General features: G+C 44.5%; 1 protein-coding gene across 1 annotated transcript; it reads left to right on the top strand.

The window, feature by feature from the left end:
• The first annotated feature begins 10,065 nt into the window (after positions 1-10,065).
• LOC110071129 (uncharacterized) lies at positions 10,066-46,637 on the top strand. Its single transcript, XM_072987288.2, has 4 exons — positions 10,066-10,191; positions 12,916-13,003; positions 13,920-14,029; positions 35,679-46,637. The coding sequence occupies exon 4, from the start codon at positions 35,679-35,681 to the stop codon at positions 37,752-37,754; it is 2,076 nt and encodes a 691-aa protein (XP_072843389.2). The 5' UTR covers positions 10,066-10,191; positions 12,916-13,003; positions 13,920-14,029; the 3' UTR covers positions 37,755-46,637.
• Positions 46,638-56,594: the final 9,957 nt, after the last annotated feature.

Below are 56,594 nucleotides of genomic sequence, written 5' to 3'. Positions count from 1 at the left end.
CCACACAAGACACTGTTCCAAGACCTCCATACAGAGCACGATACCATAGTCTCTCGAGACTAAAGGATGCCTACAAAGTCTCCTCCTGTGCCAGGATCATGATCTCCCTTCTCTAACATTTATACTGGCTCTTACACCTTTTTCCAGACACCCTTCCCCTGGTGTATAAGTGGATAGAAACCAGTGGAATCTTTTTTGAGACAGATGTTCTCCAGAATGTCTTTCTGTGCATGTATTTCTTCTTGCATGAAGCCATTGACTCAGGCCAATGTTACATTTCACATGCGGTGATTTCTGGTCTATGTTTGGCGGTAGATTCTCCCATAAACATTCCTACAGGAGACAGAGAAGAGATGACAGGTGTGAGCGAAAGGGAGTTAGAAGAAGAGGGGTGGGGGTGTGAAGACTGTTAAAAACTCAAGGGAACGGCTGCAAGAGTATATAAAAGAAGAAAAAATAAATAAAGAGGAAGAACCATGTGTGTTAATGTAGAGAATATTGGTAGTTTTTATCTTTCAGACTCCTGAGGAGAGATGGCCTTGGTAAGTGTGAAAGAAATAAGATGGGCAGTAGTTAACAGTAGACATTTTCATATTCGGTAATGGCTTTCAAAACCTAGGCTGATGTTCAGGCCACATACATGGGTGCCAATCATGTGTATGAATTTTAACTCAACTGTTTACCTTTGCACTACTGCCAAGGAATTAGGGGGTGGAGGAAGCATTGCTCCTACAGGACAGCATTCCTGTGCGCAACGTGATCTGTGAGCAATTGTGTGGGTCTGTTTAGGACAAAGACGTCGGGTTAGGTGGACTTTACTGGCAGCTGTCTCTCTGACGTAAACCTTTTTCAAAGCCTGCCAACAATCATCTGCTGAGTTCTTTCCTCGGACATGCATGAGCTGACTGTTCTCCAAGCACAAAATAAAACTAGATGACACCCTCACAATTAACTCCTATTCTTGTTCATCAGGGTCATCTGGTGGAGCTTCAGCAACAGTCCATATTTTGTCTCTTTTTGAAACCATCTCCATTTTTATGGCCCATGACATGGAGTTCTTACCATTTAACTTTACTAGAGGATCTCCTCCCATTGCTGCTGAGTAAGATTGCAGCTTTGAACATTAAATTCATTTTCTTCTGTCTCTAGCCATCCTCTTACCTCTCCTGGGCTTGATAGGCAGGAACGTTGACCAACTCTGGGCTCCTGAGAGCTCCCAGCACTTCTGATACCAAAAGAATAGGCTTTGCTCTGACAAACTTAGTTTTACATACAAATACACACAAACACAACACCATCGTTTCCTGTGATTGCTACTCTCGGTTGGCAGCTGCCTCTCCCCCAAAAAGCCACCGCCCCTCACAGGATCTCCTGCTTTCTCCCAAGGAAAGCCACCTCCCGCCCAGGAAGAGAAACACGGGTGGAAAACCCTCCACTTGTATCAGTAGCCAGTATCTCTTCATGCCTTCTGAGGCCATGCAAAATGGAGAGATGCCGCCAACCGCCACCGCCACCCCGGATCATGTCTTTTGTGCAATTTTAAGACACGATTCTAAACACGATAGAGTTGTTTCGATCTCTGAAAGAAAAGTGGTGAGCCTGTGTAGTGATGCAAGCTTCAGGGTGCTGCAGGGCTCCTCCGCAGGGTCTCTGGATTCTCCTTACCTGACAGGTTGGCAGCTTTGGGAAGCCAGGTTCCTCCTGAGGCAGTGGGGGGCTGAACCCTGAGACGCAACCTGATAAGGAAATCTGGCCGAGATTCATTTCTCTGTGGAGACGACAGCTAGGTTGCGATCCCCGAAAAGCTCCCCCAGGAAGAGAACGGCTTGTCTTCCCAGGGGTGGCTCCTCCTGGGCGCCTCCCACCCAAAGGCCCTCCACCCACCCTCTGATTCTCTTGGGGGTGACGGGAGGCGGAGGAACCCCAAACCCCATTGGAATCGTGCCCCACAACATCCTTCCCCCAGTTTTATGCCCTTTCGAAAGCCAGGGAGGTCCTGCAAGCACACAGAGCCCCTCTCCCCACCCCCTCAGTCTCTCTCTTTCACAGGCTGGGCTGGGCTCTGCTTTTTTCACCTCCAGAAAGAGAAAGGAAGTGAATCAGGGACTGAATCACATCCACTTCTCTCAGATATGAGGACGCAACATGTTTCAGGCATAAGGAAGAGGAGTGAAATTAGGTCCTCATCAGTTTTCCTTGGACACGAAAAACTGGATTGTGACCTTAGAAAGCTCTGATGGGGAAACTGCTCTATTTTTTGGGGGGGGGGGATTCTGCGATCCTCAAGTTTCTGCTGCCTCTGAAAGGGCGGCTCCATCCCCTGGGGGGGAAGCCCCCCACTAAATGTGGCACCTGCAATAATCAATCAATCAATCCACATCTCCGGTCTGTCACACCTCTTTCTGAGTGTCAAGGCAAAAAAAAAATGCATTGAGCAGCTTCCCGAGGGGGTTTCTTGGTCTGGGTGTGAAATATGCAAAGGAATGCCCAGTGTGCCCACCCCTCGCACAAAAATACACAGCAGTGCAAGGGATCTTTAGGAGGGGGGTGTGACAACCCCAGACCTACTGGAGTATGCCACACTCTAGTTATGCTGCCACCAACCATTCCCTATAAGGAGTCACACAGACCAGGAATGGATTTTTAACTAACAAAAGAACAAGTTTTATTTAAATAACAAACAGGGTAAATAAAAAGATCAAGTAAATAAGATACTGTAACGTGGCTTAGTCTCAATCATACATACAACAGTTTGGTTCACACAGAACACTTTGAAGTAAAGCACAGACCCTGAACCTATCAGTTCTGGCTACCCAGATAGAAACCTGAACCTATCAGGTAAGTACTAACTGACACACAGTTGTACTCAGTCTGACACACAGACTCCAACTCCTCAACTCCTCACACCAGCTCCAAATATATATACAGTACAGCTCCTCCTCCTGATGTCCCGCCTTCCACTCCCCATAGGATGGAACTTTCCCTCCAAACCCATGACAGACAGGTACCATCAGTGCTGTATGTAACACCTCCCCTCTTTATAAGTTGTTTTGCAGGGGAAAAGCTAAAGTGCTTTTCTCCAAAAAAACAACCAGGATCAAAACACATAACAGTTATACAATAACATACAATCCCATACTTACACTCTAGGTTAAACATATCAATTAGGCATTTAAACATTAACATTTACAATACATTAAGTTACCTTTATTAATACAAACCAAGCATGTTTAATAAACAAGTACATTTAACTTTTGGTCACCAAATACACATAGTCCATGGTTTCTTTCGCCGTCTTCACTCATCGGGTCTTCTTGACAAGGCGTCAGCAACACAGTTCATTGACCCTCTGACCACCTTCACTTCAAAGTCATAATCTTGCAGGTTTAAAGCCCACCTCATAAGTTTACTATTATGGGTTTTCATTGTCTTTAACCACTGCAGTGGTGAGTGGTCAGTGCACAGAACAAAATGTCTTCCCCAGATGTAAGGCTTGGCCTTCTGGATCGCGTATACTATGGCCAGGCACTCCTTTTCCACGGTTGCCAAATGTCTCTCACCTTTCTGGAGTTTCCTACTCAGGTAGGACACTGGATGCTGGTCACCATTTTCATCCTCCTGGCAAAGAACTGCTCCTACCCCGCTGTTAGACGCATCGGTGTAGATGATGAACTCCCGGTCGAAGTCGGGAGCACGCAGCACTGGATAATTGATGAGCGCCTCCTTCAACCTCTGGAACGCCTCCTCACAGTCGCTGGTCCACGGGATGCGGTCATCAGTCTTCTTCCGCGTCAGATCGGTCAGCGGAGTCGCTATCTCGCTAAACCTCGGGATGAACTTTCTGTAGTAGCCCACCAACCCAAGAAATGATTTGACTTTTTTCTTGGTGTTGGGTCTGGGCCAATCACGAACGGCTTCTATCTTGGCCTCTAGGGGTTTGATCACTCCTCCCCCTACTATGTGACCCAAGTATTTTATTTCTGGGCTACCCAGCTGCAGTTTGTTCTCTTTGCAGGGCCTAAGCCAAAGCACTTCCTCCCCTGGGTTAAAGTGCCTCTCCCTGGCTTTCTGGTCATACCAGGTTTTCTGTCTAACCTTCTGAGCTTGCAGGTTCTCTGCTGCTAGCTCTAGGTTCCTCTTTAGGTCATTCATTAAAGAGTCTATATATGTCACAACATCTTGTGGGTCATCCTGGGTGATCTGCTCCCAATTCTGCTTGATTAAATCAAGTGGACCTTTCACCCTTCTCCCAAACAAAAGTTCAAACGGACTGAACCCGGTACTGGCTTGTGGCACTGATCGATAAGCAAACAAAAGGGATTGCAGCTTCTGGTCCCAATTGTTTGGATTCTCTGCCAAGTAAGCCCTAATCATGCGCATCAGAGTCCCATTGAACTTCTCCGTTAACCCATTACTTTCGGGGTGATAGGCAGTGGTTTCCTTGTGTTTAATTCCACAGATTTGCCATAACCGTTTCATGAGCTTTGATGTAAACGATGTGCCCAAATCTGTGATTATTTCTGAGGCAAATCCCATCCTGGACATATACCCCACCAAGGCATCTGCCACTGTGTTAGTTTCGATGTTAGTCAAGGGTATGGCTTCGGGGTACCTCGTGGCATGGTCCACAATGGTGAGAATGAACCGGTTCCCCCTCTTTGTGGCCTTGGGCAAAGGTCCCACAATATCCACTCCTATACATTTGAACGGGGTGTCAATCACAGACAAAGGGCACAACTTCGCTTTGGTCCTGTCACGGTTATTCCCCTGCCTCTGACACACATCACATTGTTTACAGAACTCCTTGATCTGCTTCCCTATTTCAGGCCAGTAAAAATTCTGTGTGATTCTCTGTTGTGTTTTGTTCACCCCTAAGTGCGCAGCAAACATGTCAGAGTGCCCCCTTTGTAAGATCATGGGGCGATACTTTTCAGGTACCACTAGCTGACTTCTGATCCCATCTCCCCCTTTTGAGATATTCATCAGGGTCTCTCTATATAAAATTCCCTTTTTCTCGTGAAATCTCGCTGGGGCTTCAGGTGTTAGCTGGGTGTCTGTCACCTGTTCAAAACACTTTCGGAGAGTGGCGTCTGCCTTTTGCTCTTGGCCAAATTTGCTGTCTGTGGTTAAGGTTTCTACCACAGCTTCGGAACTCCCCTCATCTGCTTCAGCCTCGGGCTCGACAGTACCCCCCTGAACTGTCCCCGTGGTAGCTTGTGAGCGTGTAATCACTAGCACCCGTTTCACATGTTCAGCCAGGTCATTTCCCACGAGCACGGCTGCTGGCAGAGTCGATGAAATCGCTAGCCGCCAAACTCCCCTCCAGCCTTGAAAGCTCACAGGTACCTCAGCTACCGGCAGTGAGATCACCTGCCCCTCAATCCATGCCACCTTCAAGCTCTCATTTGGGATTATATACTGCCTAGGAATAATGTCTGGATGGCACAGGGTCACCTGGGAACAAGTATCCCTTAGTCCCCTATACTGATGGTCAAGTATTCCTACGTCCACCCCTGCGGTCTCAAACAATTGCGAATCTGTCCTCACTAGTAAGCAGCGCTTGACCTCCACAAGAGGACCATTTTCCCCAGCCTGATCAGCAGATGTATCTGTTCCAGATTGAGTAGCCATGGTAACAGGCTCCCTCAGTGGCAAGGAGCTTTGCTCTGTCTGGACACAGAACATAGCTTTTGGCTTGGTTCCACTCAAATCATGAGGCAAATTTCCCTTTAGCTGCTTTAATTTCTCACACTCTGAGATTAGATGGCCCTTTCCTTGACAGAAATAACATTTTCTGCTGTATTTGGAGTCTTTCTCATCTGTTTTTGGTTTTCCCACCAAAATCTGAGGTCTTTGTGGTTTCGTGTCTGAGGGCTTCCCTTTAACATGGGCCCCTCCCCCTTGCTGGTTTTTCCCTGGTCCCTGAGAGTACTTGCTGTAGGTTTCTTTGGGTTTACCTACAGATTTCCCCTCAGCACCTAAGGGCTTTCTTATTTGGTAAATAAAATCTGCGATCTCTGCCGCCTCTGTCACAGATTTCGGTTTCCTCTCCCTCACCTGGAACTTCAGTTCCCCATGCAGGACTGAATAAAACTGTTCCAGCGCTATCAGGTCTTTGAGCTGCTGGAAGGTCTCTGTCCCCTCCTGAGACAGCCATTTCTCTAGCAACCTCACCAGTTGGGCCCCCACTTGGGTAAAAGTCTGCTCTTTGTGAGTGACCTGAATCTTTGCCTCAGCTGTTCAGCATTTATCCCATGTCTGGCAAACACCAGTTTTTTAAACTCAGCGAAATCTTTCAACAGTTCCACTGGCATCTCTGCATAGACTTCTGCCAGGCTGCCACTGATTAAAGATCGCATAATGGTCATCTTCTCAGTTTCCCTTACTGAGAAGTCCACAAACGCTCTTTCCACGAGGAAAAAGAACACCTCAGGGCAATCTCCCTTGTGGTACACAGGGAATTTCTTCAAGTCAGTTTTAGACAATTGGCCCACCTCAGAATCTCTATTGTTATTATTGTTCTGGTTCATCATTTCCAATTTTCTTAACTCAAACGCCATCCTTTCTTTTTCCAGAGCAATTTTCTCTCTCTCCCTCTCCATTCTTTCTTCTCTTTCCATTCTCTCTCTCTCTAATTCAAATTGTCTTTGTTTCTCTCTTTCCCTTTCCTCCATCTCCCTCACCCTCAGTTCATGCTGTTGGGCTAGGAGCATTTTTCTGAGTTCTGGGTTCTGTTCTCCCGTGCTCTCATCCTGCACTGAGCCAAATTCCTCCTCAGAACCTTGGTCTACCTGTGGGTCTCTTACTTCCCCCATTTCTGCCATTTGGCTTCGAGTCAAGGGCATAATCCCCCCCCCCAGAACAGGCTGCCTTCAAAAGTCAAGCCTCAAAATAAAGCGACGACTTTTTTTCTTTTGCCTCAGGAACGGCCTTCTATAGATTGCTGCTGTTCCTTCAGCACTAACTTGCAACTGTTGCCAGGCAGCATCCACCCCCTCTGCTAGGCCTCTCAGCAGACAGGCTAGATCACTGTTACTTCACACAGCTTTGCCTCAGCTCTTTCCCGCCAAAACAGGTTGCCTCAGAGCTCCCTAATCTAGTCTCCCCAATCTGATTTGGCACGTTCTTCCACTAGCGTACCTCCCCGTGAGGTAAGCCTAGAAGATTACCTACGCGCCCTCAGATTGTCCCTGACTAGACCCCCCTTGCTCTGGGCACACTTGCCAAGGCTTTGCTGGACCACTGGACAACTGGACTAGTCGTATCCCACACGCTGGACACCAATCAATGTGACAACCCCAGACCTACTGGAGTATGCCACACTCTAGTTATGCTGCCACCAACCATTCCCTATAAGGAGTCACACAGACCAGGAATGGATTTTTAACTAACAAAAGAACAAGTTTTATTTAAATAACAAACAGGGTAAATAAAAAGATCAAGTAAATAAGATACTGTAACGTGGCTTAGTCTCAATCATACATACAACAGTTTGGTTCACACAGAACACTTTGAAGTAAAGCACAGACCCTGAACCTATCAGTTCTGGCTACCCAGATAGAAACCTGAACCTATCAGGTAAGTACTAACTGACACACAGTTGTACTCAGTCTGACACACAGACTCCAACTCCTCAACTCCTCACACCAGCTCCAAATATATATACAGTACAGCTCCTCCTCCTGATGTCCCGCCTTCCACTCCCCATAAGATGGAACTTTCCCTCCAAACCCATGACAGACAGGTACCATCAGTGCTGTATGTAACAGGGGGGTGGACTTTCCCAGCAGCAAAAGGGGGTCCCGTTGGTCCCCCATCTGGATCCGCTTTCCCTAGTGAACTGGGACCAGCCGAGGAGGGAGAGGCCCCCTTCAATCAATAAGGAAACTGCCTGCTGGCAGTGTCCTCGGCTTCCTTTGTAAATCAGTGAAATCACTTGGAAAGGCCTCTGGTGCTGGGAATTTCCTGCCCTCCCACCTGAAGGAGGCAGAAAAAGGAAGGAAGGAAGGGAGAAAAGGAGCGCCCTTGAAGGAGATCCAGGCCTCTGACCTCCTGGCACGGAGCGCAGCACTCCCCAACCAAAATAGACCCTCACAATGACTGGGGAATTTCTTTAGGAACACTGATCACATCACACATGGGAATGCTGTCCTTTGGGAGCTACACTTCCCCCTCCCCCCTCTCATTCCTTGGCACTAGTGCAAAGATAAACAGCTGAGATAAACATTTACGCACATGATGTACACCCATTTATATGGATGCAATATCAGCCCAGGTTTCTTAAGCCATTACCGAATGTAAAAACATCTACTGTTAACTACTGCCCCTCTTATTTTGTTCATTACTTCCAGGGCTGTATCTCATCACATGTCTGAAAGGTGATAACGGTCAATATTTTCTCCATTTTCACTGAACTGACACCAACTTTCCAGGAAGACCCTGCAGGAATTCTAGCGCTAGACCCACCCATGCTAGGTATTCAGTGAAATGAGGGCTGGAACCCCTGAAGTCTAGATGTTCTGTGCTCTCCTGAGAAACTGGATATGGAACGTGTTCAGCTTCCTCTCCTACCGTGCACAAACGGTCCAGGACCCACTGCAGTACAGGAGTGTGCTCAGGACACAAGCTCTATAGACCTGGATCTTGGTATATACCATCAGCTTTTTGTTTAGCCATACTCTCTTTGTAAGTCCAGAAACATGGTAGCTGCTTTGCCAATGTGTTTATCCAGCTTGATCTCTAAGGATAGAGTTATTTTGAATTCTATCTTTTGGAGATAGAATTCAAAATAACTGAAAAACATGTTGAGGTGTTTCACGATATGTTGTTGTTTATTGTTTAGTCGTTAAGTCATGTCTGACTCTTCATGACCCATGGACCAGAGCACACCAGGCCGTCCTGTCTTCCACTATATTATGCTGTGGTAAAACATTGAGTAGTACTAAGAATTGTTAACAGTTGACTCTTAAATATTGTGCCAGTGTTTTATCTTTCATGCCTCTTATATCCCAGGAGGAAGGTCTGATGAATCCCAAAGGGAACTTGTGTTTACAAATAAGAGTCAGCCCCATCTGTGGCTGAATCCAAGGGGACGCTTAAGGGGGTTTTGAACGGCTGGAGCGACAGGCCCTTCCCCTAGAGCAGTGGGTCCTCCCCCCCACCTTGGGTCACCTGGGTGTTTTGGACTGCAGTTCCCAGAACACTTCCCAACTAGCTCTGCTGGCCTGGGTTTGTGGGAAGAGCCATCCAGGAACTCCTGGGTTCCCCAAGGTTGGGAACTACCAAGAGAACCGCCAGGGAACCCAAAGGTCATCTAGTCCAACCCCCTTCCCATTGGCAGAAAGAAGCTGCTGCTCCAGCGTCCCTGACAGGGAGACTGTGGAGCAAAGGAGGACTTGCATGGAGGAGGTGACTTCTCCACCACCACCTAAGGCTTCCCCAAATCTCTCTCCTGGATGGTGCTTTTAGTACTTTTGCCCTATTCTCTTCCACGAAGCCCTTTCGTATAACAGACACCCAGATGACATTTCCTGGTTTCATGAAACAGGGAGGAGTAAATACAGATCCACAGTTGGTGGGGGTGCCCAGCTATCCAAGGACCCTGGGCTAAGGATCCCGACCCTTTCTATAATCATGGCAAAGGAAGCTTGTTTCCTTCCTTCTGCAGAAGCTTATTCTCCCTTCCTCACGGTCGCGCCCTTTGGGAGCAGACCGGGTCTCCCCTTGCAAGAACAGTTCGAGCCCCCGCCGCGGTCGAGCGCCCTGTCACAATCCAGACCCCCATCGATTTGGGAGGATTCTCCGTCCTCCAAGTGAGGTTCTCGGGCAGGTGAGTTCTGGCCACTGGACGTCCTCCTGATTCAATGGAGAAGACGTCCAGCTGCCAGGATCAAGTGCCCGATCCACTCGACCTGGACACCTTGGGGAGCCTGGCTACCCTTCACCCCCTTCACACACACCCTCACACGTTGTTTCTGGCCATCTCCCCCCTCCCTCTCTTTCGTGCAGGAGGGGATGGCAAAGAACATAAAGCTACGAAGGCGAAGGAAGAGCTCCTCCCCTTGACGCCATTTTAACGGGAGTCGGAAGCGGGATCACTGCGCCTGCGTTATTCGCTTCGGCCCAAGAAAGGCGCGTGGAGGAGAGAAGCGGAGCTCTTGGGGCGCCTCCCGGATCGGGACCTGGACGGAGGTGGGCGCTGGAGGGGGGGGAACAGGTCGGGGGTGGGGGAGTGAGATGGCCATCTCCCCACCAGCCTCAGAAGGGGGGGGGGGCTGCTTGTCCGGGCATTGCCGATGGTTCCTCATTGTGGTTTGCCCTGCTCCACGGTCGTGCAAGGCAATTTTTTTCCTCTGGGTCTCTTCTGGTTCGAGGGTGAGGGGGGAACCTCTGGGGTCCTGATCCCACCTCCAGGGGCAGGGAGAGCAACGTCCCATCCCAACTCCGTGCAAGGCCCTAAGGCTTCATCAAGTATGTGCGTGCGCGCGGGGTGGGGTTTCCTTCTCTGCAAGGAGACCCTGCCTTCCTTTGAATCCTGCGAGGAGCATCCGGTGGATGGAAACAAAGGAACTCAAGAAAGTCACTTGCCTTCCATCTCCCCCTTCCTCTAATGATGTAGAGCACCCCTCCCTCTCTGGGAGGGAGCTGCTGTTTTTCACCCTCTCCAGGTGGGGCTGGAGAGGAAAGGGGGAGGCGCTCGGGGGGGGGGCAGGCGAGTTAGTGAGGAGCTGCCCTGGCGACTTGGGGGGACAGGCAGGATAAATGGGGTTTCCGAGGGAGGGGGAATGCCTGAGGGAGCTCTGCATCTCTTGCACAAACACACACACACTCTCTCTGTGTGTGTTTTCCTGGATGATCTGGCATAGAGAAGGGCTAATTGGATCCCTCTCAAGATCAGATCCTGAGCTGAGGATCAACTGCAGGAGGATGGGGACGATTACACACACACACACACACACACACACACACACACACACACACACACACACACACACACACACACACACACACACACACACACACACACACACACACACACACACACACACACACACACACACACACACACACACACACACACACACACACACACACACACACACACACACACGGCGGCTTCCTTGTGTTGCTTCTGAACACAGCTGTCTTTTTCCGAAAGGGAGGCAGGAGAGAAACAGGACAGAGAAGGGGGTGGACTTTCCTCCCTGGAATGTTTCCTAGCAGGGGCTGAAAGGGAGATCTCTCCCGGTGGACGTTGTTCGTCACGCACAGAGACTCCTGTTGGATTCTTCCCACAGGGCCAAAACTGTTCTGGTCTTTGGGTCCTGAAGACACAATTCAGGGTCATTGGCTGTACAAAAGACCTCTCCCTCGCTCCTTCTGCATAACAATTTGCCGTCCTGCCTCCAATTCGTGGCTCTCCATGGGGTGGAGCAAAAGGGGCTTTGGAAAGAGGCTGATGGAGCTCCAGTCCTTCCACATGGAGGGCAGGAGGAAAGAAGGACACTAAGGGAACCCGGCCTCTCCTTCTGGGGCGTTCCCTATCCTGGCAGGTCTTTTGTGGAGTGAATGGCTCTGAAGGGTCCGTTCCAGACCAAGTGATCGTGAAATGCTTTCCATTCCAGCAGGGGAAGCCAACAGCAAGACCCCCACCCTTGACTGCAGCTCCTCCAAGCCCCTGTGAAGTTTGCAGTGAGCTCAAAGGGAAGAGTGAAGCCTAAACAAGGTTGGGGGTTGGAAGACAGCAGGCGAGAAACATCCTGAGACCTGAACTCTGCCCGCCTTGGGTTGGCAACCCCACAACACAGGGCACTGGGCACAGAGGGCACGGAGGCTGAGGGGCGCCTTTGGAGACACCCCCTGCGTTGGGATCATTGAAGTGAGAAAAATAAGGAATGGTCCCGTGGCAACAGAGGGACAGAAATCAATGTTGTGACTGGAGAGGTGTGTGAGGGCTTTCTTGGTGCTGGTGGGCTCGAGAGGCTGCCTGTGACTCTTCCTGCCTCCAAGCTGAGACGTTCTTCGAGGGAGGAGACCCGCTCAATCCTTTTGGAAAGCTGAAATAAACGGAGTGACGTAACAGGTGTTGCAATTTTTCCCATGCTGTGAGGTTGCTTCTGACCCATGGGGATCCTAAGAGAGATCCGTGAGAGAAGTGAGATGATGATGGATATGTTCACCATTGCAAACCCACCCCCATGGGTTTCCTTGGTTGAGAGTACTTTTGAACCCAGGTCCCAACCTTGCACACTTTATAAAGGACACTACGTTGCCCCTCATAAGAGGGTCCTTGAGTTATGTGAGCTGCTCAAGGAGGGGTTCACCCTTCTTCCCAACCTTCAAATCAGCTTCCATGACTGTAGGGACTTGAACCCAGGTCCCCCAAGATCTAGTCCAACCTTCAGTCCAGTACATTACACGGGCTCTGGTGTTGATTTTGTTTTCCATTTGTAGTGTAGTATTGTGCTGATTTTTTAAAAGTTTGTAATCTTGCTGTTTTTCACTTTTAAATGTTGCCTTTTACTGATGAAAGTAAGCTGCCTTGGATCCTTTATAACGAGAAAGGTGGGGTAAAAATACTTTAAGTACATTGTGGGAGAAAAACAATCTTGTTTACGGCTGCTTTCATCAAATGTGTCAGCAGGAAGCATGCCCGGTTGCTCTCTGGATTCCTGCTGTTGCCCCCTCCTCACTGGGATGGTGGAGGTTTTATCTCGGAGCCTGACATGAGATGCTCCTTCCTTCCTCCCTCCCTCCCTCCCTCCCTCTTGTTCTGCTGCCTGAAGAAGGGAGAGAGAGATGGGGATGTAGCCCCATTCAATATAAACATGACAAAGACACATCCCTTAAGGAAATGTTTTTGATTTGCTTTATCCATAAAGCCTCCAGGCTGATGTTTTTTTTCTTTTCTCCTAGGAAGGGGTGAGACTGAGCTGAGTTGTCTTTGCTGTTTTGGGGACCAAAACCGAAGAACCAAACCCCATATCCTTCCAACATTTGCAAGGTAAGTGAGATTTCATGAGGTGGTTTAAGTAGCCTTGCCACACACACTCACCTCTCAGATTCCCCGGCCCAGCAGGGATTTGAATCCAGCTCTCTTGGTTTCCAGTCTGGTGCTCCATCCACAACACCACACTTCTTTTTTTGAAGATGTGCAAAGTGTTGGTGTTTGAGGGTATTGGATGAATCACCGCCCCACTGCCGTAGGGGACGATGAGACTATTATGGGAAGAGGGGAAATAAAACACAACTTAACTCTTGTTGTTGGTTTCAAGCATCCAAGACTCTGAGCATTTGTGAATGTCATTGTTCAGCACACTTTGGTGCCTCCCCCTAACAGATGATCCAAGAAATAGCTGGTGAATTAAAAATACTCCTTCACTTTGCCCCCCGGCCGGTATTCTGCTTTCTTCTTCTGTTGCTGTTGCTGCTTTGTTTAATAGGGCTTGGATCAGACCCGTTGAAATAAATGAAATGAAGAAACACGCTCCCTTCATACCTGTTTGATCTGCTTTTAGTGTAACTAGGGAAGGACTCCATCTTTAGGTTGCAATCCTACATTTAGTTTCCTGAAAGTAAGTTCATCTTGAAAGGGATTTCTGGGCATTTGTAGTTATTGATGTAAAAAAAAAATGAATAGAACTAAAACACCCTGCTACCCCCACTGGAAAAGTGGGGGTAGTAAAGGAGGAAAGTAAATAAGTGGCCCATATGTGCACCCTACCCTCAAAGAATGGGATAACTCATTGTCCTTTTATTTTTGATAAAAACATTCTGAAGCCCAGATGTGTAGAAAATATATCAATGTCTTCAGAAAAGGTATCACGTATCAGGTTCTTCTCCCTTCCTTGTGTTCAATGGGGAGGGATGTCAAAGCATGACAATGTCACCGTTCAAGCCCTCTGTTTTTTCCTCCGTAGGCATCGCGGTGGCATCAAAGGCCTAACCCCGATCATCTCTTCTTTGGGGTGGAGTGGGAAACCTGCAGCCCTTGACGGCAGACTTTCTAAAGAGATACTGAAGAGAGCAGGTAAGAAGGCTCTGATCATGGCTGTGTTTTTGGTGAGAATCTGGAAACGTAATTCTGAAAGAGAAACAGAGAGACTTCCAGACATCTTTCAGCTCCCGGACTTCTCGTTCAGCAACAAGGGTGTTATCTTGGGAAGGGACGTTTGTGTTTCACGGAATGTCCTTGAAAGTCTTGGCTGTGCTCCGATCCAGGATGTGGTGTCTCCTTTCAGGGGAAGCTGTCCTGACGGGAGAGGGGCCTCCTGGGCCTTTTGCCCCGAGTGCCTCTGAGGTGGCAGTTGGCCAAATAAATCAGGAAGAAGGAGCAGAGGTGCCATCATCCTTCTGGGTTTCTCTCACAATCAGCTCCCATCGACCGGCTCAGATTGTACTCCGCCTGCAGGATCAGATTGGGCTTGGGGTCTGATCCTGCTTCAGGGGCTCTTCTTCAACACTTCATAGATGGAAACCAAGGTGTTTTGCTACTTGGTGGGAGGCAGAGCCCCTGGAGAAACGGAAACAGTTGGATATAGTCCAGTCTTCCATTCTGCGTCTCACGGGAGGTGAAGTGAGGGATACCACTGAGAAGGGCAAACCTGACGGTTCACACTCACAGTTCCAATTTTTTGCAATCAGTAATCTGGCAACCGTCACAAACTTTATCATTAACTCCTTTTTTATCCAAGCCCACTGCTCAACCGCTTAAGAGTGCAACTTTGGGGGCAAGTTGCATTAAGTTTTCATTTTCTTCAAATACTGTCTTCCAAAATGTAAAAGTTGGTTCCCACTCTCACTATATTTGAAAATAAGTAACTATAATGTGACCACATCTCCAAGACAATATGCAGCATTTAGAATCCATAATATTTAATTTTTCCTGGTGCCAAATACCTACTCCATATCATTGTATAAATATTTTGCTTTTATTCCCGCAGAGGTATTTTATTATTATTTTTTCCTTTTTAATACACATTGGTTTACTACACACTGGAGCCAAAGTTTGGGAGTTCACTTCCCTTCTGGCTCTACAGTTATATTAACTCAGTACTTACTTCCCTGGCCATCTCTGCTTCCTAACCTGCTGATTCTCTTCCAATAACAACATCGTTGTTGTTGTTTAATCATTTAGTTGTGTCCGACTCTTCGTGACCCCATGGACCAGAGCATGCCAGGCGCTCCTATTTTCCACTGCCTCCAAGAGTTGTGTCAAATTCATGTTGGGTGCTTTGATGACACTGTCCAACCATCTCATCCTCTGTTGTCCCTTTCCCCTCCTGCTTTCACACTTTTCTAACATCAGGGTCTTTTCCAGGGAGTCTTCTCTTCTCATGAGATGGCCAAAGTACTGGAGCATCAGCTTCAGGATCTGTCCTTCCAGTGAGCACTCAGGCTTGATTTTCTTTAGAATTGATAGGTTTGTTCTCCTTGCAGTCCAGGGGACTCTCAAGAGCCTCCTCCAGCACCACAATTCAAAAGCATCAATTCTTCGGCGGTCAGCTTTCTTTATGGTTCAGCTCTCACTTCCATACAACACTACAGGAAAAACCATAGCTTTGACTACTCGGACTTTTGTTGGTAAGGTGATGTCTCTGCTTTTTAAGATGCTGTCAAGGTTTGTTGTCACTTTCTTCCCAGGTAGCAGGTGTCTTTTAATTTTGTGCTGCTGCAACCATCTGCAATGATCATGGAGCCCAAGAAAGTAAAATCTGTCACTGCTTCTTTTCAAATCAAGGGGGTAATATCAGCGTATATAAAAAAAATTGGGGGGGGGGTAAAAGGTAAAAAAGGTCCCTGACCCCTGACCTATGGTTTTAATCAGGTCATCCAAGCAAGGCATAGGATAGGCATCAGCTTTGGTAATATGGTTTAATTTCCTATAGTCCACACAGAACCTGACACTCCCATCATCTACAAGACCTATAGGCGCAGCTCAAGGTCTCATGGTTGGGGTGATTATATTGGCTTTCAGCATCTCATTTAGTTCTGTGTAGATTTTATCCACATAGGGACCAGTTATTCAATAAGAGGCAAGAGCTATGGAGGAGAAGGGGATGGCAGAGGACAAGAAGCTACCAACATGAATTTGACCAAACTCCCAGAGACAGTGGAAGACAGGAGGGCCTGGCGTTCTTTGGTCCATGGGGTCACAAAGAGCTGGGCATGATTTAATGACCAAACAACAACAGCTATAGGCTGAGTATCCCCAGTATCTATCCTGTGCACAACCCCTTTTGCCACTCCAGGTTTGTGCAAAAACATTGCCTTATATTTTTATAAAAGAGTGAACTTTTTTTTGTTCTTGGGTTAGAGCAGGGCTAAGGACCATGTCCTTGAGGTTATTTTTAGACTCCCCTCTGCCTTCCCAGCATATTAATTTTTGTTTATCTCCTCTGTTTTCCTTCACAGTAAATAAAACCCTGTTTTATTTTAGGTAATATGGTTTTATCGTATTTACATGGGCTACTTTACGATTCTCCTCTCCTCTCTGGAGAATATAATTGACCGAATTAATTTTGGAGATGATGGTGTATGTTCCTTCCCAAGCTAACTGAAGCTGACCCCTTTCAGAGGTCTTAATATTAGTACTTCCTCTCCAGGATTGAACTTTCTTTCTCTAGTGTTTCTGTTATACCAAGTTTTCTGTTTACAGTAGTGCCTCGCATAGCGAAGATAATCCGTGCAGCAAAAATCACTGCAAAGCGATTTCATCGCTATGCGATTTTTAAAAGCCCATAGGAATGCATTAAAACCCGTTTAATGCATTCCTATGGGCTTAAAACTCACCTTAAAGTGAAAATCCTCCATACGGCGGCCATTTTTGCTGCCCAGTAAGCAAGGAATCAGCGCAAAAACACATCAGGTGCCGGTACTTAATTTCCTTTCTCTTTCTATCTATTTGTTTTATTATATGTGGTGTTGTTTACTTGTAATAATTTTTATGCTTTATTGTATATTTTTTATGGAAGCCGCTCAGAGTGGTCAATCTGACCAGATTTGTGGGATATAAATCAAATAAATAAATAAATAAATAAATAAATAAATAAATTAATAATAATAATAATAATAATAATAATAATAATAATAATAATAATAATAATAATAATAATAATAATTTTTTAACCCAGTGGCCATTTTGGAACCACCAATCAGCTGTTAAAAAATCGCTTTGCGATAATCGGTAAGCGAAACAGGGTACCGATCATCGTAAAGCAATTTTTCCCTATTTAAAACCTCGCAATGCGATCGCTTTTGCGATCGCAAAGTCTTCATCACTATGCGATTTTGTCATTAAACGGGGTGCCAGTTAAGCGAGGCACCACTGTATTTTGGTCACCTTTCAAATTCTCTTCTGCTATTTCTAGGAATCTTTGCAAGGTATTCATCAAATTGTCCAAATGACTACCACAGAGTCAGCGTCAATTTCTTTATAATGTTCCCAGTTCTGTGATAACAGGTCTAGGGGCCCACATTCTTTTCTGCCAAAAAAGCTCAAAGGGACTGAATCTGGTGCTTTCTTGTGGAACATCTATATGCATAAAGTAGATATTGTAATTTGTTGTCACAATCATTAGGCTTTTCTGCCACATATGCTCATATCATCCTCATGAAAGTTCCATTGAACTTTTCTATTAGTCCATTCATTTGTGGATGGTAAGGGGATGAGGTTACATGGGAGATGCTACAGACTTGCCACAGCCTCTTCATTAATTTAGATGTAAAGGAGTTTCCTAGATCAGTGACTTTCAGATGCAAATCTCATTCCACACATGTAACTGACCAAAGCGTCTGCCAGTGTCTCAGTCTCAATGTTACGCAAGGATACTGCTTTGGAGTCAGGTAAAGGTTCCCCTTGACATTTAGTCCAGTTGTGTCCAACTCTAGGGCACGGTATTCATCCTTGTCTCCAAGCCATAGAGCCAGTGTTTTGTCCATAGACAATTTCCATGGTCACATGGCCAGCACGACCAGACACGGAATGTTGTTACCTTCACACTGTGGTGGTACCTCTTCATCTACTCGCATTTACATGCTTTCAAACTGCCAGGTTGGCAGGAGGGTACCTAGCTTTGGGGTATCTAGTGGCAAAATCAATAATGGATAGAATGTACTTGTTCCCCCATCTGGGTCCCACCAGATCCAAACCTAAACATTGAAATGGGGTTGAAATAATAGTTAATGGGTACAGCTTACCTTTAGTTTCGTCATTTCTCCTCTCCTTTGGCACGTATCACACTCTGACAATACTGCCTAATTTGCTGACCCATTCCTGGACAATAAAATTTTGTGCAACCCTTTGTTTCATGAGGGAGACACCCATATGTGCTCCAAACACATCTTTATGAACTTTCTTTAAGATCTTCTCCCTCTATTTTATGGGGACAAATAATTGTTTGAGATGTCCATCTCTACTCCTGTGAGGTGCTAATAAAACTTCCCTATATATCAGGTTTTTATCAACTATAAACCTCTCTGGGTGTTCAGGAGATAACGGGAAGGGAGATTCCTTGGCCTTTTCAAAACACGGAATCAGGGTGGTATCTTCCTTTTGTTCTCTAATAAAAGGTATTAGGATTTTTCAATACTACTTCAGCAATTTCTGCTGTATCAAGGTTTTCCTCTAAGCTGGGACATTCGAGGTAAGGGATCCCAATCTCTCCTCAGAGACTGTAAACTGCTTGCCTTGGGGGCTCATTACCATATAAGCACTATGCAAATGTTTGGAGAAATATAAACCAATCAAATGAGCTGGAATCTGATCATATATAGTAACTTTCCATTCTCCAACCCATTCCTGATAATTTATTTTTATGCCAGCCATTGGTAAAGTTACTGGATCAGATCTAATGTCCTTGATGGTATTTGTTCCATTTTCTGTCACCTACTCTCTTGGAAACACATTTGGGTGACATAAGGTTACATTTGAGCATGTATCTTTTAGACCTCAATATTTGGTATTATTGATACAAATCCACATCCCTGAGTGTTCCAGCAATGCCTGGTCTGATTTTATGAGGAAACATACCACCGGGGCCTCTGGCAGTTCTGGGCTTTGTGCCAACTCTGTTGTCATGGCAGCAGAGTGACCATTATTGTTTGCAACTGTCACACTTTTCTAATCTGGCAGTCAGCCTTGTCATGTGTTTTATTTTTCTTAATTTTCTCACAATTAGCCCAAAATGTCCTAATTCTCACAGTTGAAGCACTGTTTATTGGTCTTAGGTTCAATATGAAGGGCCTTATTAACCTTTCCCTAAGAATATTAGATTTCAGGGGATTGTGCTCTGGAGATGAAGGTTTGGCTCTAAAATGGCTTCCAGTAGCTTGGGTATTTTTGAGGTAATGTCTACTGGATGGGGGCACTCTCCTGTCGTCCCAACCTTAATTAGCATATTCAGATGCCTATAGAAGATTTTTAGAATCCTTGTCCTTAACCAGATAATGTAATTCCCCTGACAAAATTGAATAAAATTGTTCCAACCCAAACACATTTTTCATATGTTTAAGGAGGTGACGTGTTCCTGTTCCAGCCATTGAGATACTGAGTCAAATGTGCAGAAAGCTGGGTGAAAGACTCCTCAGGTTTCTTGAAAATTGATCTAAATTTCCTTCTGAGGTTCTCTGAATTTATCCCAAATCTTGAATACACCATCTTTCTATATGCCTCAAAATCTCTAGCTTGCTCCAGAGGCATCTGAGAATAAAGCTCACCTAAAACTCCACTTATTTGCGATATTAAAATTATGATCCACTCATCACCTTTAACGTCAAAGTCCCAACAAGCTCTCTCAAATGAGATCAGAAAAGTTTCAGGAGAATTTCCATTCCTATGTAGGGGAAATTTCTTTAGGTCAGTTTTTTGAGAGATTTCTCACACTAAAATTATTATTATTATTTTGAGCAGCTAATTCCAATTACTTCATCTCTATTTGGAACTGTATTTCCCTTTCTTTTAATTCCATTTGTCTGGCCTCAAATTCCCTAGCCCTGTCTTCTGCCCTGGCTTTCTCTAATTTCCAATTCCTTGAGCATGTATTCTTGGTCTAAGCCCCATCTTTCAAAATCCTGGGGCCTTTGGATATTTTCTCCCTCTGAGGCAAGTATTAGTGAGCCCTCAGTTTCTTCCTCACTTTCAATTAGAGGGTTCCTGTGGTGCTCGCCCTTGTGGACCGTTTTAGTTCATCCTCACAAATGCAGCCAAAGATGGAGAAGCTCTATACAGTCAGCAAAAACAAGACCTGGAGCTGATTGTGGCTCTGATCATCAGCTTCTCATAGCAATATTCAAGCTTAAACTGAAGAGAGTAGGAAAAACCACTGGGCCACTCAGGTATAATCTAAACCAAATCCCTTACGAATACACAGTAGAAGTGAAGAACAGATTTAAGGAACTCGATTTGGTGGACAGAGTGCCTGAAGAACTTTGGATAGAGGCTCGTAACATTGTACAGGAGGCAGCAACAAAAACCATCCCAAAGAAAAGGAAATGCAAGAAAGCAAAGTGGCTGTCCAACGAGGCCTTACAAATAGCAGAAAAGAGAAGGGAAACAAAATGCAGGGGAGATAGGGAAAGTTACAGAAAATTGAATGCAGACTTCCAAAGAATAGCAAGGAGAGACAAGAGGGCCTTCTTAAATGAACAATGTAAAGAAATAGAGGAAAATAAGAGAAAAGGAAAAACCAGAGATCTGTTCAGGAAAATTGGAGATATTAGAGGAAAATTTTGTGCAAAGATGGACATGATAAAAGACAAAAATGGAAGGGACCTCACAGAAGCAGAAGACATCAAGAAGAGGTGGCAAGAATACACAGAGGAATTCTATCAGGAAGTTTTGGATATCCCGGACAACCCAGACAATATAGTTGCTGACCTAGAGCCAGACATCCTGGAGAGTGAGGTCAAGTGGGCCTTAGAAAGCCTGGCTAACAACAAGGCCAGTGGAGGTGATGGCATTCCAGTCGAACTATTTAAAATCCTAAAGGATGATGCTGTTAAGGTGCTACATTCAATATGCCAACAAGTTTGGAAAACTCAACAGTGGCCAGAGGACTGGAAAAGATCAGTCTACATCCCAATACCAAAGAAGGGCAGTGCCAAAGAATGCTCCAACTACCGGACAATTGCACTCATCTCACACACCAGCAAGGTTATGCTCAAAATCATACAAGGTAGGCTTCAGCAGTATGTGGACCGAGAACTCCCAGAAGTACAAGCGGGATTCCGAAGAGGCAGAGGAACTCGAGACCAAATTGCCAACATGCGCTGGATTATGGAGAAAGCCAGAGAGTTCCAGAAAAACATCTACTTCTGTTTCATTGACTATGCAAAAGCCTTTGACTGTGTGGACCACAGCAAACTATGGCAAGTCCTAAAAGAAATGGGCATGCCTGACCACCTTATCCATCTCCTGAGAAACCTATATGTGGGACAGGAAGTAACAGTTAGAACTGGATATGGAACAACGGATTGGTTCAAAATTGGGAAAGGAGTACGACAAGGCTGTATATTGTCCCCCTGCTTATTTAACTTATATGCAGAATACATCATGCGGAAGGCTGGACTGGAGGAATCCCAAGCTGGAATTAAGATTGCAGGAAGAAATATCAACAACCTCCGATATGCAGATGATACCACTCTGATGGCGGAAAGTGAGGAGGAACTAAAGAACCTTGTAATGAGGGTGAAAGACGAGAGTGCAAAAACCGGTCTGAAACTCAACATCAAAAAAACTAAGATCATGGCCACTGGTCCCATCACCTCCTGTGTTTGACTAGCTGGCGTAAACCTGTGGAAATTAGGCCATCAGGCCGTGGATACAACCATTCCATTGTACCTTGGTACTTTGGGGGTTTATATTTTAGTTCAGGCCTATTTAGCCAAAGCGGACTCTTTGAATTGACTCTGGAGACTTGGAATATCTGTTTAACTGGCATCAATTTACCAGGGATCAACTAGGACACAGATACAATCATCGAACTGGACTGTGAGACTTGGGGGCTTCGAATCTTGGCCTAAGCTCTTAGGCAGCTGGAACAGAATGGAACAGCAAGAACAATTTTGGGATGAAACAAAATCTACCCTTCAAACAATACTAGAAATAGTGAGATCCCACTACTACGAGGAAAAATTATTCAATGAACATCTAAAGAATTATAGCCAACAAGAGACAGGGAATAAAAAAGAAGGAAATGAGAGTGTACCGGATGATGAATGCCAATCAAAAGAGGAGCTGGAGGAAATTAATGGGGAAAACCTAAGAGAAACAATGTCAATCTTGGATCCGAAGAGAGTATTAAGGGAAGACAAGGGGAGAAAATCAGCAAAGTTAATTTTTAAAAGCCTGGAAGATCTATTGAAGATAGACAAAATGCATAAAGATCTAGTGGATATAAATCAGATGCACAACACGGTTTCAGAGGGCATGAAAGATGGCAGAATGCTTAGAGAGAGAGAAACAAAAACTGAAAAAAGAAACAAAAAGTGAAAAAAGAGAAAGAAGAGAGGGAATTACTTAGAAAGATGAAAAAGGGGGAAACAAGAAGGGGGTCCTTAATGTTGAAAAACATGTATCCATTTAACTTCAGGAATTGTCAAGAAGCATATCCTTTATATTAAAAAGGAGAATTAAATTGAAATAAGGGACCTCTAACCAGGGTAAAGATGTAATATGGTGGCTTTTCATTTTAGGTTAATTAAACTAGATATAAGGTTGGGGCATGGAGCCAGAACCACTTTTATTAAGAATGTAATAAGAAGATCTTGAGAATATTGTACACTATGAAAGTAATATTATGATAGTAGCCATATTATATACTAAAATACAGTGGTGCCCTGCATAGCGACAGTTAATCTGTTCCGGATTAATCGTCGCTATGCAGAAACATCGCTAAACAGAACTATGAGGCCCAAACTCATCGTTCAGCGAAGATCTTCCATAGCATCGCCATTTCCGCGCCCTTGGTAAGCGAGGAAATTGCGCGAAAATGGTTGCGGCAGCTATTTTGGGCACCCGGCGGCCATTTTGGAATCGCCGATCAGCTGTTTTAGAAACATCGCAATGGGAAGATCGGTAAGTGAAATGCTTACCGATCATCGCAATGCGATGTTTTGCCCATTAAAACATCGCAATGCGATCGCATTAGCAATCTAATAAAATAGATCACTATGCGGATTCGACTCTGCCTTCGGAGACGCTGAAATCTGCTCTCAGCACGGTTGAGCAGCCGCTACCTGCTTTGGCTCTCTTCTTGGCCAAGCCAAAAGATTTAGTTAAGCTGGCAAAGCAGTTGCTACCAAGGCTCCTGCATAACCCATCGTCTCAGCTAAAAAGAAGAAAAACAAAGATAAGGCTAAGAAGTCTAAGAAGGTGCTGTCAGCCACCCCCTTGCCGCTCCCAGCAGTCCCCATACTGCTCAAGGACTCTTCAAGGGACGGTGCTGGGCTATCGGACGTGGAGGAGCAGGCTATCCCTCCAACCCAAACGTCTCAGGATATCATAAGCATGTCACCTAGCTCAAGCCGTTTTGGGGCTGTCGAAACTTCGAGCCCGGCCATTGCCCCTCTTAGCCCTCGATCTTCAGGGCGGGCAGATACGGAGACTCAATCAGAACAGTTCGCATCGGGTGCTCCTAAGAAGCATACAGAGAAATGCAAACATGTCTCCTACCAACCTCAGTGTATTGAGAGACGGTACCAGTCACATGGTCCACCACATGGTCCCCCCTTCTTCACGCCGTACCAACCCTATCTATACCATGGATACGGATACCCTGGTGATATCAGCTGACCGACCTGCCCGCAGCTGCCATGGTACCCATCCTCGGCTGCACCGTTAGATGCTCACCTGAAGCACCAAGAAGACCTGGCTACATCTCTAGGTCCTCCTTGCAAGAGGTCGTCACCTCTGGAGCCTGCCTTGCCCCTGAAGCGTGCCAGGCACAATAGAAACTATCCCACGGTACAGTTCATGACACTACTCTGTGCCCTGAAGGACACGATACAGAACCCTTCTCACGGTCGACCCAGTCAGATGTCGAACCGACAACGCAACACCTATCCCATCATGGTTCCCCCTCTTTTGCCTCTGAGTCGTTCCATGACAGGGACTCCTCTAGTTTCACCGACTCTGATGCTGATGATGAGGGCGTCACAGGGACTCCTTTGCAGATCCCCACAGAGGACCTTACCTCCTATGCCCATCATAAGAATGGCAAGGACTCTGCATCTTGATGCACAAATTTCTCAACAGGAAAAGGACTTTATTTTCCATGGTATGGAGCAAGACAAGTCTTCTCCGCCTAGCCTCAGCCTCATACCACCACTGTTCGACCTGATTAAAACTTCTTGGGACAAGTCACCTTCGACTCTCCAAGTCCCCTGTAAAATCGAGCATCACTATAAGACCCATGGAGTGGACTCAGAATTCCTCTCCGAGCATCTCATACCTGACTCTATTGTTGTGGAGGTAACTCAGTACAAGTCTCGTAGCAGGTCTATGATCTCCCCAGTGAATAAGGAAGGGGAAAAGATTGATTCCCTTGGAGGCACTTACAAAATCACCATTTGAAACGATGACTACCTGTAATGAGAAATTACTCTACCTCAAAACTGCCTTTCTTGTGGTAATAATATCCGCTAGACATTCTAGTGAACTTTCGGCATTCAGGTCGGACCCTCCATATCTACAGGTTCACCCTGATAAAGTCACGCTCTACCCAGACGTGTCTTTCCTTCCCAAGGTAGTGTTGGAATTTCATCTGAATCAGCCGGTTGTGCTACTGATGCTGTTCCCATCTCCCTCCACACAGCTTGAACGGAAACTTCATATATTGGATGTCAGGAGGGCCCTCACCTTTTACCTTGACAGGACGAGGCACTTCAGGAGTTCTCCTCGTCTCTTCATTTGCTACCACATGCCTAATAAGGGCAACCCTGCCTCTCCCCAGACTATATCGAGGTGGATCGTACAGGCGATACAGCTGGCGTACCAACTTGCAGGGCAGCCGATACCAGATCGCCTGAGGGCCCACTCTACTCGAGCGGTTTCCACTTCGACCACCCTTCACATAGGTGTCCAAATACAAGATATCTGTAAAGCAGCTACTTGGCCAAACCCCCTGACGTTTACAAGACACTACCGCCTTGATGTCAGGACCAAGAATGATGCTGCGTTTTTAAGGGTTATCCCTTAAAGTACTCACTTCATCAGGTGAGTACTGCTTGCCATTCACTCATTTGTGTGCATTCATAGAGACCACTACGAAGAAAGTTAGGTTACCTATCTGTAACCATGGTTCTTCTAGTGGTCCTCTGTGAATTCATACACCCCTCCCTTCCTCCCCTCTGTCCGTCATGATACCGTTCTATGATACCTATTACATACAGTACGGTGGACTGGGGAACTGAACGGAGGAGGTGGAGCCTATATACCCTCGGGGAAGCTTAATTGTTTCTTTTTTCTAAAGCTCTAGAATCTTCCGAGTGTTCTGCGCAGGTGCAGGATAAACCCATTTGTGTGCATTCACAGAGGATCACTAGAAGAACCATGGTTACAGGTAGGTAACCTAACTTTTTTGTTCTTTAGTAAATGTATTCTCTTGGGGATTCCTAATAGGTATTACATCAGCTGTCTCATCATTTATTTATTTAATTTATATGCCACCCACGCTACCCATGTTCTCTCCTCATTTCTGTAGGAATTTCATGTTTTTCCTCCACTATTTCTTTATCTTCTTTCTGGGAATGAGTTTATACTAAAACACTTTTAACATGCTCAGAGAGATCTATCCCTATTAAACATGGTGCTGTTAATTGATCAAGTATTCCAGTTTTCCACATCCCTTGCCATCCTTGATATTTTATTGGTTCTTCAGCCACTGGTAGAGTAATTACCTCTGCTCCAATTCCCTCAACTGTCAGGCTTTCACCTTTCAATATGTATTCCTGAGGGCTTATGTCTGGATGGCATAAAGTCACCTGAGAGCATGAATCTTTTAGGGCCATAAATTTAGTCTCATTTATATAAATACTATGCCCAGAACTTTTAGAAAGCTCCTGGTCAATTTCGACTAGATAACAATGAACTGCTTCTGGAAGTTGTTCTTGTTGTTCTTGGCTCTCAGCGCTAGCAGGAACAATAACTGGGGTTGCTATGGTTCCCGGTTCTCCTGTCCCTGTGATAACTTTGGTTTGCTGCATGCAATATACTGCCCTAGGCTTAGGCAAATTTCCTTTTTGTTGCCCAAACTCCCTATTCTTAGCGCATTGAGCTATGAAGTGTCCTTCCTCTCCACAACCGAAGCAATATCTAAAGTTCTTCTGTTTGAAAGTAGGGGTTTTATTGTCCTTTCCTTCCAGGTCTTATTTCTTGGTTGGCTCTGCTCTGAGGGATTGCCTGTTGGGCCTTAAGGCCTTTGGGATCTGTTTTTCTATCATCCCAAGCTCTCTTGCCAATTTTTACCTCAGAAAAACGCAGGTGTTGTATATTGGTAATAAAATCAGAGATTTTGCCTGCCTCCTGAACAGTTTTGGGCTTTTTATCTCTCACTAAGTACCTCAGGTCTCCAGGTAGAAGTGAATAAAATTGTTCTAGCCCCATAATACTCTTGAGGTCTTGCACTGTGTCAGCCCCCTCTTGTTGTAGCCGTTTTTCCAGGTATCTTACCAAATTTGCCCCTAACTGGGCATAGGATTCCTCAGGCTGTTTGGTCAATACCCTAAACTTCCACCTTAAATGTTCAGCGTTGATTCCAAACCTTGAGAAAACAAACTTTTTGTATTCTTCGTAGTCCCTGGCTTGGTCTAAGGCAATTTGGGAGTAGATTTCTGCCAACTCGCCACTTATTTGTGATCTCATCACTATCATGCGCTCTGGTCCCCTGACATCAAAGTCTTCACAAGCGTGTTCAAACAAAATAATAAACAATTTAGGGTCATCACCCTTTCTAAACACGGAGAATCTCTAAAGGTCTGCTTTGGATAAATGTCCCCTCAGAATTTGAGTCATTAATTATTGTTATTATTTTGGGCTGCTAATTCCATTCTTCTCATTTCTAGTTGAAATTCCCTGTCTTTCTTCAGCCTCCCTCTGTCTTTCCTCAGCCTAAGCCCTAGTTCTTATCTCCAATTCTCGTAATTTAAATTCCTGCTGCAGCTTTGATTTTTGAAATTCTATGGAGACATCTCCCCTTGAAATATCTACTTCTCCCTTTGAGGTAATTTCTACCCTCAAGGTATCTCCCTCCTTAGACTCATCCTCCTGTTCTGAGGCTTCTAAGACTTCCTCCTCCTTATGAGGTGAACCTTGAGGAAGAGATTATACTTCCATTGCTCTCCTTTTTCCTTGCTTGGTAGGCATGTTTATTCTCTTGAGTCAATTAAGAAACCTCGATTTTTAAAAGAGCACCCTTTTTTTGAGTTAAAGAGTTGCTTTAAGATTGTATCTCCCCCCCCCCACAGCCACGGTTATGTTACTTTGTTTATATATCTGGCACCCAGCCAGTCCCTTGGGCAGAGAAAAATTTTCTGCTTGTCTCTAGCCCCCAAAAGTAAATAGAAATATTTGTTTGAAACAGTCCCAGCTTTTATGGTTTTAAATCACCTAAGCTTATTCTAACCCTAGCCTCCACTTTGTCCCCTCAATGCTCTCTCCTTAGAGATCAGGACAAGCTAGCCCACTTGACAGAGCAGCGGTATTACCAGGATTACGCCAGGAGGCGATAACCAATAGAGCTTCCCAGAGATTTGAAGACACCAAGCACCAAACAGTCTTGATAGCAGAATACTTGTACAGTGGACCCTTGACTTACAGACAGCTTGACTTACAGACTTTTTGAGTTACAGACTTCTCTGGCCACAAAATTTAGGTTTGACTTGCAGCCTGAGAATTGACTTACAGACCAGAAAAAAACCAAAATGGAACAAAAATGGCCTGTTATGGGATTAATCAGTTTTCAATGCACTGTAGGTCAATGGAGACTTGACCTACAGACTTTTTGACTTGAGAACCACCTTCCAATACAGATTAAGTTCTCAAGTCAAGACCCCACTGTATTATTTACAGGATATATACACATATACACAGCTTAGTCCTTTGTTCCAGTCCTGCTGTCATACATGGCAGTTTCCACAGAGTTCAGAGCATAAATCAGAGTCAGAGTCCAGTAAATAGATCAGTAGTTATATACCATGCATTCAGTCCAGTTAGCCAGAGTTCCTCTTCTCTATCCAGCATGTAGACACGCCTTCCACCAGGATTCTCCAGCACAGCTCCACAACCACAGGAACAACCCACAGAGTGTTTGTGCTTGGTCTCCTAGCTTTATCCCAGGGATAGCCAATCCTGGGATTGCTCACACAGCTGCTACAATCACCTCAGCTGTATTAATTCAAGCTTTGCTTTACTTTTAAAATGCTGATCCTTACAAATACTTCTTTCTTGGTGCATTTAACAATTCCATTAGGTTTAGTCCAAACCTGTCACCACTGGTCCTTTTCCATCTTGAGGTAAACATTTGCCAGAAATTATTTCCTCAGAGTTTTTTCTTATCTTAGTTCCCCCCCCATCTGTGCTTAGGAACCCCTCCACTAAGCTTTTCCCAAAAGCTCTAGAGAGTTACCCACTAGGTCCATGACAGATCGCCCTGACTAATAGATATTCTCAACACTGGAGACCTTCTTTCTTTTCTTTGGCATTAATGAATTTTATTTGGATCCCGCCGCTGTCCACCACTTGTGGTGCTCACTCTTGTGGCCCCTGTTTTATTTTGTCCTCACAAAGGCTCGTGCTTCTTTCTCCGCACTGCTGCCAGATGTTATTTATTTAAAATCAATTAAGCACTGGACACTTATGCTGCCAAACACAATCAGTTTAATGTATTCGTGAAGGCTTTCACGGCCGGGATCTAATGGTTGTTGTGGGTTTTTCAGGCTCTTTGGCTGTGTTCTGAAGGTTGTTCTTTCTCACAACATGGCCAGAGAGCCCGAAAAACCCACAACAATCACAATCAGTTTATTGAACAGTGTGGGATTAATGATCAGTTGGAAATTGCAGTATAAATCACAGGAAGTGAATAACTTATTACAGAAGGTTTGGTTCATTCAAATCACTCTTTTAACTCTATCAATCTCTGGCCCTCCTGGTCCAATTCCCAAGCCTCCAGCTCTCTAACCCTTGTTCCAGCACACTAACTGCCATTTCACATTTCTCCCAATTGTCTCTCTCTATCTGTCTCTCTCTGTCCCCTTAGTTCCACCCATCCTGTCTTCTCATTGGCTCCTCCTGTCAAGGTTCTGCAGTGACAGCCAGGTGACATCTGGGCTATCCGCTACAGTTCCCATTCCTCTCAGCCTCCTGAGATACAACCTCCTCCATGACTGATATTTTTGTTCTTTTGGGTGGCATATTAGAGTTTTACTCTTTTTAAAAGAACTTCTCTTTCAGCTTTTTTCTAGTAACTGTGTTGTGCTTTACTCAGCAGCTCTCGGACTGCTCTCCAGCTCACAACCTTTGTTACTAAGTTTCTTTGTCTGGGCAATTCCTGCTTCCAGACACCAGAATAATTTTCTTTTAGCTTCTTCTTTTCCTATCACCTCAAATTTGTTCTGACTCTGGTTTCCACTCTTATCCACCACTGCTCCTTTTCTCTCAGAGCCTTGGATTTTGAGCTAGCCCACTGGGTCTCTCAAATCCTGAGGCAAAAGAAATTTTCTTAAGAGTTGTTTCCCCTGTGATGATATGTGATATTGAAGTTAGAGTGTGTTTACTAAATGGGATATGTAGTCATTCAATTATGAAGGAGGAATCCATTTTGAATCCATTTTTTTAAATTTTCTTTTTATTATATAAATCCATCCATACTGATTTAACATCGTGCCACCAGGGTACAGCTTATAATCATTTGTAAAACAACTACTACACACATTACGCTCCTAATCTATACAACATCCTTCTAACCATTGATAGAATAAGTCCCATGTTTGATAATATTTTGTATCTTCTTTTCCTTTGATTTTCAGTGTTAGTCTGTCCATTTCGGCGCAGTCCAATATCTTTTTAATTATTTCTTGATCCGTAGGTGTTCCTTCATTTTTCCAGTACTGTGCATAAATAATCCTTGCAGCTGTTAGAATATGCAGTATTAAATATACATGTTGTCTGTCAACACTTTCTGGTATTATATCTAACAGAAAGAGCTCTGGCCTAAAATCTACATGCTTTTTGATTATTTTAACAAGCCATGTATGTATTTTGTTCCAAAAATTTTTTGCTTTATCACAAATCCACCAGAGGTGATCATAGGTTCGTTTTTTTATGACATTTCCAACATTTCTATCAGAAGGTAAATGCCATCTATAAAACATTTTATATAGATTCTCTTTATAAGATTTGCCATTGTCATCTTATAGTTTCTAGATCACAGCCCTTGCCATTTTTCTAAGTCAATATTGTACCCAAAATTTTTTGCCCATTGAACCATCGTTTCGTTGACCTGGTCGTCCTCCATTTTCCAATTTAAAAGGAATTTATATATTTTCCTAATTAATTTATTATCTGATGTTAACATTATTTGGTCAAAAGTTGTCTGTTCTTTATAAAAGTCATACATTTTTAGGTCCCGTTCATATCTTGATTGTATTTGCATTATAGACCACCACGATGCATTTAACCCCTGGTCTATAAGATCTTGTTTTGGCTTTAATCTATCTATGTCTAAAATATCTGTATAAGTCAAAAAATTTCTAACATTCAAAAGGTTGGGATGAACAAATGCTTCTATGGGTGAAACCCATCCTGGTATTTTCGTGTACATTTTCATTTTTATTTTTTCCCATGTTATATACAGGGAGTTTCTAATATAATGGTTTTGAAAATACCTATGAGTTTTGGCTTTATGATACCATAAAAAGGCATGCCAACCCAACTGTAGATCATGTCCTTCTAAATACAAAAGTCTTTTGCTTTTCAGGCTAATCCATTCTTTCAGCCAAGTTAGAACAGATGATTGGTAATATAAGGTCCAGTCCGGTAAACCAAATCCTCTGTTTTCCTTGGATTCTTGGAGCATTTTTAGATTGATTCTGGCTTTCTTCCCTTGCCAAATATACTGTAATATCACTTTGTTTAGATCATCAAAATATTTCTTCTCTATTTTCACTAGCACTGTTTGGAACAAAAAAAAGTAGCTTTGGCAAAATGTTCATTTTGATTGTTGCAATTTTTCCTAATAGTGATAGTTGTAGGTTTTTCCATTTTTCTAGGTCTATTTTTATTTGGTTAAGTAGTTTCATATAATTATCTTCTTTTATAGTTACACATGTAGCAGTTAAATATATTCCAAGGTACTTAACTTTTTTAACTATTTGTAAATCTGACATCTTTGAGAGTTAATTTTTTTGCTTGGCTGTTAAGTTTTTCACTATAACTTTAGTTTTTTCTTTATTTATCTTCAATCCTGCTACTTTCCCAAATTCATCAATTTTGTCCAGTAGTCTCAATGTTGTTTCGAGTGGGTCTTCCAATATAAACACCAAGTCTTACCTCCTTGAGGGATGGCTCTTTCAAAAGGGCCCCCTGGCTAGATCTTAACTGCCGGGTAGGCTCATATGGAAGGAGGCGGTCCTTCAGGTATCCAGGGCTTTATATGTCAAAACAAGCACTTTGAATTGGGCCCGGGCAGCAACTGGTAACCAATGTAAATTAAACAGAATCGGCTTGATGTGATCTCTAGCAGCTCCACCACTCACCAGCCGCGCAGCTCAATTCTGGACCAGTTGCAGTCGCCAGACCGTCTTCAAAGGCAGCCCCACGTAGAGCGCATTGCAATAATCAATATGAGATGTTACCAGTGTGTGTGTAACTGTCATGAAACTCCGCTTGTCCAGGTAGGGCCGCAGCTGGTATAATTTCCGCAGCTGAAGGAAGGCGCCTCTGGCCACGAGTCCACCTGGGCTTCCAAAGTTAGACTGGGGTCCAGGAGCACCCCCAGGCTGCGGACCCTGTCCCTTAAGGGGAGTGTAACCCCATTCAGGGTAGGGAAATGGCCCTCCAACCTGTCCGGTGAAGCACCCACTAACATCACTTCCATCTTGTCTGGATTGAGTTTCAATTTATTAACCCTCATCCAGTCCATTATCAGGTCCAGACATGAGTTCAGCACAGAAACCGCCTCACCTGGATTGGTGGAAAACGAGAGGTAGAGCTGAGTATCGTCAGCATATTGCTGACTCCTCAGCCCAAACCTCCTGATGACCTCTCACAGCGGTTTCATGTAGATGTTAAACAGCATGGGGGACAGTATTGAGCCCTGAGGAACCCCATGACATAAATGCCATGGGGCAGAGCAACTGTCCCCCAGCACCACCCTCTGGGCACGGTCAGTCAGGAAGGAGCGGAACCACCGTAAAACAGTGTCCCCAACTCCCAACCCAGCCAGCCTATCCAGGACACCATGGTCGATGGTGTTGAAAGCCGCTGAGAGGTCCAGGAGTATCAACAGGGTCACACTCCCCCTGTCTCTCTCCCTGCAAAGGTCATCATACAGGGCGACCAAGGCAGTCTCTGTACCAAAACCCGGCCTGAAACCCGATTGAAATGGATCCAGAAAATCCGTTTCATCCAGCAGTGCCTGGAGTTGCCCAGCCACAACCCGCTCCAACACTTTGCCCAAATAAGGGAGGTTCGCTACTGGTCGGTAGTTAACCACCAGCCTTGGGTCCAGGTTAGGCTTTTTAAGGAGTGGGCGAATTGCCGCCTCTTTCAAGGTGGTAGGGACCACTCCTTCTCTCAAAGAGGCGTTCATGGCCTCCTGGACCCAGGTGCGAACCCCCCTGGCAGATCTTTCAATTAGCCAGGATGGGCAAGGGTCAAATGGAGTGGTAGTAGGATGGACAGATCCAAGCACCCTGTCCACATCCTCAGGTCTCAACAACTGAAACTCATCCATTAATACTTGACCTAAGCACGGTACACTGGACACATCCTCTGATTCTGCCGTAACTGTGGAGTCCAACCCACTACGAATCTGAGCGATTTTTCTCTCAAAATGGATGGCAAACTCATCACAGCGAGCTGATGAGCAGTCCGGGACCTCCACCGGATTTCCCGGTTGAAGAAGATCCCGGACCACCCGAAAGAGCTCTGCTGGACGACATTCTGAGGAAGCGATACGGCTGGAAAAATATTGCCGTTTCGCCAGCCGTATTGCCACGAAATAGGCCCGATAATGGGCTCTAAGTCGTGCTCGATCGGACTCTCAGCGTGATTTCCTCCACCTGCGCTCCAGCCGTCTCCCCTCTCGCTTCATCGCCTGCAGTTCAGAAGTATACCAGGGAGCTGTCTGGGCTCGGTGAGCAGGGAGAGGGCGCTTAGGCGCAATCGTGTCAACCGCCCCGATCATCTCCCTATTCCATAGGGTGACCTGAGCTTCAACAGGCGCGCCAACCATATCAGATGGATAATCCCCCAGAGCATTCAGGAATCCATCTGGATCCATTAGTCTCTGAGGGCGGATCATCTTAATGGACCCACCACCCTTGCAGAGGGGAGAAGAAGCCAGTAGACTAAACTTGACCAGGAAGTGGTCTGACCATGACAATGGGGTCACAACCAGCCCCTCCACATCCAGACCACCATCTTCCAGTCCCGTTGAGAAAACCAGGTCCAAGGTATGGCCCTTCTCATGTGTCGGGCCGATGACACATTGAGACAGTCCCATGGTTGTCATGGCGGCCATGAAGTCCTGAGTTTCCCAGTCAGGGCAGACTCAGCATGAATGTTGAGGTCCCCCAGCACCAACATCCTGGGAGTCCTCAACACCAGGTCCGAGACGACCTCTGTCAGCTCAGGCAGCGACACTGTTGGCACACAGCAAGGTGGGTGGTACACCAACAGAATCCCTAACCTGTCTCACGAGCCCAACACACAATACAGGCCCTCAAGACCTCCTCTCAAAGGGATAGGAAGCCTGGTCAAGGAGATAGAACTCCTATAGACCATAGCAACTCCCCCTCCCCGACTCTCCGAGCAACATTGGTGCTGGATCAAGTACCCAGGCGGGCACAGCTGGGAGAGGGGAACACCACCCTCCTCTCCTACCCAGGTCTCAGTAATGCACGCCAGGTCAGCACCCTCATCCAGAATTACATCATGGATGAGGGCAGTCTTATTTTGTACTGACCTGAATGCTATGCTTTGCAATAAATTGAATTCTTTTTAAATCTTTATTTTTCTAATGAAAACAATTATACTTAAGAATTTATGACTGGTCTCTTGAACAGAACAACCTGCTACCAGACTTGCTACTAAACTTTTTGGCCACTAATTAACTACCTTAAGTCCAATATTTTCCTGAGTTCTGAGAGTTCTAAATGACTCTAAGACTCACGGTTAATTTTTGGTTTCTTAATGGTTCTTAAATGGGAATAGACTTGGGAAAAGAGGGTCAGTGGGATGGCCTGGATGGGAAAAAGGACTCATCTCATCCTAAATAGGAGTACACTGAACTCTAGAACCTCTCTATTCCGAGCTGTCTAATTCTCTTTGGAGAAAGACAAAGCTTACATCCCCATCTTAAGTTCCCTAGACCTGGGTACAGAAGTCCTGCCACTAAGCTTTTCCACAAAAACTCTAGCAGGTTACCCAGTTCTTTACCACATATCCTATCTAAAAGGTACCTACAACTCCAGACATGTTTAAACTTTGGCTTCACTGAATTTCTTTGTATCCTGCCACTGTACACTAATTGTGACGTACCTTTATGTGTCCCCAGATTATTTCAGTAACCTGAGACCCACACCATATTCCCTCCTTTATGCTGCCACCAGTTGATCAACAATATTTATTTAGAAAGATAGAGGTCCATACTGACAATTCTCATAGATTCCTTAAAGACTTTAAACCATTTAGTAGTTTTGTAATAACTTGTTTCACACTTAACTTGCTATAGGTTCCACACTCTCAACCGTCTCCCTTAACTAGTCACTCTAACACTCTGACTTCTCACTCTGACTCTCCAGACTATCTGACTGACTCACTGACTCACCCCTCCCTTCTAGCGTTGCCTCCCAACAGCTCCTATTTGTGCATGAAAATAACCTCATACATGAGCCAAAGCAGGGTGATCGCTACAACTTATTCCTAAATATTTTTGTTATTATTATAATTAAATGTAATCTTAGATTTTTTGCACTTTATTTTTTCCTTTCGTCCACTGATTATAATGACAGCTAATAATGGTGATCTCTCCTTAAGACCCATCTAAAGTGAGGTATCCCAAACGTTTTTGAGTCATGATGCCCTTTTATAATCACTAATCTGCAATTCCACCAGCCATATTTTGATTAAAAGGCATTTTAATGGGATAATGAAATCAAATAAAAATAGATTTTCCAGAATAGAATTCTACCATAATAATTAAGGGAGGGCTGTAAATCTTAATACGCTTTCAGTTCTGCGTACTTTTTGGGGTGTGGAAATCGTCCTTCAGGAAGCCTCCCTCCAAAAATTTCCTCAATGAATCCCTTCCCACCTCATAACCAAAAGAATGCCCCATCCCTGGTTCTCCTCCCTCACCTATTTGCCTGTCTTTCTTTCCTCCTCTGTGATTCAGGTGGGGTCTCCTTCTCTCTAAAGATTTACAAAATGGATTGTTTCTCTTCTTTTTTTAATGTACCAGATGATGAACAAGAGAAGAATTACCCAGAGACACCTGGGGCATCCTCAGCAGGAACTCATGCCCAAGCAGCAAAAGAAATTTGAAAATCAGTGTGGGCAGGAATGGACATCACATGAAAAAATGCACACAGGGGAGAAACCATATAAATGCATGGAATGTGGGAAGGGCTTCATTTCTAACAGTCGTCTTAGTGAACATCAAAGAACTCACACAGGGGAAAAACCATATCACTGTATGGAATGTGGGAAGAGCTTCATTCGTAACAGCCACCTTAGTGAACATAAAAAAATTCACACAGGGGAAAAACCATATCAATGTATGGAATGTGGGAAGAGCTTCAGTCGGATTGATTCTCTTAGTTCACATCTAAGAACTCACACTGGGGAGAAACCATATCAATGTATGGAATGTGGGAAGAGCTTCAGTCAGAGTGCTCACCTTAGGACACACCAAAGAACTCATACAGGGGAGAAACCATATCCATGTATGGAATGTGGGAGGAGCTTCAGTGACAAGAGAAACCTTTGTGTACATCAACGAATTCACGGAGTAGAGAAACCATATAAATGCATGGAATGTGGAAATAGCTTCAGGAACAGCCGTCAGCTCAGTTCACATGAAAGAACTCATGCAGGGGGAAAACCATTTGCATGTATAGAATGTGGAAAAAAATTCAGTCGGAGTTATTCCCTTAGTTCACATCAAAGAACTCACACTGGGGAGAAACCATATAAATGCATGGAATGTGGGAAGAGCTTCAGGAACAGTAGTCACCTTAAGTCACATCAAAAAACTCATACTGGGGAAAAAATGTATCCATGTATGGAATGTGGAAAGAGCTTTAGTCAGAGTGGTCAACTTAGGTCACATCAAAGAATCCACACTGGTGAGAAACCATATAAATGTATGGAATGTGGAAAGAACTTCAGTCAAAGCAGTAGCCTCAACATACATCAAAGAACTCACACTGGGGAGAAACTGTATTCATGTATGAAATGTGGGAAGAGCTTTAGTAAGAGTGGTCACCTTAGGTCACATCAAAGAATCCACACTGGGGAGAAACCATATAAATGCGTGGAATGTGGAAGGAGCTTCAGTCATAGCAGTAGTCTCAATATGCATAAAAGAACTCACACTGGGGAGAAACCATTTAAATGCATGGAATGTGGAAAGAGCTTCAGTCGAAATGATAGCCTCAACATACATCAAAAGACTCACACTGGGGAGAAACCGTACCCATGCATGGAGTGTGGAAAGAGCTTCAATAAGAGTGTTAGCCTTAGTACACATAAGAGAACTCACACTGGGGAGAAACCATATAAATGCATGGAATGTGGAAAGAGCTTCAGTCAGAGTGGTCACCTTAGGTTGCATCAAATAACTCACACTGGCGAGAAATTATACCCATGTATGGAATGTGGAAAGAGCTTTATTCACAGTGGTCACCTTAGGTCACATCAAAGAACCCACACAGGGGAGAAACCATATAAATGCGTGGAATGTGGAAAGAGCTTCAGTCATAGCAGTAGTCTCAATATGCATAAAAGAACTCACACTGGGGAGAAACCATATAAATGTATAGAATGTGAAAAAAGCTTTAGTCAGAGCGGTCAGCTCAGCTCACATCAAAGAATGCACACAGGGGGGAAATCATATAAATGCACGGAATGTGGAAAAAGCTTCAGGGAGAATAGTAAACTTAGTTCACATAAAAGAACACACACAGGAGAGAAACCGTATATATGTGTAGAATGTGGAAAGACCTTCAATCGGAGTGATAGCCTTAGTTCACATCAAAGAATGCACACTGGGGAGAAACCACATAAATGCATGGAATGTGGAAAGAGCTTCAGTCAGAGTAATAACCTCAGGTCACATCAAAGAACCCATACAGGAGAGAAACCATATAAATGCATGGAATGTGGAAAGACGTTTAGTCAAAGTGGTCACCTTAGCTCACATCAAAGAACCCACACAGGTGAGAAACCCCATAAATGCATGTTATGTGGAAAGTGCTTCAGTCATACCAATAGCCTTAGGTCCCATCAAATCATACATACTGGGGAGAAACCATAGAAATTTGTGGAGTGGAAAAAGAGCTTGAGGAGGAGCACATCTTTTTTTATCTCAGCTAATTTGCACTGGTAAGAATCCACATGGATACATGGAATGTGGAAAGTCTGAATTAGAGAGATACCCTTAGTTCTCATTAAAGAACCCAGACTGGGGAGTAACCATAGAAATACATGGAATGTGGGTTGAGCTTCAGTCAGAGAGATGACCTTAGTTGTGTGAAGAATGAAAAAAATATACAGTGGTGCCTCGCTTAACTATGTTAATTCGTTCCAAAAAAATCACTGCTAAGCAATTTCATCTTTAATCAAAATGCGGTTTCCCATTGAAATGCATTGAAAAACGGATAATCAATTCCAATAGGAACAAATTGCCATCCTTAAGCAAAAATTGTCATAGGAAACAGCTTTAAGCGAAATGCAGTTCCCCACATCTCTATGTTGGAAAAATACAACAATAAATTTAAAAAGTCAGAACAAAGTTAAATTTGGTTAACAAAGGGTTTATTAAGTGCACTTTATGATTTCAAACATTTTAAACAGTAAACTAACTTTATAAATAACAGAAAAACATTTTAAAAACAGCAAACATGAAGCTGTTTAAACCATCATTAAGCGAAACAGGGGACCCAAAATTTAATTGTTATGTGAAGCATGATCCCAAGCATCGCTAAGCGAAAATCGCCCATAGGGACCATTGTTAAACAAAGCGCAAAAATGCTCCAAAAAGTCATCGCTAAGCGATTTCGATGCTAAACGGAGCGCCCGTTAAGCGAGGCACCACTGTATATTTAAGGGATGTAGAGTTTTTTACCTAAACATTAAAACTGGTTTTTAGAAGATGCTTCAGAGGTGTATTAAAAGGAGAAGAAAAATTATGGCTGGTGATATAGTTATAAAATAAGCCAAACAAAATGGAATCTGCAATTTATAGCCAGGAACAATAAGCACAGAGATCACAAGGTTAAGATGATGTAATGTCCCTGAAAATTGATTGGATAGTCAAAGTATATCTAGGTGAAGGTAAAGGTTCCCCTTGACATTTAGTCCAGTTGTGTCCGACTCTAGGGCATGGTGCTCATTCCCGTCTCCAAGCCGTAGAGCCAGCGTTTGCAGACAGTTTCCGTGGTCACATGGCCAGCATGACTAGACACAGAATGCTGTGACCTTCCCACCGTGGTGGTACCTATGTATGTACTTGCATTTACATGCTTTCAAACTGCTAGGTTGGCAGGAGCTGAGACAAGCAACGGGAGCTCACTCCGTCATGTGGATTTGATCTTATGACTGCTGGTCTTCTGACCTTGCAGCACAGAGGCTTCTGCGGTTTAACCTGCAGCGCCACCACATCCCTGTAATAACTTCTTTCTCTTGGCTAATGTAAATGGTTGTGGATTGTAAAGCTGTTTCTGGTGTGTATATATGTAAATAGACTTAGCTGCTAGAAGTCTATTATCTGCCTGATTTTCTTAACTGCTGGGACTGGAGCAAGGAGCTTCTGCAACAGACATTGATAAAACTGTGCCACTCTGACATAGTTTATATTACAAAAGCTACTGCTAAGTTAACAAGCACTAAGTAGCTAATTCAATTTTTGTGCTAGTTTCCACTGGAAAGAATAAACAACAAAATGCTGACTTAATGTGAAACCGAGAAAAAAGGAGAAAAATGGAATGCATTATGTGATGTAATTTATAATGTTAATTAACAAAAAGGTGTGAAAACTTACGTTAAGCATGAAAACAATATATTGTTTAGTCGTTAAGTCATGTCGCACAATGGAGTATATTTTACAATGTACACTCTTACTGAATAATGTAGAAGTCAAAGATCGATGCTCAAAGCTTTACTGATGAAAGAAAAACAAGTAATTAAGAGAGTAAAGGTGTCATTTGTTTTATAAGGTTTTGCCCTTATAAATAATAATTGTGTTTTGAATAGGATACCAATGAATATATATTTTCTCTATTATTCATGAACAAATAGACTATTGCATTCTATTATATTTTGAGAATACTGCTTTGTAATGGCAGGTATTATTCAAGGGAGGGGAAATTTTTTTCAGACTTTGAGTTTTTCAAGCTCTGGACTCTTCAGGCCCTGGACTGCACTGGGTCAGAGGTGATCAAACCCTGTGATCCTCAGCATCTGAGCTTCTCAGGGGCTGGGAAACCCAAGCCTTGGGAAGATTTGGTATTGCCGACTGATAGAGAACAAGGAGATAGAACTATCGGGATTTATCTCACACACTGTTATTGAAAAGGAACAGAAAACCACATAGGCTTTGTTTTCATGGAGTGCAACAGACGATGGAACTGATGTTGGGTGAAAGTCCTTAGAAGACTGGAAAGATAACCGTGTGACAGTGACAGACAGCAATGGATTTTACATACGGCTGGATGAGAAGAAAATGTTCTCTGTGTTAACAATACACTTAGAGCCAAATAATGGTTTTTACTTGGTATATATTTATTTTTAAACTTTAATACTTTTGCAGGTCTTTCATAGAATCATAGAAAAGTGAAATTGAAAGGGGTCTACAAGGCCATCTAGTCCAACACCCTGTTCAATGCAGGAATACAATCAAAGCATATCTGTAAGGTGATTATCTAAGTTTTTCTTGAATGCCTCCAGTGTTGGAGCACTCACCAGCTCCCAAGTTAACTGGTTCCACTGTCATACTGCTCAAGAACACGTCCCAACAGCCCGAAAAAACCTACAACAACCATCAGATCCTGGCTGTGAAAGTCTTTGAGAATACATTTCATTTCTTTATCTATAATCTCAGAGATAATACTCAAGTAACACAATTCCAGTTTCAGCATTTCAACATTTCAGCATTCCATATACTAATCTCCCAATACTTTTCTGCTTCCCTACCTATCCAACCAACATAATTGAAAGTACTCTCCTGCATTTTACATTTCCAACATTTATTTCTTTAAAAACACTTCACCTGGAAGTTGTTGATTTTCATGTTATATATCTTGGAGGCAGATAGTGTCCAATTTTAATTTCTGTATTTATTTATAAATTCTTTTACATGTTTGGGTTGAGTTTAAACTGTTTACGTTAGCTAACAAAATTCTGAATAGTTTTTCTTTCATTTTATCTATCTTTATTGTTAAGGTTTTCTTTCCTCTTAGATCCTCTTGTTTCCATGTTTAAATGGCACTTCCCATTTAATTTTGTAGCTCAGTTTTGCACTTTTGGATCCTGATGGTCCACATATTTTCTCCTCTTCCTGTTTCTTGTCTGTCTTTTTCTCTTCTTTCCTATCCAACTATTTCCCCCTTTTCCCCCATAAAGTCTTCTGCCTTCATTGTTGATTTAGTACAATATCTCTGCAACTGAAATTGAAAAGAGACGCCTTCAGGTATTAACCACTTTTAAGCAATTGAGTTTGTTCTCCTGAAATGTGTCAACTCCATGTATTGTCTCCTTTTCTATCTTCTTTGCCATGGAATATATTTCAAAATCTTAATTTCTTTTCCTTTTAGAGTGGATTCTTTATTTTGCATCTTTCTTAGAACTTTTTCTCGAAACATTCTCATGAATTTAACATAAATTTATCTGGGGAGTTTATTATTTCTGGTATATGCTGCATTGATTCTTCATGCTGTATCCATATTTTGTTGTACTTTTGCTGGTTGTATCTCCATAATTGGGGCTAAAACATTAATTACTAATTGCACTGTGTCTTCATCTTTTTTGCTCTGGAAGATTCTGGAATCTACGTATGAGATTGGCTTTCTCCATTTATAATTTTAGCAAGTTGCTTTCATCTTTTTTTCTTTCATATTGCATCACTCCCAGCTCTGCATTCATAATTTCCATTTCTTTTTCTATTTTTGTGGGTTTTATTCTAAATTAGCTATTCCTTTTTTATTTTTTGCAATTTGACATTTAGTATCAGTCATTTGCAACCCTAAATCTTTGATATGGTTGGATAGCTGAGCCATTCCTCCTTGTATCTGCTGCAATCCTGTGAACAAGATATTTTGAATATTCTGTTGCCATCCTTAAATTGCCTTTGCCCCAATGATTTCAGACTTTGTTCATGTACAGATGAACCTCTTGAGGTTCCTTCTATTCCCCCTTTCGCTGTCTTCTTCCAGATTTTTTAGAGATGCTTTTTGCGTCTTTAGCACTTCTCTTAAAATGCTCTCGCAGTCTCCAGTCAAAACAATGAGTGTTTAAAATAGCAGACAGTGCCTTAAGCTGCCTAGAGTGGTCGTGAATTTCATTGTATGGGTATACAGTACTGTGTATATACTGAACTTACAATGACAATAAATTATTTATTTATTTATTTATTTATTTATTTATTTGATTTGATTTGATTTATATCCCGCTCATCTGGTGTATTTATACCACTCTGAGCGACTAACAACAAAATATATACAATTATAATATAAGATCAAAACATCGGTTGATTAACAAAACATACCAAAATAAATGAATAAATGAATAAATAAATAAAAATAAATAGAATGAATGAATGAATGAATGAATGAATGAATAAAGGCAAATAACATTTACAGTTCAATCTTTCTTTCCAGCCTCAGTAATTGGGGGTAGATCCTCCAATCAAAGCTGCTCTGGGCTACAGGAGAGAGAGTCGCCTCCACCAGGGTGCTAAAGGAAATAAAAGTATCTCCCATCCAATAATGTTACAGAATCTGATATTCTTAAGTTCAAAAGTTCTATTTTCTGGTTCTAGTTTCCTCCATCAGCATTGTAAAATTGACGGGAGCAGGTCTTTGCCTTTGATTAAAATAATTCATTCATCAAATATCTTTCTCCCCTCCTCCCTCTTTCTCCTTCTCTTCTCCTTTTCTTGATCAAGACTGGGGGATGGGGGAGGCTCACTACTGCAGCTTGAATAATTGCAGGACTTAAATCTACTTTCACTAAATCATTAAGCCCCGCTTTCTTCTGTGTCATTGTTTTAGGTCCATAACAGTTTCTTTATATAAGACACATATCCCGACTTACTTAGAGTCCTGTTCAGGATATTATCCAAAATCCTTCTGTACTCCTCCATCTTCTGCAAGGGGCATTCTCAGCTCTTTGTCCAACATTTCTACTGATTGATGGTTTTTTGTCCCCTACATTGGGGGCCTTGAAACCAAGGGGTCCCAGTCAGTTTCAGGAGCTCTTCCAAAACCCAATCAGTTTCACCACGATAAAACCCCATCTCCTCAACGTGTTTGTATTTTTGATTCAAATATGTCTTAAATTTTGCCTATAGCCTAAGTTTAAATGCCCACATCTTTTTACAAGGTGCAAGGATGTATTTTAAGTAAGCTTTTGTATAACTGTTTTTTCTCAAACCTGTAAGACTGTCTTTCCTATTTTTTGGATTTACTATATTTAAGCATAGAACCTTGAAATGATGTAAATAAAAGAAATTGTGCAGAATTAAGGAGTTTTGGAATTGCCTAAAATCATTGCAACAATGAAAGGACTTCTTATGAGATACCCAGATGAACTTCAAAACCTTGTCACTGATTGTCTGTGTAAGGGAGAAAGTTGGGCTGAACCAATCCTGACTGGTGTCCTTTCCTGAGGAGAGGAGGAAGAAGCCCATAGAGACACAACATATGGCCCATCAGAGAAGTGACACCTCTGTGGGGATAAGGGATGAGAGAGATATGAGAAGGGACACAGAGAAAACCAGGAAGATAGAGATAGGTCCGGGTGAAGAATCAAAAATTGAAAACAGTGAGGAGAAGGGAGAGTCTGGAAATAAAGACGGGGGGGGGGTTTGCAGTGAGACTGCTCGGGTTTCAGGAGGGCTCCTGAAACTAACAGGGACCACTCAGTTTTGACCCCAAAAACTTGAAGGGGGAAAGGACTTACTAGAAGTGAATGTCTGAAGTAACAGAATCTGGCTGAGAAAGGAGGAAAACTGGAGGCTGACTGGTTTTTACTTTCTTTAAAGTCTCATCTGTAAGCAGAAATTGGGTGGGAGCCACCTTGGCATGAAGCTGTGAATGGCCCTGGCAGAGAGTAGAAAAGTACAAAAGGATTTTAGAAAATGATCTTGAGCAGAATTTGAAGCAAAATAAGTGAAGTATGGAATTCTTAAAAATCTAAATAATGAAGAGAGTGGGTGTAATCTGTAAGAGAAAGTGACGAGAACAATATCTAGTGAGCACTCCCCCCCCTTCATTTCAGGCATGACTGGGAGAAAAAGAATAAAGAGTGGAGAAAATTACTTCACTTGTATTGCTGTAATAAAACTCACTACCACAGGACAACATATCCATAAACTACTGAATTATAAATTTGATGGATTTATATCTGTAAAGCACCCAGAAATAGCCTTGAGAAAAGATTTGAAAAAGAAGGAAGGCCCTTTTCCCCTGCCGACCATTGCTAACTACGAAGTCTGGAGAGAGAGACTGAATTGTAAATGTTTTCTGCCGCAAGAGTCAAACTACCACTGTGAACATTTGAATCATGCCACAAAACCTTCTCAAGAATATTCAAGAGATCATATTTAATGGATCACATCAGGTAAAAGCAGAAATGGATCAGGCATTTGAACAAATTAAAGATGTAGGGACACAAGTTTAAACTGCTGGGAAGACGGAGAAAAAACCAGAACTGCAACAAGAAATCAACTTATTAAAATAATAGAGGGAGACAATTTTGAAGCTAATTTGTTAACCCGTCTTATGGAGATGTCAGCAGTAGAAGTGCAGCAAATGGTGAACTTTACTATGGAAGGGAGGGGAATGGAGTTGGTGCGACATATGCCATGGCGCATGGGACAAAGAAAGTGACTACGTGGAGTTGATGAAGCTCTTGGGAGTGGATCTAAGTAAATACAAATGATCAATAAGAAGGAAGATGAAGGAATGAGATTATAAAAAGGGCACAGAATATTGGTTAGAATACTGATGCAGAGCAGTGGATATAAGCATGACAGAACAAGGATAAATAAGATATTCTATACATGATCAAAAGAAATTTAAGAGGGCAGAATATATGATCAAATGGACAGAAACTAATGGTTTTAACATGGATTTAGACCAGTAGATATAAACTTGGCATAATAATATCAAACCTATAAAATTAATAAATTTAAAGAGAAGTTTCAAGAAAATTGAAGATTAGTAACTATAGATATCTTAGAAAATTGCTATATAGTTTTCCCCCTTTTCTTTGTATGATTTTCCCTTATAATTGTAGAAGCGGATGTAAGAATGCTTTTCACTCTCTGGAATTTTGCCCTTTCCTACCTTTCCCCCTCCCTTCTATATGGTCCCTCTATTTGTACCTGAACCCCTATCCCCTCTGAAAACAAGAATTTTTTTAAAAAGGAAATAAAGAGTTAGGGGTGTCTAAGGTAGAAGTACCAGTGAGGGAAGCAGACGGCCCATCAGAGGAAAGGAAGGATCCTCCAGGTGAAGGAACATTAGGACTGGTGGAGGTGAAGGAGAAAAAAGAAAGGAATAAGACAGGAGGAGGGAAAAGAGACATATAAGGAGGCAAAATCAAGAAGGAGGACAGTGGAAGCTAGAGAGACATAAGGGCAAAAGGAGAGGATATTACCACAAGGCTGGGTATGGATATAAATGGAGAATCCTGGAGACATCACTTCCGCTTGGGGGAATGACCAGCTAGGAGCGAACCTCCCTATCGCCCAGCAAGGTAAAAAGCTATTAAAATACATTTCTTCTTTTAGAAGACTGCTTTTTGTTACATAAGTCCTCAAAGAGAAGGATAAGGAAAGTGTACAGTTAATTAAATTCTCTAAGGACTATGTTGTTTTAAAACCAGGAATTACTTTCACATTTGGGTCTGGTAAGCTTCTGGAGTTTTTCAATTGCCCTGATCCTAACAAAAGCCTGAAACAAAAATAATTAGTCTTAATTAGACCTCTCTATGTCAAGGAGGATGGATAAATCTGTCAAAGCCCCTTCAAATCGCAGTTTGGAAAGACTGACGACCCTACAAACTGAAGAAGATAAGATGGACGAGATTATGAAGCTCATAAAAGATTTATCCTGTGAAATGTCAGAAGGCTTTGACAAAGCAGAGCAAATATCAAAGTCCATCGAAATGAGTATTAATAAACTTCAAGATCAAATTTCAGGGGTTTCACATGAGCTTAAAGACGTCAAAAAGTAAAATTAGAGACCTTGGATATACAGTTCAAACAAATAAAGAAAAACTAGTGTCCATGGATCAACAAATTTGTGAAACTGATAAAAAGCTGATATACATGGAAGACAACCTCAGAAGGTCTAATATTAAAATAATGAATTTCCAAGTGCAAAACGGACAAGATCTCAGAAAAGAGTTTATAGCTTGGATTAACTCCATAATGGACATGCAACATCTGACTGAAACAGATTTAGAAAGGGCATATTTCCTGGGTAACCCAAAAAGTCTCAGAATTGTACCAGTGGTGGTGAAGTTTTTGAATTACAAGAAATAACAATTTATGAACGCAATTAAACAAAAACAAGACCAGCTGGTTTATCAGGTCAGAAAGATACAGATTTTCCAGGATCTATGTAATGAATCTGTGAAATGGAGAGGATCTATGAAGCCGGTTACAGCAATTTTGAAGAAAAATAACATCAGATATCTTTCTTCTTCTTCTTCTTTTTTGGAAAATCCGGAAAGACAAGATTCTGCTTAAAATCTACTCTTGTGAGGAAGGGAGATGTAAAGAGGGGTGGGACTTCACGTGATGGGTTTGGGTGGTTGTACACCTTGGAGTACCTCCTACTTGGGAAACAAGGGAGGGACCCTGTGGCCGGGAAGAGGGAAGAAATATTGAGCTCTCTGTCTTGATTGGTGTGCCTACCTGGTTAGGACACCCGCTTTTGCAAAAGTGCTTTTTAATAAAGGAGAGCTGCTTGGATTCATGGTTCTCTGATGGCAGTTTGTTGAGCAGGACTGTGAGCATTTCTCACCACCTGTTCCCTTAGAAATGCAATGTGAGGATGCTACCGCTAAAACAGTCTCTCTGTCTTTGTAGCCTGCATTTCGTTACAGCTCCCAAGGCTGGAACGTGGAATTTCTGGATGAGCTAACTCACTGAATTCCCCAGGGAATCAAGGGTCCTCCTCGCGTGCACCTTACAACACTAAGGAACAGGATTTTGGCCTGGGAGTGCAACCACATGCCCGCCCTCCCTTCTGATGGGTTTCCTGCTGGGGTTTATGGTGGATCACAGCCTGGTCCAAATGCTAAGGCCAGTGTGAAGGAATGGTAGGAATAGAGGAAAAGGGAGTGAATGAGCCACCCCCTCAGACCGCAGAGAAAGATGAGACAGCAGACAGTGGGACAGAAGGGAAAACAGACCTGAATGTTAAGGAAGAGAGAGAGGTGGGATCAAAGGGGGAAGAAAGGAGGGTAGAGGTTTTCCTAACTGGGGAGAAGAAAAAAGACATGGAGAAGGTGGAACAACTGTCAGTTTGGGAAGGGGAAGAGGAAGGAGGAGGAAAGGGATCCCAAGTATATAGAGTACCAGTAAAACAGAGATTAGAAAAAGAGTAGAATAATGAGACAAGAAAGGAGAGAGGAAGATATGAGAGTGGCTAGAAGATTTTCCTAATCTGAAGGTGGGGGGACTATTGCCGGATTCCCCTAAGGTGAAGGCTGAAGAGTTTTTGCCAGATCCACTGGAATGGACAGTGGTAGTCTCTCCACACGGCCACGGTCCTTGGTGGAGACTCTTGAGAGTCCCCTGGACTGCATGGAGATCAAACCTATCCATTCTAAAGGAAATCAACCCTAAGTGCTCACTGGAACGACAGATCCTGAAGCTGAGGCTCCAATACTTTGGCCATCTCATGAGAAGAGAAGACTCCCTGGAAAATACCCTGATGTTGGGAAACTGTGAAGGCAAGAGGAGAACGGGATGACAGAGGATGAGATGGTTGGACAGTGTCATCAAAGCGACCAACATGAATTTGACTCAACTCCGGGAGGCAGTGGAAGACAGGAGGGCCTGGTGTGCTTTGGTCCATGGGGTCATGAAGAGTTGGACACGACTAAACAACTAAACAACATCAACAAAAAAGGGAATATTTCATTATTCTCCCTCATGTGTTTGAAGAAGTGAACGTGATCTGCAAAAGCTCACATTAAAATAGAATAGTCTCTAAGGCACCATATCTTTTTGTTTGTTTTAGTTTTGTCTCCTTTTGCATTGTTTTGTTCCTTTTGATTTTGCCCAATGTGCTCACACATACTAACACGGCCTCCTCTTCTCAAACTACAAAGGTGCGTAGTGAGGGATTTTTGCAAGGGGAAAGCTGCTTTTTGCAAAGAAAGCAGAAGGGGAAAGCAGGGATCAAAACACTTTGATCCCTCTGCCCTCCTTACTTCTGTGTATAAAGCAACAATCAATTGTTCCTCTAATTATGTTAGGAAAAAATGTCATTTTATACAGGGGAAAATATGGTATCTAAAAATACAAAGCCTGGCAGAATATGATAGAAAGCCCTTCTAAGCAAGTTTTGATAGTTATCCCCAGAACATAACTTTGTAACTATCGGTTGTATTGCAACCAAAAATTTGGAAAGGAAGTGGGAATGCTTCAAATAAGGAACCAAATAAGGGTTTTTGGGGGCGGGGGGGCGGGGAAACTTGGGAGTGAGATACAGCTTTGCAAACTCAAGACCTGGATCTTTAGGCAGGCCTTCCTTCCTGTCCTCATCTAACTCAGGGGTCTCAAACATGCAGCCCAGGGGACATTTGCAGCCCGCCGGATGATAGTTTGTGGCCCCCGCCTTGCCTTCCCCCGAAGTGCCCACGCGTCCTCTGCTGTCAAGAGTCAAAAAAACCTCACCTCCCTTGCCGGCTCTCCCCCAAGACAGTGCCTCTTGCACCCTCCATCCGGAACTGCAGCCTGCCAGCCAGCCCGCCTGTCTGCTGGCTGGCAGGCTGCAGTTCCGGATGGAGGGTGCAGGAGCCGCTGCCTTGGGGGATAGCCAGCGAGTGAGGCACGTTGCTGGCCCTTTTCCCCGAATGCCCGAGCCACCGCCAAGTGATGCCTGAGAGTGGAGCTCGCTCCTGGCCCGTCTTCGAAGAGTGTCTCCAAGCCACCAACAGCAGCTGCCACCGCCACCTCTTCCAAAGAAGCAGCTCTCTTGCTCTCTTTCTCTTCCAGCACCCCCAGCACCAGGCCGGCCAGTGCCTGCTTCAGCACCGGGTGGTGCTTCCTCCTCCTCGTTGTTGTCCTGCTTCAGCTGCCTTGGTTCTGGAGGTTGCCTGGGCTCACCTCACAAAGTTTGCTCTTTTGTTGTAGTGGGGGTAGCTGCTGCTGCTGAGTGCTCTTTTGAGGGGGGCCCTCAGAGGAAGGTTGCCAGACCTCCGTATGTGTGTGCGCGCATGCGTGCACGTGCACGTGCACACACCTTTGGGGGGCCCTGCCCCATTCTGTTTAATTTTTCAAGTACTGATGGGGGCTTTTCTTCTTTGGCACGGTGATTCTGTGAGGGTTTTTTAAAAAAATTATGTCATGTCACTGGTGCTCCCTCCTTTCTCTGCTTCTTCGTCCTGCTGCTGCTGCTGGTGGTGGTAGTGAAGAAGGAGCCGGAGAGTGTTGTGGCCAGCGACGATGGCTCGCACGCCCCTCCTCCTCCTCATCCTGGGCGGCTTCCTCAGGCTCTTGCTCTGCTTGGCGGAAAGTTTGATGCAGCCCAGCCTCAACCAGACTCTGCCTCCAGTGGCCCCCAGGTAAATTGAGTTTGAGACCCCTGATCTAACTTATTCATTGCCATCTTTAATTGTATTAAACTTGTTCTATTTTAAGGGACGTGGTGGCGCTGTGGAAGGGACGCGGTGGCGCTGTGGGCTAAACCGCAGAAGCCTGTGCTGCAGGGTCAGAAGACCAAGCAGTCGTAAGATCAAATCCACGCGATGGAGTGAGCTCCCGTCGCTTGTCCCAGCTCCCGCCAACCTAGCCGTTCGAAAGCATGCAAATGCAAGTAGATAAATAGGGGAACACCTTGGTGGGAAGGTAACAGCATTCCGTGTCTAAGTCGCACTGGCCATGTGACCACGGAAGATTGTCTTCGGACAAACGCTGGCTCTGTGGCTTGGAAATGGGGATGAGCACCACCCCCTAGAGTCGAAAATGACTGGACAAAAATTGTCAAGGGGAACCTTTACCTTAACCTTTACCTTTACCTGTTCTATTTTATTTGTATTGTTGTTAGCTGCCCAGAGTAGACTTTGGTCTAAATAAACTCTAAAGAAGTGAAGTGAAGTGAAGTGAAGTGAAGTGAAGTAAATAAATAAATAAATACATAAATAAATAAATAAATAAATAAATAAATAATCTCGGGGCAATTAAGCTGGACTATTAAACTGGACAAGGAGGTCTGCAACACAATGTTGCAGCAGGCGCATTTTAAAAACGAGCAGACACCAGAAAGATATACTGCTCAAGCCTCAGAGGGTGGAGGAGAGGCATCTGTGCAGGTAGCAGTCCTGAATGAGCAGAAGAACTGCCAAAACACACACACACACACACACACACAGAGATTCTCACACATGGCTTTTCTCATATTTGGAACTGCAATTCCCAGAATGTGTTGGCTGGTGTTTTCAAAGATTCGGAAAGAGAAAACAGATTTTTCCAGGCTGTGCCTCTCCAGACCTCACTCCTAACATGTTATGGTCGGGTCTCCAGCCTCACCTCTTCTCGGCCATTCCTTCTTGTCAGTTTTCAGGAGTTGGCACCACATACTGATGCACATCTCTTCCTGGGAGTGGTTGGAGCACTGGGTGCGGCCCGGCTCGGATTCCTGTTCCCTTTTGTACTCCTGGCCAACTGGATCATACGCTGTCCAGTTCAGGGAGTCCTTCTCAAAGCTGAGGGCCTCCTTCCTGTTGTAGCTGAACTTGTTGACCCCGGCCTTGAGTCCATCCTGGCTCAGTTCACAGCCGAACAGCCACTGGAGGGTGTGGAACCCTTAAAAAATAGTAATATTTAGGATAGGGCTGGGTTTCTAAGACATATCAACCAAAGGGCAGATCAACCAAAGGGCAACGACAAACAATGTCCCCCCCAAACAAGCAAACCAACCCAGAACCAAAAAAGCAAACAAAGAAGCACAAATTTTAAAAAGACATAATTCCACTGCATGGATGAACTGAAATTTCATCCATGCACTGTGACAGATGGTGCTCTTTCTGAACTTAGGGAAGGTCCAACCAGCAAAATTATGTTGAGGGAGGGCTACTCACAGATTACTCAGATGATGTTCTTCTCTTGCATAAATCAGGTCTGGTTTATGGCCATCTCACTAAATAGTGACTCAAAACTGTGGCTTCCTTAATTGAGTCGGTCCATCTCTTTTTCTGCTGCTTTCCAGGCATGGTGCCCAAAAGACCAATAAGGGGATTTGAGATCAAATCAAGCCTGAACTCCTTCCAGAAGTAAAAAGGATGGAATGGAAGCTCTTGTACTTTCGGCACAGCATGAGAAAACAAAAGTCGCTGGAAAAAACATGATGTCAAGGAACAGGCAAAGAGCAGACCAAGGGAAGGTTGAATGAGTCAATAAAAGAAGCCACGATCTTGAGTTTTCAGGGATGGGAGACTTCACTTTTGATCTGGCCGGACTTTTAGTTTAGAAAATGCAACGTACATCGAACATAAGTCTTCCCACAGCAGTTTAGTTTCAAGCGTCAGGGGAATGTCCGCCTCGTGCTTAGCCACAAACCCCAGAGTGGTTCTCCAGACCTCCTGCTACAGTGGAAGGGGACACTCTGGGGAGCTGGCTGAGAACTTTCACAGGATGTCCTCTTCCCCAAAAGAAGTGATCAGGAATTCCCTTCTTGATCCAAAAAACATGCCAAGCACACAATGGGAGCCTGGCAGACACCTTGTGGATCTCCGCTGTGCTTATAGGGACCCATTTCTGTCCAGATCTGCATTTTGGTTGAGCCAGTCCCAGTCCTGGGTGTCCACCTGGATCATCTCCTCCATTGAGGGCTCCAAAGGCCCCCCTTTCTTCCTCTCATAGGAAGCCAAGAGTTGACCATCCAAGTGCACCGTGAAAATGAACTGAGGCAACCCCCAAGCCAGGCTTGGACACAACCATGAAATGATAGTGGAGCGAGTGCAAAAAGAGGGAGGGGGAGGAACCCGGAGGGTTTGATTGATTGATACGAAGGCAGCTTCCTCGGTTCCTCCTTTCTCTTTTAGGGTGGGGTTGGGGGACTCAACCCATCTTGCCTTGGACAGGGTCCAGGTTGAGTCCCAAGCGGAACGATGTTCTCAGAAAGAGCTATTTTCCCAAAGATAGGAAAGGTGTTGAATAAGAGTGAGGTGGGCATGTTGTTTTTACAAGAAACTCTCTGGAAAAAAGAGAGTCTACATGAACTGAAATGTAATTGGTATGATATATATGAAAAATATTTGGGTTCTTCAAGGTCAAGAGGAAAAGCAAGTTTGACACACCCACCTACCCTGCCCATGATGTTTATCTTGGAGAGAAAGGGAGAAGAAGAGGAGGGTGAAAGGAGAGAGACCCCCTCCAGGCCAGAACCCAGGCTGGCTGAGGAAGGGGCTGCCAGACCCATCAGTCCCAGGAGGAAAGGGAGGAAAGGAAACCAGGAAGTCCCGACAGATCCAAGTCACCCTCCAGTTGGAAGGACCAAGAGACCAGGGTCTGCACGAGGGCAAAATTAAGCGGGAGGGGGGCATCCTGGAAAGGGGGGAGACACCCAGGCCCAGATATTTTGGCACCAGAAAGGCTGACCAAGGGGTTCCTGGGGGAGTTTTGGCAAATCAGAACCCACTCCCTCAGATCCAGGGGGTTTGGGAAGCTGGGCTACAAAGCCAGGCCTTCCCCGGTTTGGACTTAGAAGTTGGAGCCCTGATTCCTAAGAGGCACCGCCGAGGACACGCAAGGCATCCAAGTCTCCCCTCTGCTCGTGGCATCTCTGCTTTCCTTGGCCTGCCTGTCGGTCTCTCGCTTCCACGCAGCCCTTTCTGCCCCTGGGCTTGGCTTCCTTTGTTCCTCCGAAGGAGGAACTCGGTCTCCTGAAGGACCGGCCCTGGGCTCAGCCGCGCTCTGGGTCAAGAGGAAAAGCCACTTCCTCTGCCTCCAGCTTCTTCTCCCACTGCATTGGCCACAGACGGGTAATTCTTTGTTTTAAAAAAAGGACATAGATCCACGTGCAAATGAGAGCTTGAGCTTTATGGGTAGGTTTGGTGAAAGAACAAAGGAACCTAAGAGGAGCCCAGCTGAATCAGTCCAGCTGTATTTCACAGTAGCCCCACCAGATGCCCCTGGGAGCACACGAGACAATGAGAATCCTGTCTCCTGATCCCCCTGCCCTGCATCTGACGGTCCTCTTTCTGCCCACCAAGGGAAGGACATGCGTTGAGGGGTGGACTCACAACTCACAGCAGAACAGTTGAGAGATGGAGCTGCATTTCCCCAAGGGCCGAGAGGGCTACTGACAGCTCAGAGGGGTTGTTGTGGGTTTTTCGGGCTCTTTGGCCATGTTCTGAAGGTTGTTCTTCCTAATGTTTCGCCAGTCTCTGTGGCTGGCATCTTCAGAGGACAGCACTCTGTGCTCTGGTGTAGTTGGCTTGGGAGTGGAGTATTTATGGTTGTGAATAGGGGCTTTACATGTCTTGAACTTTGAAAAGATTCCTTATGTTCTAAGACAGTGGTTCTTAACCTTGGGTTACTCAGGTGTTTTTGGACTGCAACTCCCAGAAGTCTTCACCACCAGCTGTGTTGGCTGGGGTTTCTGGAAGTTGCAGTCCAAAAACACCTGAGAAACCCAAGGTTAAGAACCACTGTTCTAAGAGATAAGCCTTTGTTCAGACATGGAAGGCTGCCATATCCCACCCTAGTTCTCTGTGTCTCTTTGCTTGCCGGTCGGTCTCTCTCATTCACAAGCTGGACTGGGCTCTGATTTCGTTTCCAGGAAGAGAAAGAAAGCGACTCAGGGACTGAATCACATCTACTTCTCTCAGACACCAGGATGCAACATGTGTGAGGCGCAAGGAAGAAGAATGTCAGTTTTCCTTGGACACTAAAAAGTGGGTTGTTTCCTCCAACGGGGAAGCTACTCACCTTCCATGGAGGGCTGGTGCAATCTTCACGCTTCTGCTGCCTCTGAAAGGGTGGCTCCCTCTGCTAAATGTGGCAGCTGCAATTATCAATCAAACAATAAATCCAAATCTCTGGCTCTCTCACACCTCTTTCTGAGCGCCAAGGCAAGAAAATGCATTGAGCAGCTTCCTGAGAGGGTTTCCTGGTCTAGGTGCAAATTATTTATTTATTTATTTATTTGATTTATATCCCGCCCATCTGGTCTATGCAAAGGGATGCCCAATGCACCCCCACCCCCCCAAAAGTCCTCAGCAGTGCAAGGGCTCTTCAGGAGGAGGAATGGACTCTCCCAGCAGCAAAAGGGGGTCCCCATTGGTACCCCATCTGGATTCCCTTTCCCTAGTGAACCTGGACCCGCTGAGGAGGGAGAACCAATAAGAAAAGCTCCTGCCGGTGGTGTTTTTGGCTTCGTTTGTAAATGAGTGAAATACCTTGGAAAGGCCTCTGGTGCTGGGAATTCCCTGCCCTCCCACCTGAAGGAGGCAGAAAAAGGAAGGAAGGCAGAAATGCATCTGACCTCCTGGCACGGAGCACAATGCTCCCCAACTGAAACAGACCCACACAATGGCTGGGGAACACAGATCACGTCGTGCATGGGAATGCTGTCCTATGGGAGCCACACTTCCCCCTCCCCCTCTCTCCTTCCTTGGCACTAGTGCAAGGATGAACAGCTGAAACAAACATTTATATGCATGATGGACACTAAAAAGCAAACAAACCTAAAACTGCGTCCATGTTTGCTTTGGCAGACCAGAACCCGCTCCTTGAAACAGAAAGGGTTTGGGGAGGTGGGCTTTATGGAGCCCGGACGTCTCCAGCTGTTGACCCCCAAGGTGGACCACAGCCTTCGAAGAGGTACGGCTTAGTTCGCACACAGAAGGCGCTCGTTTCCCACCCCAGCATCTCTTTGCCTGCCTGTTTGGTGTCTCTCTTTCACAGTCTGGGCTCAAATATGTTGAGCAGCTTCCCGAGGGGGTTTCTTGATCTGGGTGCAAATTATTCAAAGGGATGCCTAATGCACCTCCCCACAAAAGTACTCAGCAGTGCAAGAGCTCTTCAGGAGGGGGGTGGACTCTCCCAGCAGCAAAAGGGGTCCCCGTTGGTCTCCCATCTGGATCCCCTTTCCCTAGTGAACCGAGAACAGCTGAGGAGGGAGAAGCCCCCTTCAATCAATAAGGAAACCGCCTACCGGCAGTGTCCTCAGCTTCATTTGAAATCACTTGGGAAGGCCTCTGGTGCTGCGAATTCCTTGTCCTCCCACCTGAAGGAGGCGGAAAAAGGAAGGAAGGCAGAAAGGCAGTGCCCTTGAAGGAGATCCAGGCGTCTGACCTCCTGGCACAGAGCGCAACACTCTCAAAACGAAGCAGACCCACACAATGGCTGGGGGTTGCTTTAGGAACACAGTTAACATCCCACATGGGAATGCAGTCCTATGGGAGCCATCCTTCGCCCTTCCCCTCTCATTCCTTGGCACTAATGCAAAGATTAAGAGCTGAGATAAACTGAACTGACACCAACTTTTCAGGAAGACTCTGCAGGAATTCTAGAGCGAGACCCACCCATGCTAAATATTCAGTGAAATGAAGGCTGGAGCCCCTGAAATCTAGATGTTCTGTGCTCTCCTGGATATGGAAGGCATCCTCTCCTGCCATGCACAAAGGGTCCAGGACTCACTGCAGTACAAGGCGTGTGCTCAGTACACAGGCTCTGTAGATCTGGAACCTGGTATATGCCGTCAGCTTCTTATTAAGCCATGAGTTTAGAGAAAATAGTAGCGGCTTTTCCAGGGCATTTATCCAACTTGACATCTAGGGAGAGAGTTATTTTGAGTGATTTTGAATTCCATCTTTTTGAGATAGAATTCTAAATAACTGTAAAAGAATTTGAAGTGTTTCAGTTTGTGCATTTGGATTATCGTTATATATTATGCTGTGGTAAAACACTGAGAGTAGCGCTAAGCATTTTAAACAACTAATTCATAAATATTGTGCCAATGTTTTATCTTTCATGCCTCTATTATCCCAAGAGGAAGGTCCGAGGAATCCCAAAAGGAACTGGCATCCATAAACACAGTCAGCTCTCCATTTGAGGCTGAATCCAAGGGGACGCTCAAGGAGGTCATGAAGGTTTGAAGGGACAGGCCCTTCCCCATGAGCAGTGGGTCCTCCCCCTCACCATGCATCTTGGACCGCAGTTCCCACAAGCTTTCCCAACCAGCTCTGCTGGCCTGGGTTTCTGGGAAGTGCCATCCAGGAACTCCTGGGTTACTCAAGATTGGGAACCATTAACCAGAGAACCAGCAGGGAATCCAAAGGTCATCTAGTCCAACCCCCTTCCCATTGGCAGAAAGAATCTGCTGCTCCAGCGTCCCTGACAGGGAGACCTTCAGACTCTGTGTGGAGAAGGGGGGGTACTTGAATGAAGGAGGTGACTTCACCATCACCTGAGGCTTCCCCAAATCTTTCTCCTGGATGGTCACCCTAACCCCTTGGGTAACAGATTCTTTTAGATAACAGACACCAGACCATGTTTCCTCGGACCGAGTTTCCTGGTTTTATCAAACCAGCTGCAGGAAATACTGATCCACAGTTGGTGGGGATGCCCTAGGGCTAAGGATACTGACCCTTTCTATAGTCATGGCAAAGCAAGCTTGTTTCCTTCCTTTCCAAAAAGCCTATTGTCCCTTCCTCATGGTCACTCCCTTTGGGAACAGACCGGGTCCCCCCT

This window comes from Pogona vitticeps, chromosome 2 (assembly GCF_051106095.1).
Source record: "Pogona vitticeps strain Pit_001003342236 chromosome 2, PviZW2.1, whole genome shotgun sequence".
Classification (NCBI taxonomy): Eukaryota; Metazoa; Chordata; class Lepidosauria; order Squamata; family Agamidae; genus Pogona; species Pogona vitticeps.
The sequence above is the reverse complement of the archived record's forward strand: the minus strand, read 5'-3'. Positions and strand labels throughout refer to the sequence as shown.

Bases quoted from the DNA above. Each gene is read 5' to 3' on its own strand.
- LOC110071129 (XM_072987288.2), top strand. From the start codon at position 35,679: ATGATGAACAAGAGAAGAATTACCCAGAGACACCTGGGGCATCCTCAG.